The sequence below is a fragment of the Pecten maximus genome, chromosome 14, assembly GCF_902652985.1.
Source record: "Pecten maximus chromosome 14, xPecMax1.1, whole genome shotgun sequence".
Taxonomy (NCBI): Eukaryota; Metazoa; Mollusca; class Bivalvia; order Pectinida; family Pectinidae; genus Pecten; species Pecten maximus.
Genome location: NC_047028.1, coordinates 16,086,537 through 16,147,484, shown reverse-complemented (window position 1 = coordinate 16,147,484; position 60,948 = coordinate 16,086,537). Strand labels below are relative to the sequence as shown.

At 37.6% G+C, this 60,948-nt stretch overlaps 3 protein-coding genes across 3 annotated transcripts; 1 reads left to right on the top strand and 2 right to left on the bottom strand.

The window, feature by feature from the left end:
* The first annotated feature begins 12,658 nt into the window (after nt 1-12,658).
* On the top strand, nt 12,659-14,947 carry LOC117342893. Its single transcript, XM_033905183.1, has 2 exons — nt 12,659-13,671; nt 14,862-14,947. The coding sequence occupies exon 1, from the start codon at nt 12,735-12,737 to the stop codon at nt 13,623-13,625; it is 891 nt and encodes a 296-aa protein (XP_033761074.1). The 5' UTR covers nt 12,659-12,734; the 3' UTR covers nt 13,626-13,671; nt 14,862-14,947.
* A 4,935-nt stretch (nt 14,948-19,882) lies between these two features.
* LOC117342756 lies at nt 19,883-32,451 on the bottom strand. Its single transcript, XM_033904995.1, has 3 exons — nt 32,013-32,451; nt 25,256-25,468; nt 19,883-20,660 (listed from the first exon to the last, which is right to left on the bottom strand). The coding sequence occupies exons 1-3, from the start codon at nt 32,395-32,397 to the stop codon at nt 20,011-20,013; spliced, it is 1,248 nt and encodes a 415-aa protein (XP_033760886.1). The 5' UTR covers nt 32,398-32,451; the 3' UTR covers nt 19,883-20,010.
* A 12,359-nt stretch (nt 32,452-44,810) lies between these two features.
* On the bottom strand, nt 44,811-53,000 carry LOC117341678 (low affinity immunoglobulin epsilon Fc receptor-like). The gene is made up of 4 exons (XM_033903542.1): nt 52,799-53,000; nt 49,040-49,208; nt 46,630-46,838; nt 44,811-45,575 (listed from the first exon to the last, which is right to left on the bottom strand). Exons 1-4 carry the CDS (start codon nt 52,875-52,877, stop codon nt 45,196-45,198), a joined length of 837 nt encoding a protein of 278 aa, XP_033759433.1. The 5' UTR covers nt 52,878-53,000; the 3' UTR covers nt 44,811-45,195.
* Between the last annotated feature and the right edge of the window lie 7,948 nt (nt 53,001-60,948).

The following is a 60,948-nucleotide window of genomic DNA, read 5'->3' as shown; positions in this document are numbered from 1 at the left end:
AGTATTGAAGATGGTCGGATCTTGGTCAGCATTCATATGCCTCTGGAGTGGGACGTGGGGACCACGGGAATGTGTTTGATCCGGTAACCTTTTTAATGATAGACAATTAACCACGTTGCCGCAGCAGTACTCTTACCTTCTTACGGAATGGTGCCGGGTCAAAAGGTGGTTCTATCATAAGTTCTAGAGTACTAAGGACGGTCGGATCTTGGCCAAAATAAGTGTGCACCTCGAGTGGGATGTTAGGAACACTGAAATGTGCTTATTCCGGTAACAATTTAAATGGTGGATATTGGACCACGTGTTCGTCGCAGCATTGGTACATTCTTACGGAATGGTGCCGGGTCAAAAGGCGGTTCTGTCATCATTTCTAGAGTATTGAAGATTGCATCCCTGCTTCCATAGCCTAAGCTTTTCTTCCAAGTTGAAATAGAAAAAAGAATTATTTGAGAACCAAAAGGTTGACAGGAAATCACAGAAGAAGAGTATACTATATCCTGATATCGTACAACGTCAGACAAGGTTGTTGATATACCTGCGGGTTCCGTCAACCGGATTCCTGTTTTGAGAAATTAGATTTGTTAGATATTAAGTAAGTAAGGACCCAAGATAGTCCCATTGACATCCAACGTTCCGGAATTTTTCACTTCTTCAAGTAAAATTACAAATTAAGTACTTACTTTGATAAATGAAATAAACGTAACTTAACAATTATCCACAAAAACACATTCCTTAAATCCTTGATCGGTTTACTCCTGAATTGTATAAGTTTCTTATTCAAATGCCATTCATTAGAGGTTTATTATAAACTGTAAATGATATACGTATTATATGAACCAATCACAGTATTAATGTCAACCAAATGTAGACTATAAGAGGGACAGGTAGGATAGAAAAATAACAACATATAGATTTACCTGTTCACACGAATGTTTTTCGTAGAAACGGTCATATAATCTAATCTAATTAAAGTTTCAACTATTTAGAAAAATAAAGTCATTGTCAATTTTAGATAATTTATTTCCGTACAAGAACAAGTTAAAAATCTATTCATCCTCATCGGAACGCTCAACCGTAGAACCCAACCTTATATACTTGTATACTATCTATAGAATTCTAAATTTATCTCCTTTGTGTCTATTTCTTTAAACTGTCATTAAAGCAGCGCGTTAGATTAATGCATCAATACCTGTACGAAAATAGCCAGTCATGTTGGAACAGGACCCATAACTCAGTGTCGTTTTTGTTACAAACAGCACTAGGCGTAGGCCAGTGGATATGGTACTCTCCTAGGTAAGTCCCTGTTCCAGATAATCGTATAACAGAATGGTTATAGAAATCACTGACAAATATTTCCCCGTCCTTGTTATAGCAGATTCCTCTCGGACTATATGCCTCCTCAATGCGATCAAGTTCTGGTCTCAAATCTTCAAATCTCCTCCGTCCAAAGTAAAATTGTACAACATTCAATAACTTGTCAAATATTACAACTCGAGGTCGCTGGCTACCGCCGTGAGATTTCCAGTCCGAGTCAATAACAGCCAGGTTGTTTGTAGACGGACACTCAGCAATATGATGTGGTGTTCGGACCACGTAACTTTTCATGGATGTAGCAGACGTTACCTCAGCTCCATCTTCTGTGTATATTATGAGTGATCCAATCATTCCTACCACGACACGGGAGTCAGCAGTAACACACAAAGACAATGGTTGACTGTCCACATTAAACCGAACAATCTTCTGATCCGATTTTATCTCTCCTATGGTCTTACTAGTTTGAGAACAATACCACACATTTCCGTTTTTCAGACAGTAGCTGATGTCCGGTACAGCTTCCAGGAGCTCCATAGTTTTACAGACAGTTTTTGCCTCTGTGTTGTACAGAACGACCCTGTTCTGATCGTCTAGGAGCCACACATCCACACCGACATCAAGCATTGTTTTTACTTTTCCCATGAAACGAAAATTTCCCGTTACCTTGTATGATAACGGATTCGTAATGTTGATAACCTTAGAGTCAGCCATGTTGGAAGCTTGGAAACATCAATCGGCTGCACGTAAGTTGGTATCTGTATGAGAGGTATGCCGACACAGGATCACCCGAGAATGACAGTGTATTAAGACTGTTTTGGGTGTTTTTATGTCTATATTAAGACTGTTTACGACACCGTTTAAATTCCTTTATTCAGTATTACGCCCGATCGATCTATCCACTAACATGTATTGTCATATCATGCACATATTTCACATTATTTTGTATGCATAGCGTCAAATTTCATTATGTGCAACATTATACCTCGCCGAGGAAAATATAAACTTTTTATGTCCGTGAAACAAGTATGCATACATAAATACCGTCTCATTGAAGAAATATTATCTTTTAGTTGTGTCTTTGAATCAACAGTTTACACGCTAGCGCTGTCTTGTTCACGACAATATATATATATATATATCATGACGGGATATTGTAGGTTTAGATCTTTTAAAAATCCCACCGACATTAAATAGCAGCCCGCCTGGTCACATTTCAACAAAAGGCTGCAAAGAGATGTATGATAGAGCGAGCTATTCCACTGGTATAACATAAAAGTTTTGATCAAAGATCGATTTTCGTGATAAATATACGTCTTTTTTACGCATTGAAATGGCCTCTGACCTGACCATAATTTCATGTAATATCATGACCACCTAACCTCAGGGTATTTATATATAAAAAAAAATAAAACTTATCGTCGATAGCCACCAGAATTGGCACTCCTCCTTTACCAATTCTTTATTGCATGACGCAGACTGCAGATGATGAATTAACATACTAATGATGTAAAATTTCATTATGCTTTGTTCATATGCCATACAGACTACGCCTATAGAATACCAGATAAAGGCATATGTGATGCCATAGATAAACAGCCGTAAATTCGTTTGGTTGAAATAAGAGAGAAACAATGCCATAACTTCTAAGAAAAGAAATGTAAAATCATAGAGAAGAAGCATTAATAGAATTATAAGATTTACTAGCACCAAGTGATAATATAGACTAAACATTATCGGGGCAAGGATATCAGAACTAGAAAACAAAAAACCTAAATTTCCTGTGTAAACACACTTTCGGGAAATCCGAAAATTTAAAATCCAAAACCAATTTATTCATTTTAGTTTTAACAAATGTGAAGCCTGTAAGTACTACTTCATAATGAATATAAAATACCAATTATAGTGTACATTTATTTATTCACTTTTTATGCATATCATCATACAGGAATTATTTGCTTAACAAAAAAATGCCCATGGCCAGGCTACCCTACTGTATCGTGCTGCCTTAATCAAGTATGTGCAGTCGTGCGACGTCCGTTCGTCCGTCTGTTCAAACTTATCACCAACAGAAGAAAAGATAACAAGATTGAAGTAAGATTAGTTAACACAAAGTCATATTTATTTACAGACTAAAGCAACAGAATATATACAAAATCAAGACCTGCTTAGAGACAATATGTCCTCACATATTATACAGCTTAGCGCCTATCAATACTTTTTTGCACGCATTTATTCGGCCGTTCTTCCCGAATTTTGCTGGTAAAACTAAGATGCTAAACCTAACTAATCTTGACACCATCACATTCCCTCATACTTAAAATCTAGTGTGCCATAATGACACACTGATTCTGATCTAAGTCCAAACCTAGCAACAATTGTTTAGATTGCTTCCATACGGTTATCAGTATGGCCTTAATAAATATAGAATAAATTCCAAACGAGAAGCTTCATGCGTCCCATTACCACACTGAAGATGCCACCAAAAAGATGTATGACCCTAAAATACGAATTGTCTGACGCGTCCCGCGAATATTAAAATACGTAGATTGCTAAATTAAGAAATGATAAACTAGAAAAAAATCTTCACAATTCATGGTAAATTCTTTGTACAAGGTATATGAGTATATATACATATCTTTTTCTTTTATATTCAGTTACCTATATTGTATGTACAAGCAATAATGTATCGGTAGATTATACATTACTCCTTCCTTATATTTACAATATGAATATCCTATCAATACATGCACAAACTCAATCACGCACGAATGCAATAGATCAGTATAATTTTATTTAAGATAATTTATATAGAAATGCTCCATTTAGTACATATGTAGGATGCTCATTGTTATTTGTAGAAGCTGATAGATTCAAATGCAGTGATTCCAACCTAGATCACGAACGCACTGACGAAGTGTTCTGGGTAACTCGCCGTTTTTCGTAAAATTACATTCTTATCTGGAATTGCTTGATGTTTTACGAAATCACATACAGTCAAACACAATAAAATGAACAAAAACACATAAAACCGCATTATGCACCCTTCATTCCAGAGAGTGCATACCACAACGGGAACATGTGTAAACTGAAACAACATCCAACAACGGAGAGTACCTGAGCAAAGAATAACATGAGGCGCAACATTAACCCCTCATGCTCTTTGGATGCATGTTATTTGGAATGTGTTCATTCTTATGCCTATTTCGAAAACCAATTTTCCCATACTGTATTGTATTGTATTGACGCTGGAATTCGAGTCAGTATTTAGCACACAAGGGAGGCCGTCGACAATTAACACGACAGAACCCTTGATATATCCTGCGACCTCAGGGTTATGACTCTTCCGTAACACAGGTAACAATAAAACAGCATTACACTGTGTGTTTAACTCCGTACATATCGTCGAAAGCAAAATATTTCTATAAACCTCTTTCGAAATAACTGCCCAGATAAGCTATAAAGAATAAAATTGAAAGAGTGATTCAAGGTTACGCATATCAAAGCAATGGTAAAGGAAATTGGTATCAGCTCCATGACGACATCCCAGCTTTTGTCGTTAATGTTGCAAATAAAGATATGCCGATAAATGACAGAAAACAAAGGGAAAAGGTCGCAGTTACTGTAAATAATATAGCGACTGTTTTCATGGTCGAATCCTTTGCATTTGTTGTTGAAGATCCATTATTCGGGTTATCGCCTGGAGTAAGATGTCGCTTTCTACTTGCTGACCTGAATTTTTTTCTGATTATGAATATATTCAAGAAACTTATTATGATAAATGGAATCAGAACATAGACGGAAATATCTATATAGAACCCGTATTTAAAGCAATAGTCATTGGTGAATTCTGGTACAATACATGTTGAGTAATCATCATCCCATTGTAGACATATAATCGGAAAATTGAGTGCTACGATAAATAGAAAGACAGTGCCGATGGTAATTAGCGCACGCGTCATGGTACAGTACAGGATGACCTTTAAAGGGTAGCATACAGCAATGTAGCGATCGACGGTGACGGAGACTTTGATCCATGAGGATAATTGTGAGAATGTTCGCAAACATGCTTCGATCGGAGAACATGTGATTTGTAAGAGGTTATCAGATGTTAGCTCCATCGAAAAGACTCCAAAACCGAAAACAGGTGCAGCGATGTCGGAAAGGGAAAGGAACGCAAGATACAGGAAGAATGAGGACTTGGCCAGCTGAAGCAATATCACAGATGATATACTGTTGCACACGAGTCCAAATAGTGAAATGATTGGCCAAACGATTAAATGAGAGTAAAGATAATTCTCGCTGCCGTGCTGAGTATAATGTATGAACATTTACTTTTTACAGTATCATAAAATTGTAAAGTAAATATTTCTCTATTAATTATTTCGTTTGTTATTTTTTTTACATTCGAATTAAAACTAGTGATGGTTTGAATTCATCGATGGAAAATAAAAAAAATCGAATAAAACATGTTTAATAATTGTTTTATAATTTTACTAAAACGAATATGAAACAAGTTATATCAATTTGTTTTTATCATAGAAAACGTTTGAATTTTTCAACCCTTGACACTACAATCACTAACAAAGAGGTTATACTTTGTTCACTGTCAGAAGGAAACATGTTGAACACACATGGAAGCATATCACTAAATATTGAATTACCCGTATTTTCAACTTGTTGAGTACAATGTGTCTTCCGTAAGGGTAATATTGTATCAATTGTGTATTATGACTTGATGTATTTTCATGCAGTCTGTAACACTGTCTAGCTTTCGCATTTCATTAAATCATAAGAATCCCCTTGTTAAATTCATTGTTTCTATCTCTAACTTGATATATCTTGGCAGATAGTAAAAGTTTTTGCGAGTTTTTTTCGATAATTCATGAGGATAAAAACATCAAATATTATTGAGTTGTTTAATTTCAACAAAGGAATGTGCCTCGCCTAGCTTGACCCAATAATCTTCGTTTGCTGCGAAGGTTTCTTATACTGAACAAACGGTAGAACACATACATTAAACAGACAAAAATAGGAAGATGTAGGTCAACAAAAACTCAAATGGATCATGGACCAATATTTTCTTTTAGCAAAAACTTATATCATAGGTCAAGGGTCATACGAACCAAATCACTGTTGTTTTAGTACAGCATTATAACAAAGGTCAATGAAATGTTAGTGCGTAATCATTGCTGCACCCGACTATGGTGTGCCAAACGTTGAAATATTCAATAATTCCATGTTTATATTCAATAGCTTATATTTTTGTTCAATATGTTATATTCATATTCAATACTTTATAACTATCTCCAATATTCCATATTTATATTCATTAATCGTAGACCTATGATCAATAATTTGTAAATATGTTTGATATTCACAAACATATGATTATTAATTTGTAAATATACATGTATATTCAATGATTTACAGAGAGGATATTGAATGGTTTCCCGTTTAATATAACATATATTTCACGAGTATGACAGAATATCGATATGTTCACGAATGCGAAGTTGCGAAATTGATATTTCTACAATATGCTACAGTAATGTAATTACAATTCGGCGTTTTTGGCTTCATATAAATATCTGGCCTAATTACGAATTTCGCCGATATTATTGACACGCAGTAGTCTACATTAAGTTTAAAAAAGGATATTTTGATTAATAGAAAAATTTGTAGAAATGCTATGTTTTATGTTCAGGACATTTTAAAGAAACAGGTTCCTTAGATAAACGGTATGCAGGTACGGGCTACGCTCCAATTTTGAAAAAAAATGGTAAGTAGAATTATGCTTTAAGAATGGAACCAACCACAGCATCAGCAGCGCAGTTAACATTAACACCCTTTGCTCGGGCTCAGTGTACAGGATCGAGTTTCTGCAATTCGGGTACACAATGCGAGTTCAGTAATCGTCGCCGCGGTTACAAAAAGTCACATTTTACTTGAAATCACGTGGAAATTATTTTGAAATGCATTTTTGCAAACCATCTAGGTTTACTTGTTACTTCACAAAATTAAAGCATGTATCTGAAATGATTAGCAAAAAAACGGGTTACATAAAATCCCCCGATGGAAACTGAAAATCGTCGATTTCTAATGTTAACATATTTTTAAGAAAATTTAACTGGCATGATTAGCTGAAAACAACTAGAATTGACATAGAAAAAATCAAGCCGTTGAGGAGAATAAACGAAACTAACCAAATCTCGGCCTCGGGACCTGAGCACGGGCTCGGCTCGGGAAACAAAAATTCAACCCCAACGTAACAAATACTATCCCATAATGCAAATTATTGAACATATATTTGCAAATTATCGAATATATACATTTACAAATTATTGAATATATATTTATGAATTATTGACTATATCTTTACAAATTAGTGAACATATATTTGCGAAAATCAAACATATATTTACAATTGTTTTGAACAAATATCAAATATTGAATATCAATATGGAATTATTGAATATTGCAACGTTTGACATGCCATACCAGACTATCAGATATGTGTGATTTTCATTTATTGTATAATCAAACTTTCAATATATTGATGCCAAACTTTATATTTAGCGCAATATGAGATACTCTGGTGTTGAAATCCAAACTTATCTAAACAATATTAACCTTACATTTTTATTGATAAGACGGTATATGTACATCATGTACAGTAACATGTTTTTAAAGAGACACCAAAGCTATTAGCAATTAAGTGTATCAATCATACTCAATAAAATCAATGTATTTACCGCATACAACAATTCTTTGAAAACAAACAGAATACATGCTTACCTCAGAAGGCTTGATACTCTGACAAAATCAAGTTTATGACAGCGTTCTGGGCTGCGTTGATCAGTTGTAACAAAACTGCGATATTGTTATCATTATTTTTTTTAATAGCGAAAATCAATCAGGGTAACGACGAATCAAATAACACCACAGTTGTCATATGACGTGAATGTATTGACGGGCTGACATTGGCTTACGTATTATCCAATGTTTGAACAGCACCAATGCTTATCAGACTATTTTAAAGGTTACGTTTGATTCACTGACAGAAGGGCACATGTGGAACACAATGGAAGCATACCGCTTAATTCTGAGCTATCCGTATTTTTTATTTGTCGAGTAAAATATAGTTGAAATGTATAAAGAATAGACTAGAGCCCCTCTGCTGATTGTGACATAATAACATTGTCATCTGTTGATTCAATTCTCTTCTATAGTTTCTATAGTTTCTATAGTTCGTAAACAGTCAACACTATTTCTAAATTTTCTGGATCATTTAGATAAAAGACAAACAAAAACGGTGATATTTTTCCTTGTTTCACCCCGACATTACAATTGAACATTTCAGATACTCCATTTCCGTTTTTAATATAGGATATAGTATTCGCACATCAATTAAAAACGACAATGATCATTTTCTTAGTTATATCAACTTTGCACAGTATCCGAACCTGATCTAATACCTTCCTGAAGTCTATACAAGAACAAAACTATTTTTTAAATATAAACTATGGTATACAGGACGAATATATTACCGGTGGTAGAATGATTTTCCCCTGAAGCCAGTCCTAGGTATACGATTGATTAAGCCATCTTGCCTAATCAGTAGTTAAGTATTGATTAAAGACCTAGAAAAAGACATGATACTAGACCGCTTGCTCTTTACTTATCTAAATCGCCTGTGTTTCCATTGCATTGACATCTCGCCCTATTTCCTTAGAATGAGCTTTGCTTCCTGCATTTTATACAAAATAAAATAACGTATGATGCAAAGGTTTAAATACCTAAACAGTGGTTATATATTCCGTAAAAATCTTAGGCTTTATTGTTACTTTAACATTAAATTTACTTTTTTCATCAAATCTTCCATCTTCAGGTATCATTTCGCTGTTAAAGTTGGACTTTATTCTACACAGTAATCGTCAAACAGATCAGTGGCATTTAAATTTCATTTGATGGTACATGTAGTTATGTGAATAAATACAGGGATATCACTTATCTTAGTAAGTGAGATGGGGAACCTGTCTGAAATCAAAGAGAGATCTAAAAAGAACTTTTGTTTTGGAATGTATCAAAAACGAATCAAAACTGTCAAAATCAGAGATGGCCGCCATGTGAGCAATTTCGCTTCTCTATCAGTCGCACAATTTAAAGTACACGACAAAGGACCTTAACGTGAAGTTTGAAAAATATCCCTTAAGGACTTTTCAAAAAATAGTAATATCAAATTTGAACTATTAAATTCCAAGATTGCTGCCTCTCGGCACTTTTGTTTTCCTAATAGGACTCAAAATTGAATTGGCGCAACTAAGGACACAGGAAAAGTATGAGAAATGTCCTTATAGTACTTTTAAATAAATAACGATAGCAAACTTCAATGATCAAATTCCAAGATGGCTGCCGGTAGGCCTCTTTGCTTTCCCGCTCCGATTCAACATTCATTTGGCACAACGGGATAACAAGGGGAATCTACATTCATTGTTTTAGAAACAACACTCCAGTACTTTTTAAGAAATAGCGATAACAAACTTCAATGTCCAAATTAAAGATGGCAGCCTGTTGGCCAGTTTGTTTTATGAAATTGAATGAACACATCTCGGTACCAATTAAGCCTATAGAATTATGTATCAGTTTGAAAGGTGATAGCAAACTTCAATTGTCAAAACGAGGATGGGCGCCTGTTTACGAGCGCCATGCTTGAGGTGTTTGTGTATTTTGCCTTCTCGAGAGCTTGGGAGTTGTACTGAATATATGTAATGCTGCCTCACTGAAACATACCTGCCGAAGACACTCAGCATGATACAACATACATGTATGTTCATATTATATTGACAACAGACGAATCAGGCGTCCCACTCTCAATATGCTGAGCGCTAAGCTGGAGCAGTAATTTCCGGTATGTCTCGGCCAAGGAACAGAATCCAAGACAAGCGCTGAACTAAAAAGCAGAAGTGAGAGAGTGTCTCAAGAAACATTTGGAAGGAACAGATTTTTCAGAAATAAGATATGAGTCCTATCAACAACTATGGTAATTTAAGAATTGCGAAATACACGAGTGTGGTGGCAGTATTTATGCTGAGGGATGCTTCAGTATGCTCCTGTTCATCTTGTTCTGATAGAACGGGAGTGATGCCGACTTTATGGTGCTAACTCACTGAATCGTACTGCAGGGGACATCTTAGCCAGTCACATTATACTTACAACGGGCGAACCGGTCGTCCCACTCCCAGAAACCACCATTTTATAGACTTTAGTATGTCTCGTTCAGGGGAAAGAACCCAAAGCCTGCATCACATGGTCGTGCGTTCAACGTTGCTGCTAGTAAAGAAGAGAACAGATTGTATCTTATTTACTCGCCTCTTAAGATTGCAATAGGGCAACAGGTATATTTCTTAAGCCCTATATGCAGGCAAAATAAAAATGGTTAATCTGATCAAATTTGAGGAATTAATCAAGTTAATGACAGCGTTGTTGGCTTCGTTGATTAGTTTTAACAAAACTGCTCAATGATACTTTAAATAGCGAAAGTTAATCAGGCAAACACCTCAGTTGTCATATGACGCGACTGTATTGACCGTCTGCCATTGGCTGACTTTCCAATGTTTGAGCAGCATTAATGTTTATCAATAAGTGAGTGTTTTTATAGGATATATTTGGTTCATTGATAGGACACGTGTGAAATACATATGTAAGCATATCGCTAAATATTGTTACCCGTAGTTTCCGCTTGTTGAGTACAATGTGTCTTTTGTAAGGCTAATATTATATCGATTGTGTATTATGATTTGTTTCACTTTCATGCATTGTGTATAGCATTGACTAGCTTCCTAATTTCATTTTCATAAAAATCCTTCTTTTTGAAAAAAATGAGACCATAAAATAACAAATTGTCTTTCATAGGCCTTTTTTGTAGGCATATCTTTTTCTCTTTGCTGGTTTCTTTCCCAAGCGCCCAGTCCCGTTTCTGTTCCATTTTACTTATTATATCTTCCAAGAAGAAATGATCAATATTTGCATCTTTAAGTTTCTCGCTGTGAACTTTCAACACATTTTTATTTAGAACTTTCAATATCAGAGAATCTGTATTCTATTATTTTCGCCCGATTCATGATCAAATCAAAAGTGTCAGGTTTCGAAAGTCTATTGAAAGTATCTTGCAAAATATTGTCGATGTTATTCGTATACCCTTTGGAAGCTATAGGTTTTGTGTCGTTTAAATATTCTGTATCTGTGCAAAATTCAGTATTCCTCTTAGAACTGTAGCCTGTGTCAGTGTGTTAGCACTATAAACTCGGCACGAAACACTGATGCCGAGTTTATAGTGCTAACACACTGACGTATACTGCATAGAAAACCCAATGGTCTATTTTATTTTCTCAAGTGTGATATCAAATTCATTTCATTACTCAACACAAAGATTAAAGTGTTTCCTTTTTTTTGTGAAACAGGACTTAAAACATGGTGACCGCTTTCATATATTGAAGAATGTATCTTCACGTGTCTTTTTTTTTTTTTTTTTTTAGATGTTAGTATGATCTAAACATATCATTATAAATATTAAAGTTACAAGTGTGCTGAAACGCTTAAACGATCAAAATGACGCCATTTTCCTTGTTAGATTTCGAGTCGTCTTTGATTCCATTCAATCACACCTGCAATAGGAAAACAAATGGCAGTAGTCATATTTATGCTGAGTGTCAAATTGTTGTTTTTAAATTAAATTGTTTCATGGAATTTAAAAGCATGTTTCTTTTTCCTTTTTTTTTTTTTTTTTTTTTACAAAACTCAAATTGATGAAACAATACGATGAATAATAAAAACATCAAATAACAAATGTCAAGCTAAATAAGCAAAGAAGTAAAGAAGTAAAACGTTGTCAGATTCGCATCACGTGTTTGGGGACGACTTTGAAGATAACGATCAAATATATTAAAATATTGATGTGAAATTCAGTGATACGGAACCAACCCTGATTGTATTATAGACTATACCCGACCATGTATGCACCCGTCACACTGACGTTTTAACTTGAAGAGTGACAGTTGGACCATGAATACATAACTACACGCACTATTTATAACATGCAAACGAAAACGGGCCTTGTCAGGTTTACTTTAGATATACAACATGAAAAACAACCGTTGTTAACAGTTTAAAGTTTTTGAAATATTTTCAGAGGTAATTGGGCACTTAACTGTGGGCCAAACGCGACTTTAAATAACTTAATAACCGCTGGTTTCATATGTCGGGTAGATAAGTTCGAATTGCGGAACAATAACTATTCAAATAGAGGCATATACCCATACATGTATTTCCATTTTAAACACTTTTAACAAAACATAATTTAAATTGGCATGCTGTAGTGAATATACAAGATACACCTCGATTACTGGGTTATAAACTCCCAGATGGCAGGTGATATCACTCGTGAAGCTGAACTTGTAATCGGTAACATGGCAGACTCTAAAACCAAAAACATCACAACCCCCCTATCGTATGAAAACACGGGAAACTTCCGTTTCATGGGTAAAGTAAAGGCTATGTTTGATGTTGGTGTGGATGTGTGGCTCCTAGACGATCAGAACAGGGTCGTTCTGTACAACACAGAGACAAAAACTGTCTGTAAAACTATGGAGCTCCTGGAAACTGTACCGGACATCAGCTACTGTCTGAAAAACGGAAATGTGTGGTATTGTTCTCAAACTAGTAAGACAATAGGAGAGATAAAATCGGATCAAAAGATTGTTCGGTTTAATGTGGACAGTCAACCATTGTCTTTGTGTGTTACCGCTGACTCCCGTGTCGTGGTAGGAATGATTGGATCACTCATAATATACACAGAAGGTGGAGCCGAGGTAACGTCTGCTACATCCATGGAAAGTTACGTGGTCCGAACACCACATCATATTGCCGAGTGTCCGTCTACAAATAATCTGGCTGTTATCGACTCGGACCGGAAATCTCACGGCGGTAGCCAGCGACCTCGAGTTGTAATATTTGACAAGTTATTGAATGTTGTGCAATTTTACTTTGGACGGAGGAGATTTGAAGATTTGAGACCAGAACTTGATCGCATTGAGGAGGCATATAGTCCGAGAGGAATCTGCTATAACAAGGACGGGGAAATATTTGTCAGTGATTTCTATAACCATTCTGTTATACGATTATCTGGAACAGGGACTTACCTAGGAGAATATCACATTTTCATGCCTACGCCTACTGCTGTTTGTAACAAAGCAGATGACGAACTGTGGACATTACACCAGCATGACTGGGTGTTAGGCTACAGATATAAATAACTGTACCTGGAACACAAAATTTATATCTTTCAAGGAGGAAGTAAAGGTATTTAAAAAAAATAAATACCAAATACCGTATTTGACCTAATAAGGGCGCCTGCCCTAATAAGGGCGCCCCTACCTTTTTTCAAGGAAATAAATCTTTGACTGAGTGTCAAAATGGTGTTCAAAAGTAATAATTCATGTGAAATATTTTGCTACTTATGTGTTCAATTTTCTTCAGCAAATTAAGTAACTGGAACACATGTTTTCGCCACATTTTGTGTATTCCTACAGGCTACAGATGACATGTCAGTGCAAAGAGCACCCAAAACTAAACACACATACAAATAATAACTTACCATCTTTATTTGAAGATAAAGTAAAGACTTCATTCTTGTTGATAAATAACTTTTGTTCAGAACAGAAAGCTAGTAAAAGACATTGTAAATCAATTATTAGGTCAAAGAAAACGATGTCTAATATGATCTGGGAAATCACCTGTTTCTATAAATAGAACACAAAAGAGTTCCATTTGAACATAAATGGTGGAACACACGTTCTCTGGTCTAAAGATCAGCTGGCATGGTTTACAAGTTTACAGGAGTATTCAAGTGATGTTTAAGCTTAATATATGATAATGAATAGATATCTTCATCTGGAATATTTTTATGACTGAATATTTTACCGTTTCCACAACCTTGGGTATTCTGCTATAAGGTATAGTCTGTTTCATAAAACTTCAGAATAACTAATCTTAATAAGGGCGCCCCCACTGTCAATTACCCGCGCCCTGCGCCCTTATTAGGTCAAATACGGTAGTTAAGACATAATTTTGAACTAAAACATCTCACGATAAACATATTTTTTCACATCAACGCGGATTTCATAGAGTAATTGACTCGTTTTGGTACGTTTTTGTTTTTAAAAGGAAAAAAGCAAGGTCTTATTGAATACCGTTTATCAATCTTCATGATGTTGAAACATATTTCACTGAAGCATCGGAGTTGTACTTGGATTTTGGACCAACCAAAATAATAACTCTTGGTCAGGACCATCTCAAGATCATTGTGGTCAAGTTTGAGTTAAATGCCAATGGTGGAACTTGAGAAAGTTTGAAAAAGGTGTTGTTAAAAAAAACCATGATTGCGCAATCGTGTTACAAAATGGCCGCTGTGGCTGTCATGTTTTTTACCTGGCCAAAATAAAATAACATTTTGATGGCTTCCCTTCTTTAATATCCTCTCAAACTTTCAGCTCAACGGCACCTGTGGACTGAAGAAAAATTTTAAATGTGTGCAGCCATCTTGGATTTTGGACCGACCCGAAAATCAACACTTAATATTTACATTTTCACTTCGCTCCGCCTCAATGAACATAGTAAACTCAGATCACTTCATTTCCCGTTGAAGATTTTGGGTCGCGTGCTCCTGTTCTGAGAGACGAATCACTTTCTTGCCGGCGTGTGAATACATTCACTGAGTTTACAATGGCGATCGAGTTCTGTACCGCCTCAGACTTGAATGCACTTTCACTTTGTGAATTGTGTAACATTGTTATAAACGTATATGAACACAAGTGGAATAGCCGCTTTATGTGCTAATAAAAATGGCAGTATAATGCAGACAGTTTAGAAAACAGGATCTGACAGAACACTGACACTCTCGATAGCACCGAGCTCATGACCTACGTAGCGCAGTAGGTATAACGTTAGCTGTATCTCGAATGCCATGCTTAATACCATTTCAGTGGTCACAGAAAGTAAACCTCAATTTAAACACTATTTAACAACACAAAACAGACTGGTAGCAGAAGTATGCTATATCGAGAACAGGGACACATTATTGTCGTAATTTGACTCAATCTAAACATATGGAGGACACAAGTTTCCGGCCGTCGAATACCGCCAATTTTCAAATCAATGTTTCTTCACTTACTTTTATCAGAATTTACATCCCAAAACGCCAGTGCGACAATGAAATCCAATATTTCAAGAACACCATGTACATCACCAGCTAACCTGCGACTAAAATCCACAGTGTTACACTTTTTCTCGAGCTCTGAATATCCCGGCCTCTGCATCCCATCATTATTTTTAACAGAGTCCCTGTGTCTCGAGTGACCAAATCACACACATACTATACTGTCAACACTGCACTTTACATTCGTATTTATATGGGTATTGCTAAGTTTTTATTATACAATATCATAAATATTTGTTAAAAATAAATATTTTACCTTGAAAATATCGTATTTATGTGTATCAACATCGGAATAATCAAAACGTGTATGGCACTATATTTTGTGTTGCCTTGGCGACGAGAATATTTGACTGTCTGCTGTTCCACTACTGTGCACACATGTACGATAAGTATAACAATGTTACAAAGTGACGCACTTACGTCACACTGGTGCGACCGAATTTTTCAATCTGGTGGCGAAGTTTTAAATTTGGTTAACGTAAATATAAGGATTGATTGTCAATTTTGTTGCTTGCATGGACTGATGAAGGGAAGTGAACCTCGTGCAAATGGTACATGAACTGCTTCGCAGTTCACTTCATTTGCACGAGGTTCACTTCCCTTCATCAGTCCATGCAAGCAACAAAATTGACAATCAATCCTTAAATGAGGACCATCTCAGGATCATTCCAGGCCAGTTTACACGCAATCCCCCCAGTGGAACTTGAGAAAAGATTGAAATTTGAAAAGTTTACACACAGCGCATGGAGGATGGCTAACAGCGGACAGATGAAGCACGAGTCAATAGACAACTGGAACTGTTATTTAGAGGCCAACTTGGATAACCTGTGCATGCCCCTATTTCTGAAATTCAGAATGGCTGGAATATGTGTTGTTAATAAAACGAATTTAGTCAAAAGTTTTGTTGAAATCATGAGTCCACAGGTTTTGGAAGAGTTGTCTGGACAATAAAAACCTGTTAATAGTGACCAGTTACCATGGCAACAAAAAATTTGATATTTAAACAGCTGCATGCACATGCACATCTACACATGTTCCCCAACATTCCTGTGAAATTTTGTGAAAATCGGTTCACAGTTTTAGGAGGAGTTGTCCGGTCAAGAAAAACCTATGAATAGTGACCAGTAACCGTGGCAACCATTTTTTTAAATTTAAATAGCTGCATGCACATCTACACATGGTCCTTTATATTTGTGTTAAGTTTCATAGAAATTGGCCCAGCGGTTAAGGAGTTGTCCGGACAAAAATTTTCTACAGAAAACCTGTTTATAGTGACTGCACATGGTTTCCATAGCAACCATAATTTTGAGGGGGCAAACAAATTTGTGTGAAGTGTCATTGGAATCAGCCCACTGGCTTAAGAAGAGTTGTCCGCACAAGATGTGTCTACAGACGGACGGATGGACAAAGCGATTCCAGTATACCCCCCACCCCCACCCCAACTTCGTTGTGGTGGTATAAAAATGACATTCACATACTTGCAAAGGGACCAGTAGTAAATTGACATCCTTAACATATCTTGTAAATATACTAAGGTCAACAACTTGCTACCAGTCACTATGCATTCTCAGTACCAAGAGATATATTGGAAAACTTATTCTGGCCACTTCTATATTTTATGTTAGTGACTTTTATGATAAGACCTAGCTTGATGGTGCCCTTAATGCTAATGATGATGTAAACCAACACTGTGGAATCTCAAAAGTACCTTTAGAGTAGATATTCCCTTATATGAGATTGACAGTTTGAAGTTTAAGGTAGCCACTCACAACAAGAGGCCCATGGGCCTTAACGGTCACCTGATTTTTGAAATATTTCAGTAAATTTGAATGAAAGAATGAAATTCAAAACAAATAAAACAAATGATAGTCAAAAATGTGATTTCCCTATAACAATAGTAAAGTTTATCCCCTCCCATGGGGCAAACGCAAGACCCCAGGGCTAGGAAATTCACAATTATGGTAAAGCACCTTAAGACCCTTCGATCTGTGAAGAGTATTTAATTCTACCTTATTTGGGCTGTAAGAAGAAGATTTTTAAAATTTCTGTTAATTTGACCCTTTTTGGCCCCGCCCGTCAGCCCCTGGGGGTCAGTCAGGGCCAACATGTACATACCATCAAATTGTCATCCCAAGCTGATAATGTTAACGAAGTTAGAATGAATTCCAATAAAAATTCAACAAATAATAGTCAAAAATGTGATTTCCCTATATAAACTATAGTAAAGTTTACCCCCTCCCCAGGGGCAAACATGAGACCCTAGGGTCATGAAATTCACAATTTTGGTAAAGCACCTTAAGATCCTTCCATCTATGTAGAGTATTTGATTCAACCATATCTGAGAGTAGAGAAGATTTTTGAAATTTTAGTCAATTTGACCCTTTTTGGCCCCGCCCATCAGCCCCTGGGAGTCAACTAGGGCCAACATGTACATACCATCAAAGTGTCATCCCATGCTGATAATTTGATACAAGTTAGAATGAATTCCAATACAAATCCAACAAATAATAGTCAAAAATGTGATTTCCCTATATAAACTATAGTAAAGTTTACCCCCTCCCCAGGGGCAAACGTGAGACCCCAGGGTCATGAAATTCACAATTTTGGTAAAGCACCTTAAGATCCTTCCATCTATGAAGAGTATTTGATTCTACCATATCTAAGAGTAGAGAAGAAGATTTTTGAAATTTTTGTAAATTTTACCCTTTTTGGCCCCGCCCACCAGCCCCTGGGGGTCAACTAGGGCCAACATGTACATACCATCAAAGTGTCATCCCATGCTGATAATTTGATACAAGTTAAAATGAATTCCAATACAAATCCAACAAATAATAGTCAAAAATGTGATTTCCCTATATAAACTATAGTAAAGTTTACTCCCTCCCCAGGGGCAAACGTGAGACCCCAGGGTCATGATATTCACAATTTTAGTAAAGCACCTTAAGACCCTTCCATCTATGAAGAGTATTTGATTCTACCATATCTGAGAGTAGAGAAGAAGATTTTTGAAATTTTTGTCAATTTGACCCTTTTTGGCCCCGCCCACCAGCCCCTGGGGGTCAACTAGGGCCAACATGTACATACCATCAAACTGTCATCCCATGCTGATAATTTGATACAAGTTAGAATGAATTCCAATATAAATCCAACAAATAATAGTCAAAAATGTGATTTCCCTATATAAACTATAGTAAAGTTTACCCCCTCCCCAGGGGCAAACATGAGACCCCAGGGTCATGAAATTCACAATTTTGGTAAAGCACCTTAAGACCCTTTCATCTATGAAGAGTGTTTGATTCCACCTTATCTGAGAGTAGAGAAGAAGATTTTTGAAGTTTTAGTCAATTTGACCCATTTTGGCCCCGCCCCTCAGGCCCCTGGGGGGTGGGGACCATATAATTCACAATTTTGGTTCACCCTCAGCCATGGAAGCTTCCTGTAATATTTCATTGAATTTAGTTCAGCAGTTTTTAAGAAGAAGTTGAAAACGTAAATTGTTTATGACGCACGACGCCGGACAAAAGGCGATTGCAATAGGTCAACTGAGACTTCGTCTCAGGTGACCTAATAAAGGCATGTATTTCCATTTAGGACTGAAATTACAAAGGAAAAATCCACTTACAAAACTCAAATTTTAGTAAACCATCACATGTACATGTAAACTTACTGGCTTACTTATCATACAGATTTAATTTATGCAGAATCAATTTTGAACATATTTACAAGATTTCAGCTCAAAATTGAAAGGGCCCAACTGAGACCAAGGGTAACCAATATCTGAAGTTTTAGAAATATTTCAAGAAATCACGATAACAAACTTTAACTGTCAAAACATCCACATTGGTCACCCGACAGTCACTTTTTCTTCCCGATCAGAGAAATATCCTTTTAATACTTCAACAGAGAAATATCCTTTCAGTATTTCAAAAAATAGCAGTAACAAGAATTATTCATAGACGGGCAGTAGATGGACCATGGATGTAGGGTGAATTGATTAGTCCGCCATCTGATGATAGAGGGCTTTGGTTTGGTTTGTTTTTGTTTAACGTCCTATTAACAGCCAGGGTCATTTAAGGACGTGCCAGGTGGAGGAAAGCCGGAGTACCCGGAGAAAAACCACCGGCCTACAGTCAGTACCTGGCAACTGCCCCACGTAGGTTTCGAACTCGCAACCCAGAGGTGGAGGGCTAGTGTTAAAGTGTCGGGACACCCTTAACCACTCGGCCACCGCGACCCCTTGATAGAGGGCTAATAAAATAAAGATATCCCTGCAATTGAAAAGAAACTCCTTTTTTAGTAAGTAATAGTGTTGTATTGTCATTTAAGTAAAGACATTGGCAACAATATAGTATTAGATAGTGACCCAGTTTTGAGTGTTAACTCCCCTGTGTATGATTCTCTCTTTACATACTCCATTTAAAATGCTATTGACACACTGCCACTTTGTAGTTTTTAGCAAAAATCCAAGGTAATGGCACAATCTTTTTACCTGTCTCTACCTGTCTATAATACAGCAGATGATTTTGCAGCTGTGCATGTAATCCTGATTGGTCAAGATTATATCTGGCAGCCATTTTTGTCTTGGTAAAAACAGTGAAATTCAGGAAAAGCCAGACAACAACAATGATCTTATAATCTAGAATGTTCTTATGTGGAATCCACAGATTCATCCATTCCTCGGACAGTAGTAAGCAGTCATATTGAGGGTCATACAAACAAACACACACATGATCAACTGTTGCTGCAATTGTTGGAATCAAGAAATTTGATAGTGTACTCTCGCTCCTATTAACCTGAGCAAATCCATTAGTTACAGCTTTAGCCAAGATTTCCTCCACAACTTTTGTTTCCAAAAGAACACTGTCATGTTTTTGGTTGGTTTTTTCTTCAACACAAATATCTTCAGTGTTCTCAGTTTCAAACTTTCTTTGTTTTTTTGCTGGTTCAGCATCTGTATCATTGTCGTCATCATCTTTATCCTCTTCATCGCTCTCAGTTTCTTCGTCCCCAAGCGTAACAGCAATGGCATCATTCAAAATGATGTCTACTCTGCCATGCCATGTTCTCTCTGATCCTGTTTGATAATCAAAGTATTGTTAACAAGTAGTTCTGTAGGTATCTAATCTAACAAAAGTGCAAAGAACAAAAGTATAAGCAGAACTGCTGAATTATTGGAAGCTTTTTCTGTCAGTGAAGTTTTCATTTGGTCATTTATAATATGTTAAAATAGAAAATTTGGAAGAGCAAAGAATAATGTTTTAACATGTTAAATGAAAACATGTTACTTATATGCTTATGCTTGAGATATGAACGTAAGGGCATATTTTACTTATTCTGATACTTTAATGTACATGTCAGCAATATATTTCATTGGTATCAATTCAAAAATAGTTATGCTCTGTACACAAAACAAGAGATCCCAGAGGGATCTTGGCGCCCACCATTGAATGATCTTCATAGGTTCCATGTCAGATTGATCTTTTCTCTACTTTTCCCTTCTTCTAAGTCTTACTAATCCTAATCTGTGTTAATACAGAAACAGCCCTCTATAGCTAGTACTTTTCAAACAAGGGGAAACTATATATAAAATTTAAGATTTAGCGATAATGGCTGTCTGTCGACCATGTTTTTGGATTGGTCCCAATATGCAAAACTAGGCACTGAGGGGAACCTACATATGAAATTTGAGAAAGATCCCTTGCATGCTTTCTGAGAAATAGCGATAGCAAACTTCAATTGTCAAAGTCCAAGATGGCTGCCTGTCGGCCATGTTGTTTTCTGATTAGTTTCAAAATGCAATATGCATGACTAGGCACCAAGGGGAACCTACATATGAAATTTGAGAAAGATCCCTTCAGTACTTTCTGAGAAATAGCGAATTAACAAAGGACAATAACTTCATAATTAAGGACTTGCAGGCCATCTCTTTGGTATACTGCACATTATCCTAGTATGACTTTAAAAGTATACACCAAATATTATTAACCTAGTTTAAATGCAAGAAAATGTATACCCTGTAAACAAAATTATAATACAAATCCCTCGCATGATAAGTATATACATAAACTGAAATACATGTATCCTGCAATAAATCCCGACGTGAACTTGTTTGAGGTAATTAACATCATAAATTGACCAATATATGAAGTTTCATTAAAATTTATTTTAAAATGAATTAACTACAGTGCTGACAAATATTTCTATAAATAGTAACAGGGACCTTGTCCTTGAAATGAACACACTGACACATAAACTCTTTTGAGATATTCTCATACTTCACCAGTATACATGAAGTTTCAATGATCAAAATTTGTTTCAAAATGAAGTTGCTTGAGCAGCAACAACAGGTAAGCATATGTATATGGTATGCATGCACACAGGCACCTATATGCCAACGCTACATTCTTGCTTAAATGCAGACAAAACAGTAACTTCATGCCAGATCTTACCTAACTATATCTCGTACTGAAGTGTCTCCTACACAGATCCTACCTACTAAAGTGTCTCCTACACAGACCTTACTTACTAAAGTGTCTCCTACACAGATCTTACCTACTGAAGTGTCTCCTACACAGATCTTACCTACTAAAGTGTCTCCTACACAGATCTTACCTACTGAAGTGTCTCCTACACAGACCTTACCTACTGAAGTGTCTCCTACACAGACCTTACCTACTAAGTGTCCCCTACACAGACCTTACCTACTAAAGTGTCTCCTACACAGATCTTACCTACTGAAGTGTCTCCTACACAGATCTTACCTACTAAAGTGTCTCCTACACAGACCTTACCTACTAAAGTGTCTCCTACACAGACCTTACCTACTAAAGTGTCTCCTACACAGATCTTACCTACTAAAGTGTCTCCTACACAGACCTTACCTACTAAAGTGTCTCCTACACAGATCTTACCTACTGAAGTGTCTCCTACACAGATCTTACCTACTAAAGTGTCTCCTACACAGACCTTACCTACTGAAGTGTCTCCTACACAGATCTTACCTACTAAAGTGTCTCCTACACAGATCTTACCTACTAAAGTGTCTCCTACACAGACCTTACTTACTAAAGTGTCTCCTACACAGATCTTACCTACTGAAGTGTCTCCTACACAGATCTTACCTACTAAAGTGTCTCCTACACAGACCTTACCTACTGAAGTGTCTCCTACACAGACCTTACCTACTAAAGTGTCTCTTACACAGATCTTACCTACTAAAGTGTCTCCTACACAGACCTTACTTACTAAAGTGTCTCCTACACAGATCTTACCTACTGAAGTGTCTCCTACACAGATCTTACCTACTAAAGTGTCTCCTACACAGACCTTACCTACTAAAGTGTCTCCTACACAGACCTTACCTACTAAAGTGTCTCCTACACAGATCTTACCTACTAAAGTGTCTCCTACACAGACCTTACCTACTAAAGTGTCTCCTACACAGACCTTACCAACTAAAGTGTCTCCTACACAGATCTTACCTACTGAAGTGTCTCCTACACAGATCTTACTTACTGAAGTGTCTCATACACAGACCTTACCTATTAAAGTGTCTACACAGATCTTACCTACTGAAGTGTCTCCTACACAGATCTTACCTACTAAAGTGTCTCCTACACAGACCTTACCTACTAAAGTGTCTCCTACACAGACCTTACCTACTAAAGTGTCTCCTACACAGATCTTACCTACTAAAGTGTCTCCTACACATATCTTACCTACTGGAGTGTCTCCTACACAGACCTTACCTACTAAAGTGTCTCCTACACAGATCTTACCTACTAAAGTGTCTCCTACACAGATCTTACCTACTAAAGTGTCTCCTACACAGACCTTACCTACTGAAGTGTCTCCTACACAGATCTTACCTACTGAAGTGTCTCCTACACAGATCTTACCTACTAAAGTGTCTCCTACACAGATCTTACCTACTAAAGTGTCTCCTACACAGACCTTACCTACTGAAGTGTCCCCTACACAGATCTTACCTACTAAAGTGTCTCCTACACAGATCTTACCTACTAAAGTGTCTCCTACACAGATCTTACCAACTAAAGTGTCTCCTACACAGATCTTACCTACTGAAGTGTCCCCTACACAGACCTTACCTACGAAAGTGTCTCCTACACAGATCTTACCTACTAAAGTGTCTCCTACACAGACCTTACCTACTAAAGTGTCTCCTACACAGACCTTACCTACTAAAGTGTCTCCTACACAGACCTTACTTACTAAAGTGTCTCCTACACAGATCTTACCTACTGAAGTGTCTCCTACACAGATCTTACCTACTAAAGTGTCTCCTACACAGACCTTACCTACTAAAGTGTCTCCTACACAGACCTTACCTACTAAAGTGTCTCCTACACAGATCTTACCTACTAAAGTGTCTCCTACACAGACCTTACCTACTAAAGTGTCTCCTACACAGACCTTACCTACTAAAGTGTCTCCTACACAGACCTTACCTACTAAAGTGTCTCCTACACAGACCTTACCTACTAAAGTGTCTCCTACACAGACCTTACCTACTAAAGTGTCTCCTACACAGATCTTACCAACTAAAGTGTCTCCTACACAGATCTTACCTACTAAAGTGTCTCCTACACAGACCTTACCTACTAAAGTGTCTCCTACACAGATCTTACCTACTAAAGTGTCTCCTACACAGACCTTACCTACTAAAGTGTCTCCTACACAGATCTTACCTACTAAAGTGTCTCCTACACAGACCTTACCTACTAAAGTGTCTCCTACACAGATCTTACCTACTAAAGTGTCTCCTACACAGACCTTACCTACTGAAGTGTCTCCTACACAGACCTTACCTACTGGAGTGTCTCCTACACAGACCTTACCTACTAAAGTGTCTCCTACACAGATCTTACCTACTAAAGTGTCTCCTACACAGATCTTACCTACTAAAGTGTCTCCTACACAGACCTTACCTACTAAAGTGTCTCCTACACAGATCTTACCTACTGAAAGTGTCTCCTACACAGACCTTACCTACTAAAGTGTCTCCTACACAGATCTTACCTACTAAAGTGTCTCCTACACAGACCTTACCTACTAAAGTGTCTCCTACACAGACCTTACCTACTAAAGTGTCTCCTACACAGACTTTACCTACTGAAGTGTCTCTTACACAGACCTTACCTACTGAAGTGTCCCCTACACAGACCTTACCTACTAAAGTGTCTCCTACACAGACTTTACCTACTGAAGTGTCTCTTACACAGACCTTACCTACTGAAGTGTCTCCTACACAGACCTTATCTACTAAAGTGTCTCCTACACAGACCTTACCTACTGAAGTGTCTCCTACACAGACCTTACCTACTGAAGTGTCTCCTACACAGACCTTACCTATTAAAGTGTCTCCTACACAGATCTTACCTACAGAAGTGTCTCCTACACAGACCTTACCAACTAAAGTGTCTCCTACACAGACCTTACCTATTAAAGTGTCTCCTACACAGATCTTACCTACAGAAGTATCCCCTACACAGACCTTACCTACTAAAGTGTCTCCTACACAGATCTTACCTACTGAAGTATCCCCTACACAGACCTTACCTACTAAAGTGTCTCATACAGAGATCTTGCCTACAGAAGTGTCTCCTACACAGACCTTACCTACTAAAGTGTCTCCTTTTCAGATCTTACCTATTGAAGTGTCTCCTTTACAAATGTTCTCCTTACAGCCACAGTCACATCTCTCTGGAAGATGCTTTGCATATTCATCAACCTCATACTTCTTCCCTGGGATCAACTGAGAAAAGAAGTGATGGGCCAATCCAACCATAATTTGTGTCTTACTTCCATTTGTTGGAAGATCTTTGGCAAGGTTCTGGATTGCCTCTTCATGTTTTCTTCGGTCTGGTGAAATAAAACCATGATTATAAGCTCAGTCAGTTCGGTAAGCAATATGCAGCGCAAGAGGATACATTGATAAACATGTACATCAATTGATGCAATTACTAAATAATAAGAGGTTCATTGTGTTTCTTACACACACAACTGTTCTGACTTAACAAGAGGCCCATGTGCTTTAACGGTCACCTGAGTTTTTATATATTTTAGCATAATTGACCCCTGTAACCTTGAATGAAGATCATGGTCATCCATTCGAACAAAATTTGGTAACCCTTCATCCCAGCATGCTTCACACCCAATATCAGGTCTCTGGGCCTGTTGGTAATTGAGAAGAAGTTAAAAATGTAAATTGTTTACGATTGACGCCGCCGGACAAAAGGCGTTCGCAATAGATCAACTGAGAATTTGTTTCAGGTGACCTAGTAAAAAGGGAATCTGTATACCCAATGGGTAGGAGACAGTTCTATTATCATATTATGATTAATTTGTCATCTGTGATACAGATAAACTGTTTGTACAAAATCGATTTCCCATCAGCAGTGTGTGCTTTATGACAAATCTGGACCAATATGCATTAGGATTACTCATGTAAACATACTCCTATTGTCCATTTGAACATGAAGGAACAACAAGGGACACATGCCATCTTTTTTTTTTTCTTTTCCATTTAGAATATGGTTAGTCAATTGACCCCTGTGACAATGAACATATCAAGGTCATCCATGATCAAAATTCAAGTAGCATTTCATGCAAGCTGAGTCAAACTCCAAGATGGCCACACCTCAGCCATTTTGTAAAATCTATCTATTTCCTTGAGGGAAACAAGGGATCCAGAGGTTATCAAATTTTGACAATGCACCTTGATTTATCTAGAAAGGACTCTTTTTAAATATAAGTAAATTTTCACGGAATTCACTTTCACTGGCCCCTGGGTTAGAATCACTAATTTACAGATTTATTTTAGTGGGCCAAAGGGGCAAAGAAAAGGTCACTTTCACGCTGAAGGACTTTCCCTTTAGTTCAAGTCAAGGGTTGTGGGTTTCATCCCTGGTGGAGGCATATTACTTGCTTTCCTGTTATATCTATATACAATGTAGGCCAACGTGTTCTTTTTATCATCTTAACAGATATTCAAGCTGTATAGCTTACAAAATGGTTCCTCTTCTGCTTTTGTGCAAGTGTCAGAACTCATAAACATAGAGTGCAATGGACTAATATGTTTAATTTACAGGCCATTATGATTATCTGTTACGTGGACAACAAAATAGATATGATCAGGAGGAAGAATTTTCATATCTAGTCTTATCGCCTTTGAAGGTGCAATAAAATCAGATTTTTAGGTTTTATCGGACAGCTCCTTAAATATGATACCAATTTTCAGCTCAACGGCACCAGTGTAACTTGAGAACTTTAATTTGTGTGGCTATCTTGAATTTCAGACACACCCGAAAAATAAGAACACTATGTCAGCACCATCTGATGATCATAATATTATGGCATGATTCAGATCAATCACACCAGTGCAACATCAAAAAAAATTGTCATCAAGAGTTGCTCAAGAAAACCATGAGTGTGCAACCATGTTACAAAATTGCCGCTATGTTGGAACTTTCAATAGAAATAAAAACACTTTGTCTGCTTCCTGAACATATGAAGTCTAAGAAACATCTAAAGAATTTTCTGAAATAAAGATGTATAGCGTTACACATCCAAGATGGTCATCTGTAGGCCATTTTGTTTTCCAGTTCAGTCTCAATATTGTGTAGCAGAACTTGACTGGGGTGAATGCCTTTAAACAGGTAGCTTAATTGGTAGAGCACCAAACTAATGTTCGGAGATTCCGGGTTCGAACCCCAGCCTGGCTGTGTATTTTTCCTCTTCTATCCATATATGCATATGGTGCCCAACTAAATACCAAACAACTGAATGGGCACAACTAGGGACCATGAGGATCCTTCATGTAAAGTTTGAGACATATTCCCCCAGTACTTCACAAGAGATAGTGACAACAAGAGGCCCAATGGGCCTGTATCGCTCACCAGCAACTTTGAAGTTGATGGAAGTCATTTCTACGGATACTATACTGATTACCACTTTATTCAAATATCAGAGTAGGCTAGTTTTATTCATGTCAATACATTTTCTAGTCCTTCAATCCAGCATACTATTGGCCTAATATCAGGTCTTGTAGACTCTTGGATATCAAGAAATATTTGTTTAAAGATTTAAGCCTATTTTCCCCCTGCGATGTTTAAAGCCACATTCTCCCAAAGAAACATAAATCAATGTTTACATTTTGAGCTTTTTACAGTTTTCGGACTTAATGCATACCTAACAGATTATCGTGAATCAGAAACTGAAAGAATATGTATGTTTATGAAAGTATATGGGGAATTCCCAAAAATAATAACTGTGGCTGCCGGACCAAGTTTCTCTGAAAATAAGTCCCCCAATGCAATGGCGAGTTTTACAGTCCATACAGAATGGGGGAACTCCGAAAGCGATGACCTGCAAAAACGCAGAGATTCTGCCAAAAAAAAAGAGGCAAAAATGAGTGGAATCGGCAAAACCCGAGTATTACTTAGGAAAGGAAATGATTCGTTGGAACTTAGCGAGAGAAGAAAAGGGAATAGACTCGAATTTTGATTTTGCCGGACATCTATTGGATTGCTGGTTAGCTTTTGAACATTGTCAACTTCACCTATCTAAAATTTTATGTTTTGTTGTATGCATATTGCTACATTTTAAAATTAAGTATTTAAATGTAAACTATGTTTGTTTATTTTGTTCTGTTATTATGCAAATATTCTGTCAATATGTTTATTTAAAGCTTGCACATTGCACAAAATGATCGCACGAAGCGAACTCGTCAAATCTCGGTAGATTCCGTAAACCGAAGTAAACAAACGAGATCACGGCCCCGAGGTCATAGGTGAACCGACCGATGGTAATCTGACACAGGTATAAGCCTCGTCAGTACCTGTTATGTAATCCGGATGTTTTGTTTAAATGAGTGTAGGCACCTGTGATCTGATCGTAGTGAAAGGCAGTCAAGCTTGACAATATAAATTGTTATAATTAACGCCGCGGGCATAAGACTTAGTCTAAGAGGGGCGATATGTGTACAGGTGAGACGGGAGGTACACAGGTAACTCCAATAAACAATAAAGCTAGGTATGATTTGCCATTACAGTCGACTGTCGCTTATATTAATTAACACCACAGGTGAAATTAACTTTCGGTACGACGTTAAGCATATATCCTGATCGCTTTGTTAGCTTAACACACAGGTTTCAAGATTTAGTTTAAAACAGTTGAAATATTTTTGATCGATCTTGGTGTTGCAGTTATTCAAGCCGTCTACTATATCAATTAAAATATTTATGATAGATCTTGGTATTGATCTTGATTTCTGTATACAATAGAGTATTTTATTTGTACACACAACACTCCTACGAGATCATTCTACAACAGATTAGAGTACAGCTACATTGTGTCGTTGTCCGAATTATCGTACGATCTTGCTAAATAAATATCAGACAAATTAAAGTTTTCTTTTTGTGTTCACTTTCACCATTTCAATGAATGCGATGTAATTCTGATTTAAATACCGGAATATTGTTCCTTGATCATGCCTGTTTGTTGTCAGTCAAGCCATATCGAGATCGAGATCATCACAGCGCTTGACTTCAATATACGTTTTACAAAGAAGCGTCCGAGTGACTATATCAGTATTACACATGTTTATATGAGTATATCGGTGAATATTTTGACAGAACACGACGTGATTTCGGGTGCAATTATCAGATGTAATCTTAAAACCACGTATATCCAGCAAGTATATGATATGCAGACAAAGAGCAGGTGATTTTAATTTCATTTGAATGAATAAAAGCGTATTACAGGCACGGGCACGTGTGTTCGTAGAGTGATCCCCGATCTGGTAGAGGTTAACGTTTGGATAAACGAAATGTTTTAAACTCCGTTAAAGAGTTTATAATTAAAGCCAAAATACTGTAACTTCAAAGAACGATCTGGAACAAAATTTTTATAGAGCTAAGTTTTGACGTTCGTCACATGAACGTATAGTAACATTCATCAATGTGAAGTTTATTACTTCTGAGATGCATATGGAAATACAAACGAAAAGTGACAAAGAAATCACCGTTAAAATGTGTGAACCTTACTAACAAAGTACATTGAAGTGAAATACTTATGACAATAATTGTTGAATGTTAATTATTTTTAGATAAATTTCTGTGGTACTGATCAAAGTATGAAAAGTATTTTTTAGAACATAAAAAAGACTAAAAAAACAACAACAAAAAACGAGATCAAAAACATTTAATATTACCAAATGATAATTTTCTGTATCTTATTTGATAGATATTTGTTGTGGTTAATCCTGGGTATTATTTTTTTAGTCTTAGATTTGTAGTCGACTGAAAAAGGCAGATTTAATTTTGAAAATATTAATATGCTATAACCCCTCGCAATATCTGAAAATATTCTAAGTCCATAATAAGTACAAAAAAAGCACAATGGCATTAGCTGAAAAATTTTAAGTCCCAAAAAAGTAGGAAAAAAGTACATCCATATTTTCACAATCTTTCAAAAAAATTCTAAGTAAGATTTTAGCACAAAAAAAGTACTCTGAAAAATTTCAGAGTCCAAATAAAGTACAGAAAAAGTACCCTGAAAAATTTCTAAGTCCAGAATAAGTACAAAAAAAGTACTCTGAGAAATTTCAGAGTCCAAATTTAGTACAGAAAAAGTACTCTGAAAAATTTCTAAGTCCAGAAAAGTACAAAAAAAGTATACTTTTTTGGTACTTTTTCAAAAAAGTAGGAAAAAGTGTATACTTAAAGTAGCATAAAAGTATACTTTAGTGTGCTTTATTTCGGTATGGGTGAAAGCATTATTAGGCAAAGTTTATGTATGCTCGATATGTAAACAATGGCCATGTGTGTAGTTTACGTGGAGTGCACATTGTTATAGCCTCGTTCTTGGCTCGGTGACAAATCTTGCGATAAATATAAATGCGGCGAGTTATTTTTATATACTGATGTCTCAAGGACTCCCCCGGTCAAGCATCTAGGCCAGTGGTCATTTTAATGTTAGGAGAGCGTGAATGAGCATCTTGGATTTCCATTAAAACATGTGTGCAACTAGAATTTTAGGCTGTTTGGGAGTATGTGGCTTTAACGTAGGTTTAAGCTATTCATTTGAACAAACTTGGTAGCACTTCACCCCAGCATGCTACGTACAGACCCAATATCAAGTCCCTGGGCCTCTTGGTTATTGAGAAGAAGTTGTTTGAATGAAGAGTATAGTCTATATGACCCATGTGATCTTAAATGTAGGTCAAGGCCATTCATTTGAACCAAGTTGGAAGCCCTTCATCCCAGCATTATACAGGTCCAATTAGCCTGAGTTTCCGCTGGCCCTGACACCATGTCTGGTGTAGGGCTAAAGCTCACTACTATATGAAAACGTGGAATTATCCGACACCATTTGGTGTCGCTAAGAATTTGGTGCAAATACAACAAAATCAGGTATGACATAACACCTACCTTACATATATGGATGAATGAGATTTATTTACCCCAGAAGACCCATTTAGTCGCATCTAGGTGTTTTATTCCGTCCGTATTGATCCTTGCTTTACGCTAGTCAAAATTTCATACTGTTGACCTGCCATTTTGTAAGTGACAGAGTGACAGTACGACTTACTACCCGAATCGGAACACAATGGACCGAAAAGACCACTTATCCTTTATTGTGTTTTTCTTTTCGCATAGTTTAAATTAAGAAAACTAAGCTTATTATTTCCCAAAACCTGTTGTATTAAATTCAAAAATTCATTATTTATAAATTATAAGCGGTAAAATATATCAAAATAAATGTATTTTTTTCTTTTTTTCACTCCATCGTGCACTGATTAGGGTAATTCGGCCCGCGACCTACATAGTTAGCAATATGGCGTCGAGTAAAGTATGAAATTTTGACAAGCGTAACACGAGGGTCTATACAGACAGAATAAAACACCTAGATGGGACTAAATGAGTGTTCTGGTAAATAAATATCTCATTTATCAATATATGTAAGGTAGGTGTTATGTCACACCCAATTTTATTGTATTTGCACCAAATTCTTAGCGACACCATTTGGTGTGGGATAATTCCATGTTTTGATATAGTAGTGCACTCTGGAAACTTGCGCTAAGGCCCAACATTAAGTCCCCGGGCCTTTTGGTTATTGAGAAGAAGTCGTTTGAATAGTATAGCCTGTTTGACCCATGTGATCTTGAATATAGGTCAAGGTTATTCATTTGAACACACTTGGTAGACCTTCACCCCAGCATGCTACAGATCTAGACCTAATATAAAGTCCCTGGACTTATCGGTTTCAACATAGTTGACGCTGCACTACGGCATAAGCTCACTTGCTCTTTGGTAAGGTTTGCTAGCAAGGACTGTTTACGATGGACAACGGATGTTGGGCGATTCTAAGACAACTTATCATGCATTTAATATACTGTAATTACCACGCAGAAATTCAAACAACGCCAAGAATGACCGACAGGACGCAGGGTATTTCTCGATGGCATCTACTCCATCATTCAGGAATTCTTTAATAACATCTAAGGCTAAAAGGTCCTTTGTATAAACACATCCACACTCTGGATATCCTCTTTTATAGTTCAGTGAATATGCTTCGCCGCATTCATAACAAAGCGCAAGGCCGACACGTGCATCACCGAAGAATCTTCCAGATTTAGCATTACTACAATCAATAACTAAGTTGAGAAATGCCGGCAAAATGCCATTACAATCATGGACAATGTTCTTAAAAACACTTTGAACTATTTCTTCTTCTTCAGATCTGCAGAAATCCTTTATGCCTATATCACCCTTTTTCCTTGCCGCCATTTCCCACTTGATAGCAATAGATCGCAGTCGGAACACCTCGCCTCCGTCTACGAAACGTAAGCGAAAATTACGAGGGGTTCCGACTGCGATAGATCGGTAAAACGGCAAGGCGTTTTACAGGATCGGACACAAACGGACAGGATCGGGATATAATCGCACCCTTTTCGGCATAGCCGTATAATATTGTTTCGGTTCCGGATATGACGCGACAGGTGGTGTTACTGGTCAAGATGAAGTGTGTGATTGGTCAATGCAGCGGTAAATGCAAAATGCAGATATGCATTTAAAAACGAAACAAAGTTAAGATTGAATGCAAGTTGAATAAATGGATGTATCTTTTCAAATGACAAATTAATAAAGATATCTTCCTGATTCAAATACAATTTTATTATCGCCAAAAATGATTCAACTAATATAATTTTGTGACCGTGCTGAAACGCATTAGTTCGTTATTTTTTTTTCACCAGCAGTTTTACATTATAATCACCAGCATTAAAACTATGCCGTTTATCTTTTTTAAAGATACTTCTTGTTATTATGGATTATGCCTAATTTTAACAAAAGAGAACAAACTATTGTTTTATTTTCCAAGTGAAATAGAAGTTATAGAAAATGGATGACGAGACAAGCATTTTAATATCAGGGGGGGGGGGGGGGGGGGGGGGGGGGACTTTCACATTTGGTAGGTAGTAAAGTACTTCAAAATCACGGTAAAAACATTATTTTTAAATATTGTTTTATTATTTATTTTTGTTATTAACTTTAAAACAAATTTTACCTGTTTGATACACTTCAATCTATACATTTCTATGCTATTATGATATTTGCAAGGATCTCCAATGTCAAGCTTTACAACATGATTTAGTCGGGAAAACAAATAATCGATAATCATTTTTTGATTTCCATAATTCATTAAAATAATAATTGATATCCATAAATGAATTATGGAATTCCATAAATTATTTTTTTGAAATCAATAAATAATTTTTGGATATCCAAAAATATGCGATTTATTGATATCAATAAATGATTTATGGAACTCCATTAATGAATTATTGAAATCAATATATGAATTATTGATATCCATAAATGGGGACTTTTTACACTTTGGCTTGCCATAAATTCTAGAGTTTTATATTGTCCATCTTTTAATTTGTAATTTGGGACAATTTCCCAATTGACTCGATTATGATGAAACTTAATGATATTGTTGGCATCTTTTTTCCCGTAATTATGATGAATATGCTAAAAATAAAACCAATCTGAAAAATAGCCCATAGGCAAAAAGTATGTCAAAGTGACCAAATGTTATAAATGCCAATTATGTCAAATACATATAGTTTGTGCCTTAATACACACAATAATTTTTATCTTGGTATTAGCTTTCAACTATTTAACCAATCTAATTAAAATCTAGATGGTCATTTTCACTACGTTACATGAACATCTAACAACACCCCATAAGGGGTCACGTTCTGATGACCTTTGAGATGTGTCTATTTCACTCTTAGGGCGAATTGTCAATTTGTCGATGTCATCGAAGCAAACCATTTCGTCACAGCATGCATCATGCATCTGAAGCAAACCATTTCGGCACAGCATGAACTATATGCTATGTTGGACGAAATTACTTGAAACAAATTGACAGATTATACAAGCTATGCACTCTAGTGATGCTAATTCGGACACATAAAATTCACTTCCAAGATTCTGGAAGTAGTCATTTGATTGGCTGATCCAAAAGGTCACCCCGACGTGACCCCTTATGGAATGTTGTTAGATGTTCATGTAACGTAGTGAGAATAACCATCTAAATTTTAATTAGATTGCTATTTAACACAAACAGATGAAACTCTAGGTCATTTTGGCATTGCCCCAAAGGTTAGAGGTAAAAAATGTCTTTCAAACATCCAAATGTGTGTGACAAGGTGATGTCAATAGTCCCCCACTTTTAAACTTTTAAATAGGGGACAAATGCTTTTGTTAAGAAACAATTACCTAGTTAGAAACAGTTTTGCATGATATACTGTGAGATGATATGAAGATGTCTGTCATTGAATAAGTTTGAGTATGCTTGGGGAACTGCACTTTGTGAACAGTGAACAGCTGCTTCGGTCGTTATAATAACTGCAAGAGCTGTGAAATAGAGCAATAACAAAAATATATGTTTGTATCTGTTATGGCATATTTACTGGAACAATGCATTACCTTAGTGCCAAGGAAAGGAAACAAGCCTTCTTCCTAAATACATTTATATTGATAAACTGTCAAATACAATTGTCATGTAGTATTTCGAATACGATAACACGTTTTTTCCGTGTTCAGCTATCAAGGAGAACGCTATATTATACAAATATATCGTGGGTGTGAGTGCAAAAGTCCAGAACGTCACATATGTTCAATAGTTCGCACGTGATCGTGCAATAGTCATTTTAGCCGTGCAATAGTTCAAAATATAGCTTATGTGTATAGTTTAGGAAAATCAAACGCAATATGTAATAAATACAAATAAAACATATAAGAAAAAAATTGACTGAGGACAGATGAACGAAACATTTCTTGCTCCACCCTTTCATAATACTGTAGTGGATCCAAATCCATGCTACGCCTCTTCATGATTTCAAAGGGCAGGTAACTGTTCCTGTCCTTGCTGACATATTCATGTTAACTAGTTCTGTTTTATTATTAAAATGGCAAAATATTACTTTTGATGAGCTTATACGACTGCTGCTACGCCGCAAATAGTAACCTTTCTAGTCATCGACGGTACAAATAGTAACCTTTCTAGTCATCGACGGTACAAATAGTAACCTTTCTAGTCATCGACGGTACAAATAGTAACCTTTCTAGTCATCGACGGTACAAATAGTAACCTTTCTAGTCATCGACGGTACAAATAGTAACCTTTCTAGTCATCGACGGTACACATAGTAACCGTCTAGTCATCGACGGTAACAAATAGTAACCTTTCTAGTCATCGACGGTACAAATAGTAACCTTTCTAGTCCATCGACGGTACAATAGTAAACCTTCTAGTCATCGACGGTACAAATAGTAAACCTTTCTAGTCATCGACGGTACAAATAGTAAACCTTTCTAGTCATCGACGGTACAAATAGTAACCTTCTGTCATCGACGGTACAAATAGTAACCTTTCTAGTCATAGACGGTACAAATGATATCTTACAAATAGTACCTTTCTAGTCATCGACGGTAACAATAGTAACCTTTCTAGTCATCGACGTACAAATAGTAACCTTTCTAGTCATCGACGGTACAAATAGTAACCTTTTCTAGTCATCGACGGATACAAATAGTAACCTTTCTAGTCATCGACGGATACAAATAGTAACCTTCTAGTCATCGACGGTACAAATGATATCTTACAAATAGTAACCTTTCTAGTCATCGACGGATACAAATAGTAACCTTTCTAGTCATCGACGGTACAAATAGTAACCTTTCTAGTCATCGACGGATACAAATAGTAACCTTTCTAGTCATCGACGGTACAAATAGTAACCTTTCTAGTCATCGACGGTACAAATAGTAACCTTTCTAGTCATCGACGGATACAAATAGTAACCTTTCTAGTCATCGACGGATACAAATAGTAACCTTTCTTGTCATCGACGGTACAAATGATATCTTACAAATAGTAACCTTTCTAGTCATCGACGGATACAAATAGTAACCTTTCTAGTCATCGACGGATACAAATAGTAACCTTTCTAGTCATCGACGGTACAAATAGTAACCTTTCTAGTCATCGACGGATACAAATAGTAACCTTTCTAGTCATCGACGGTACAAATGATATCTTACAAATAGTAACCTTTCTAGTCATCGACGGTACAAATGATATCTTACAAATAGTAACCTTTCTAGTCATCGACGGATACAAATAGTAACCTTTCTAGTCATCGACGGATACAAATAGTAACCTTTCTAGTCATCGACGGTACAAATAGTAACCTTTCTAGTCATCGACGGATAAAAATAGTAACCTTTCTAGTCATCGACGGATAAAAATGATATCTTACAAATAGTAACCTTTCTAGTCATCGACGGATACAAATGATATCTTACAAATAGTAACCTTTCTAGTCATCGACGGTACAAATGATATCTTACAAATAGTAACCTTTCTAGTCATCGACGGTACAAATGATATCTTACAAATAGTAACCTTTCTAGTCATCGACGGTACAAATGATATCTTACAAATAGTAACCTTTCTAGTCATCGACGGTACAAATGATATCTTACAAATAGTAACCTTTCTAGTCATCGACGGTACAAATGATATCTTACAAATGTAAGAAGAATGATTGTAAATTGAATTTGGATTTTATAATTTTCAACACAGTAATGAGTCCAACCAAATATATTATCTTGCAAGAAGTTGTCATGGAATGTCATCAAAATTAATATCGAAACTTCGCCAGTTCGAAGCAAGGTCACCGACCATCGAGCTCTAGAAACTACAAATTATCGCCTATATATGAACAGCAATTAGTAGATTACATGCAAAGCATTCAAAACGTGTGTTACGAAATGATGCATCTTAATATTCACGCGCAGTCCGCTTTTTGTTTTATTAATTTGCATGTATATGAATGTTTGAAAAGAAATTCTATGAACAAGCAAAAGTTAATGTACATTGAAGGCTGACAATGAAAAGCCATCGCATGACTTTAACTCTGGCTCCAAGTATAAAGCCGATGATTTATTTGCTAAAATTCTTCAAAAAGACCCTTGCAAGCATTATCAGATCCGGCACCACTATCGCACCAATCACGCCTGCTATGATGATCAAGGCGACGGCCCCCATGGCCATACAGGACGGCCTTGCCTCATAGACACTGATCCTCTTCCGTCGATAGGCCGAGGTAGTGTTAATTCTGACAGACAGTTCCGCCTTGGTCTGTGTGATGGTATTTAGCAGGTCGACCCGACTAATTCGTGTGATATTTCTGTTTCTTTTTGTACAACAACCGCATGCTATATTGTTAGTGGTGGCTTCGGCATTGGGAAGAGGCGTGTCAGTACTGGTTTCTGTTGTGGTCATCATCAACGAAGTTGTTGGTAGTGGCACAGGGCTCTCTGAAACTTTAAAAAAGATAAAGTGTTAAAATTCATAGCACATCAGTATTTCATTCCACCAAAACATAGTATATATGGTGATCAATATACTAAAACAGCGTATTCGTCATTTTTTGTCAACACGAGAATATTTTAGTTTCCGTACATTTTATGTTTCTTTCCTACTTTATTACTGGTATATTCTTTTAACTGACTCCTTGGCTAGACAACTTCCTGGTATTTATATCTTATTGGTTTATTTAAATCACCATAACCACAAATACATCTTCAAATTCAAATGATTTAATATACTGCATTAGTTCAACCCTTCTCTATTAATAATGAGGATTGCTGAAATACATAACTGCATGGAATTCGTTATTGTGAGGAAATACAATCTTGTAAAGAACATTGTTTTTATCATTATTACTGTTGAACGCCCTTTGACCTACACTCAGGCCATTTCAGGGCGGCCTCCGCTATGATGCAGGTTTGCGAGATGTTAGCGTGTATTGAACGTTTTATGGGGCTGTGGTTTGGTCAGATTTGTCTCCTTGTAATAGCATTTGGCTGTAATAGAAAGCTACATACCAAAGTATTGCTTGGGAACTGACAGCAACTGGACAAAATATAAGTCCAGCATCAACAAAGAAATGTTTGGGAACTGACAACTGACAGCAGCTGGACAAAGCAGATCAGTCTGTTGGGAGCTGGCAGCAGCTGAGGAAAGAGATCTGTCCAGTGTTCGCAAAGAATTGTTTAGAACAGACTAAAGCTTAGCGATCTGCTCAAAGCATGTTTCAAGGAATTGTTTGGGAACTACAGAAGCTGAAAAAAATATTTTCCAATGTTTAAAAAGTATTGTAAATGACACCGATGTTGACATGTTATATGACTGTTACCTTTAATTTTTTTTGATTGGCCGATACTTCTCCGACAAAATGCACTTACCATATTCACACATGACTGTGACTTTAGCTGTTTTTTTACTGGCCGATACTTCTCCGACAAAATGCACTTGCCATATTCACACATGACTGTTTTTGATTGGCCGATACCTCTCCGACAAATGCACTTACCATATTCACACATGACTAAATGTGTGTAACCGACGCATGTCGCTGTTTTGAAGAGACCGAATCGAAGTTTGACGCATTGTTGTCGTATACATTGATCAGGTTCACCGGGTCCCCACTTACTCCATTGTAACGGTTTGCCACTGAGCCATACATAGTTTGTGCAGTTTTCAGATATTGTAAAGAGTCCAATACATAAATCCTCAGAGGACCTGCAAGTCATCAATAAATCAGTTTTCATGGTAGATAGAATAAATGGTAGAAAGGATACTTAATCGAAATGCTGACAACAGCTTCTCATAAAAGGAACATCAATGAGAGCAACATGTGCAGATTTACGACTTAACACCACGGCCAAGGAATATATGAACTCATGTGAGACACATATGTCAATACACTATCTAGAGCTAAGTAAGAAGAGCTTTGAATTCATGACCAGCTTTTTGAAACCAATATAAGACCAATCATTTTATTTCAGCATAAGGGTCCAAGATGCAGCATCAAATGTAAACGTAAGGAAGAATACAAAATCATGTTGGCAAAGATAATGGAACTGTTTATAAAAATAAACATACACAGAACACTACCACAATATATGACTATCCGATCCCTAATCCCAAAGGTTTGTGATAGAATACAGATTGTTAAATGAAACTTATGGATTTAAGATAACAACCAGGAAAGGGATTAAGGCAGCACCACATATAGAGTGGTCGGGTGGCACTGTACCAACACACTTGCCTTTCACTTAGACGCAATTCAATCCTTCAGTCTGGGATAACGTGTGATTGAGATTTAACGTGATTTGCAATTGTTGTAAAATAAATGTAGGGGTGAGGCCTACGAAAAGGACAATAACTAAAAGCCGCGATGGCCGAGTGGTTAAGGTGTCCCGACACTTTATCACTAGCCCTCCACCTCTGGGTTGCGAGTTCGAAATCTACGTGGGGAAGTTGCCAGGTACTGACCACAGGTCGGTGGCTTTCCTCCACCTCCAAACCTGGCACATCCTTAAATGACCCTGGCTGTTAATAGGGGTTTAACAGAATACACCAAACCACCAGAGGTCAGGTTTTCATCAATAACTCTAGAATCATAAAGCACTATTGTCTTAAATATCGATTGCATGAGTAAAACTAAATGACTGAAATCACTGTCTTACTCGTTGCATAATTACATACCAAATATAGTAATAATGACTGTCAAAACAATCTAATTATAACTCACATTATGTTCCCATGGTGCATGTTGTTCATTGCTAGGGCATACTCATACTTGGTCTGTGTATCCATGGTAACTAATCGGCCTTGTTGTGACTCACAGTATAACTTAGCTTTGTTCCAATCCATGGTGGTGTTTGGAAAGAAGAAAGGTGATTCGCTACCCCATATACACCCTGCAATTGTAAGAGAGCATGCGTCGACGAATCCAATGCTGAATGTGTATGTCTCCAGGGGAGGAGTAACAAAGTAGAATACATCTGTCCCATTCTACTAAGGTAGTACAGTGTCAACAATAAACCTATAACTACAATAATGTACTTTTAGGTTTTGGAAAATGTTGGATTTAAATGATGCACGTGAAAAATAAAAATAATGGAAACGGAATATGTACAAGTGAATGTAATAAAAATGAACATTTAAACATGCTTTACAAATTGAAAAAAATTCGCACTCTGTCAAAAGTTTCATGTTGTATTTTTCTTTCTTTTTTATGCAAATATTTCATTGATTTTTCCCCCCGTTTATATAAGATATGTTATATAATTTCCTTTATAAGACATCTCATATAATGTATAAAATATCTCATATAATATATATAAGATATCTCTTATAATATATAAGATATCTTATTTAATTTTCTTTATAAGATAACATATCTTTTATGAGATATCTTATATATTATATGAGATATCTTATAAAGAAAAGTATATAAGATATCTCATTTAATATATAAGATATCTTATATCTTTTATAAGATATTGTATATAATTATATAAGATATCTTATATAATTTGGTAAAATCCTGGAATACAACTTGGCCTGCCGTAATAATGTATCTAACTGAACTTTGAATTGATTTCAAATTCAAATTCATTTTATTCAGTATCAAAGGCCTCCAGCCCACAGTACATGTTATTACAAATATAAGTGATTGTTCCAAATGGAAAATAGCAATCATTGTTTAACAAATTATAATTTACAAATTCATAATATAAACATGAAAGAAAGTAACATTATATAATAATGATACATGTAAACACAAATCATTACTGAGATGTATTGATCTCTCTTAATATATTTCAGAGAGTTAATTACATCCACACTACATACATGTTAATCAATTCATACATTTTGGAGATATTCACCACGAGTTTTAAATGCTCGTTTCAAAAATGTACAAAAAGGTCTACAGACCGTATATCACACATTAGAAAAGAGAACCTCTCCAACACATTTAAGTGATTCATATCTACAGGTAATTTCAGATACAACTCATTTCTGAGCTCATCATACAAAGAACAAAGACATACAAAATGTATTTCATCTTCAATTACTGGTCTGTTACAAACATTTAGACAGTAAATACAAAGTCTGTCATTTCTAGTGGTACCACTCCATCTCCCTGAATTTTGAAATGAAATGTGCTAATAACAAATAAAAACAATAATGATAATGATAAATAATAACAATATCTAAAAACGTCGCCTCTTAAAAATCGTGAAATCAAGCATTATGTTTCCATGGCGCAGTGATGGAGGGCCCAATAAACTGACATGACCATAGTGACAAATCGTCTATTCGATGATAGGGATACCCGGATCGCAATGTACAATGTATGTACATACACGGGTTAAAATTATATATATATATACATGTATTATAAATATTCATCACCTTTCAAATATTTCAGATCTTTACTTTCTGATCAACAACACACACATATACCTAGAACACAATTAATATGTAAAAACGGTAAAATTGTAATCAACAAAAAACAAGTGAAAAATAAATACCTTTGCTTATAATGATCAAAATCCACACAAAGACGAACATGGAATTCATAACACAATACAGCGTAGACATAACGTTCATACAACTGTGTTATGCCGTTTTAATCATCACGGCGCACTGGATGGGATGGTATATAATTGTCTTGTTCTCCAATCAGAGTAGTTCACGGATGACATGCAATGAAACGTACATAATATCAACACTAGTCTGGTGTAGCTTGCATATTCCCTTTACGTTATATATATATTTGTGTTGTTACTGATACGGTTGATTTGGCGTATCATAACAAACAACACACAACGTGCAACTGCATGGGATAATCTGCATAACCAAGAATACCTGTTCACGTTTTACTTCATGAAACGTTTAGAAGCTAAACCTGGAATAACGCCCGTTGTATCACAGATATATTGTAGAAGGCAACTGAAAGTGGGCTCTCTGAGGAATCGGGGATTTCCCCTTGTCTATAAAGAGGACATTTCAAAGACAAAAATAGATATTGTGTCCCCATTGCACAACTTATATGGGATATTACTTCCCATCTCATCTTTGCTTTTTTCTATTGTCATCTTCCTGACACCCGTTCTAATATGACCCTGACAGACAAAACAAACGGTAATAAACAATTAACTACTTTAACGTGCACCAATGGTACAACGGAGCGGTCACAAATCTCTGTTCGGGGGACATTGGAGAGCCCTAGAGTATGTCTGTATCACACTGCACGTTTATCGTAGAAGACGACTAAAAGTGGGTCTCCCGAAGATTTTGATCTATGTTTTCTATTAAGGGAACATCGAAAAGATCAAAACAGATCTGCTCCCATTGTAACACTTGGGATCTTAAAACGTTTCTTTATTTCTTCACTGCCTGATCTTTCTTTGCTTTCTTTCTTTTATAGGTGTCTCCTTGACACCTGTTCCCACCTGACCCTGGTTGTTGGTGTCTCCTTGAAACCTGTTCCCACCTGACCCTGGTTGTTGGTGTCTCCTTGAAACCTGTTCCCACCTGACCCTGGTTGTTGGTGTCTCATTGACACCCGTCCTCATGTGACCCTAGCTGTTGTTATCTCCTTGACATCCGTCCTCATAAGACCCTTGCTGTTGGTGTCTCTCTGACACCCGTCCCCATATGACTCTGGCTGTTGGTGTCTCATTGACACCCGTCCCCATCTGACCCTGGCTGTTGGTGTCTCCTTGACACACGTCCCCATCTGACCCTAGCTGTTGATGTCTCCTTGACACACGTCCTCATGTGACCCTAGCTGATGCAAGAATGTTAAAAAAAACTTTAAATAAAATAAAAACATACATGTATACAAGGTTATGAACTTAACAATAAGTACTGATAAATTCATCGATAACCTGTTGCTAAGCTTTCACAAGGAAATAACATAGTCACTAACTTTGCTTCCTTTTATCGCGTTGCTGCCCTGCAAGTAGGGCAGGAAAATTGTACTGCCGCTCCAGTTGTATTACTAATGGAGGCGAATAAAGTTGAAATACTATATTTTATATTCTTTTAACCATTTTCTGTGTTGCCCTTTACACCGTTTCACATTTGGCTATTGTGCTGAAGGCTTGGAATTCTGTCCCCTGGCGGATATATATCAGCATATGTTTTGGGAGTTGGAAACTGGTTCGGATTTTTTCGAACTGTTACCCGCTTTTTTTCGTACGACCGCGTCGATTTTGAAATAGAAATGGATGTATATAGATGTATAGCTTGTATCAGACCTAGCAGAGAAAAAAATCATCGACGGTATAGGGACATACCAACAGTTGACAGTTGCTACAACAGCTCGAGTTTTAGACAATATGCCAGGAACGCGGTCCGATTGATCAGAGATATCGACGTAGGACATATTGTTGCTAATGGAGGCAGGACAAAGGGGGGTCTCGCTATCGTAAATTTTGCATTAGCTTGATATATTTGTTTGGTTAACTCTATCACTAAAACATAGGCACACCAAAAAGTCTAAGACGACTTTTTGTTTCTGGAAATTACGACCATTCAAATATTAAATGGCTGTGTTTCACGTAAATAGAAGAGATTCATACGCATGGAATGTTGTTACGACTTAGGTTTCAGTTATACCTATCTACATTGTAGTTAGTTGATATCCTGGTTTGTATCGAAATATATACACATGTATATAATGAGGTAAATCATTCCTACAAGCGATGAAACTTGACAATGACTATGTTTGAGAGTATCTCATTTTGGCTGTTATTGCATACAATATCTTTTTAATGTTAAGCAAAAAATAACGAAGACTATAATACATATCTAACTATTACAGATACCATACCAGTGTTATTTTCTCCTGTAATATACTTTGAGCTTATCCCTTACAGCCATAACTTTAATTATATTTTAGTGTGAAATATAGTAACATATTGCTTATATGTGCATGGTAATGATTTTGATGTCGATTAATCACAGCCCAAATACCGTTACACTGCATTAGATGACGTTTTTGTTTTCCTTTTCGGTTCCTTTTAAATGGTCATTTTTTATCTTATGTATCCTCTTATACTGTTCTCCTTTTGCACCTAATGAAAAAAAGATACAGGTTATGTCCCTTGGTCGAGGATAAGTCAAGGTTATATCCCTTGGTCGAGGGTAAGTCAAGGTTATATCCCTTGGTCGAGGTTAAGTCAAGGTTATATCCTTTGGTTGAGCTAAAGTTATAGGTTATGTCCGTTGGTCGAGGAAAAGTTATAGGTTATGTCCGTTGGTCGAGGTAAAGTTATAGGTTATGTCCGTTGGTCGAGGTAAAGTTATAGGTTATGTCCGTTGGTCGAGGTAAAGTGTGTATAGTTTAGGAAAATCAAACGCATTATGTAAAAAATACAAATATAGCATAAGGTCGATACATAGTTATATCAATCTAAGACAAAAATTGACTGAGGACAGATGAACGAAAAAATCCTTGCTCCAACTACAGCTGCAAATATTCGTTTGACCCTTCATAATACTGTTGTGGATCCAAATCCATGCAACGCCCTCTTCACGACTTCAAAGGGCAGGCAACTATTCCTGTCCTTGCTGAAATATACATGTAAACTAGTTCTGTTTTTTTATCAAAATGGCAAAATATTACTCTTAATGAGTTTATACGGCTGCCGCTACGCCGCAAACAGTAACCTTTACTAGTCATCGACGGATAAAAATACATCTTAAGAGAAATGATTGTAAATTGAATTTGGATTTTATAATTTTCAACACAGTAATGAGTCCAACCAAATATATTATCTTGCAAGAAGTTGTCATGGAATGTCATCTCGCCGGCTGAAGTCACAGAATTTCATCAAAATTAATATCGAAACTTCGCCAGTTCGAAGCAAGGTCACCGACCATCGAGCTCTAGAAACTACAAATTATCGCCTATATATGAACAGCAATTAGTAGAATACATGCAAAGCATTCAAAATATGTGTTACGAAATGATGCATCTTAATATTCACGCGCAGTCCGCTTTTTTTTTTTATTAACTTGCATGTATATGAATGTTTGAAAAAAAAGTTCTATGAACAAGCAAAAGTTAATGTACATTGAAGGCTGACAATGAAAAGCCATCGCATGACTTTTACTCTGGCTCCAAGTATAAAGCCGATGATTTATTTGCTAAAATTCTTCAAAAACACACAAAGTATTATCAGATCCGGCACCACTATCGCACCAATCACGCCTGCTATGATGATCAAGGCGACAACCCCCATGGCCATACAGGACGGCCTTGCCTCATAGACACTGATCCTCTTCCGTCGATAGGTCGAGATAGTGTTCATTCTGACAGACAGTTCCGCCTTGGTCTGTGTGATGGTATTTAGCAGGTCGACACGACTAATTTGTGTGATATTTCTGTTTCTTTTTGTACAACAACCGCATGCTATATTGTTAGTGGTGGCTTCGGCATTGGGAAGAGGCGTGTCAGTACTGGTTTCTGTTGTGGTCATCATCAACGAAGTTGTTGGTAGTGGCAAAGGGCTCTCTGAAACTTTAAAAAAGATAAAGTGTTAAAATTCATAGCACATAAGTATTTCATTCCACCAAAACATATTATATATGGTGATCAATATACTAAAACAGCGTATTCGTCATTTTTTGTCAACACGAGAATATTTTAGTTTCCGTACATTTTATGTTTCTTTCCTACTTTATTACTGGTATATTCTTTTGACTGACTCCTTGGCTAGACAACTTCCTGGTATTTATATCTTATTGGTTTATTTAAATCACCAAAACCACAAATACATCTTCAAATTCAAATAATTTAATATACTGCATTAGTTCAATCCTTCTCTATTAATAATGAGGATTGCTGAAACACATAACTGCATGAAATTCGTCATTGTGAGGAAATACAATCTTGTAAAGAACATTGTTTTTATCATTATTACTGTTGAACGCCCTTTGACCTACACTCAGGCCATTTCAGGGCGGCCTCCGCTATGATGCAGGTTTGCGATATGTTAGCGTGAATTGAACGTTTTATGAGGCTGTGGTTTGGTCAGGTTTGTCTCCTTGTGATAGCATTTGGCTGTAATAGAAAGCTACATACCAAAGCATTGCTTGGGAACTGACAGCAGCTGGACAAAATATAAGTCCAGCATCAACAAAGAAATGTTTGGGAACTGACAACTGACAGCAGCTGGACAAAGCAGATCAGTCTGTTGGGAGCTGGCAGCAGCTGAGGAAAGAGATCTGCCCAGTGTTCACAAAGAATTGTTTAGAACAGACTAAAGCTAAGCGATCTGCTCAAAGCATGTTTCAAGGAATTGTTTGGGAACTGACAGAAGCTAAACAAAAATATTTTCCAATGTTTAAAAAGTATTGTAAATGACACCGATGTTGACATGTTATATGACTGTTACCTTTAATTTTTTTTGATTGGCCGATACTTCTCCGACAAAATGCACTTACCATATTCACACATGACTGTGACTTTAGCTGTTTTTTTACTGGCCGATACCTCTCCGACAAAATGCACTTACCATATTCACACACGACTGTTTTTGATTGGCCGATACCTCTCCGACAAATGCACTTACCATATTCACACATGACTAAATGTGTGTAACCGACGCATGCCGCTGTTTTGAAGAGACCGAATCGAAGTTTGACGCATTGTTGTCGTATACATTGCTCAAGTTCACCGGGTCCCCACTTACTCCATTGTAACGGTTTGCCACTGAGCCATACATAGTTTGTGCAGTTTTTAGATGTTGTAAAGAGTCCAATACATAAATCCCGAGAGGACCTGCAAGTCATCAATAAATCAGTTTTCATGATAGATAGAATAAATGGTAGAAAGGATACTTAATCGAAATGCTGACAACAGCTTCTCATAAACAGAACATCAATGAGGGCAACAGGTGCAGATTAACGACTTAACACCACTGCCAAGGAATATATGAACTCATGTGAGGCACATATGTCAATACACTATCTAGAGCTAAGTAAGAAGAGCTTTGAATTCATGACCAGCTTTTTGAAACCAATATAAGACCAATCATTTTATTTCAGCATAAGGGTCCAAGATGCAGCATCAAATGTAAACGTAAGGAAGAATACAAAATCATGTTGGCAAAGATAATGGAACTGTTTATAAAAATAAACATACACAGAACACTACCACAATATATGACTATCCTATCCCTCATCCCAAAGGTTTGTGATAGAATACAGATTGTTAAATGAAACTTACGGATTTAAGATAACAACCAGGAAAGGGATTAAGGCAGCACCACATATGGAGTGGTCGGGTGGCACTGTGCCAACACACTTGCCTTTCACCTAGACGCAATTCAATCCTTCAGTCTGGGATAACGTGTGATTAAGATTTAACGTGATTTGCAATTATTGTAAAATAAATGTAGGGATGAGGCCGATGAAAAGGACAGTAACTTAAAGCCGCGATGGCCGAGTGGTTAAGGTGTCCCGACACTTCCACCTCTGGGTTGCGAGTTCGAAATCAACGTGGGGCAGTTGCCAGGTACTGACCGCGGGTACGCCGGCTTTCCTCCACCTCCAAACCTTGCACGTTCTTAAAGCTGACAGTGCAAGTTAAAAAGCATCCAATTGAGATTTAAAAAAAAAATAATACATGTACAGATTTCCAAAAATCGTTTCCGAGACAATCCCCCAATTATGGTTGTGTCGTATCTAAGGACGGGCAGACATTTTTGTTTTTTGTAATGCGTAGATACGAGCCGCTATAAAAGCGCGTGCGTTCATTGAGACAAGTATCAGTCTATCGATACACGCGCATAGCGACACATCTCTCCATTATACATAGTATACGTTCTCAATACAAACGCAAATGAGTTTTTGTTCACATTACGGAACTTGAATATGGAATTTGAAGAGGTAACTTTATATATATACATATATATTTTATTTTACAATAAAAGAAAGAAAAGAAAGTATTGACAACACAAACTATTTGGGCCCCAACAAAACATGTACCTAATGAAATTATAAACAGAGTAAATATGAGTAAATTCCTACCTGAGTCTTTCCAGTGGGATATGCAGCTAGAACAACTTTACAACTGTTACATCATTATATCCATAGTTTCCATCGAAATATTTTCCGTGTCTTCGTACAAATGTATTATTTGTGCACGTGCCATAACGCAATTAAAACGTGATAAAACCGCACATCAGCCCTAGTGTAGTGTAGACAATAGGAAAACATCCGAGGAGTGCTAGTGTAGGATACGAGTAAAAATCGGAACTCCTCGGACTGTTTACTTGTTATGAAAATGGCTGCACCCACGAAAAACACGTGAGAAGATGGATAGAGTATTTGGGATTAATTCGTTATGCATTTTCAAGCATTTATTTGGAGACTTTATTTTCAACAAGATTTGAAAGATAATTGAGAGACACTGACCATCTTTCTGCTCAAGTTACAGGTAAGTGCTTCTGTTTGGTGTCGTTCGCGAATACAGTTGTAGGTCACGTGGTGTACAGATATAGTGTAGAAGATACAGGTGTGTCACCGTGAACACCTGAGGTCAGAGTGAATGCGAGTGTGACGAAGCACGTTCTTTTTATAGCAGCGGCGGCTTGGTTGTATCCACGCATAACAAAAAGGAAAAATGTCTGCCCGTCCTTAGATACGACACTACCATAACTGGGGATTGTCTCGGAAACGATTTTTGGAAATCTGTACAGGTATTTTTTTTTTAATTTCAATTGGATGCTTTTTAACTTGCACTGTCAGCTTTAAATGACCCTGGCTGTTAAAAGGGGTTTAACAGAATACACCAAACCAAACCACCAGAGCTTAGGTTTTCATCAATAACTTCGTGTACTCTAGAATCATAAAGCACTATTGTCTTAAATATCGATTGCATGAGTAAAACTAAATGTCAGAAATCACTGTCTTACTCGTTGCATAATCACATATCAAATTTTGTAATAATGACTGTCAATAGATGGAATTATAACTCACACGATGTTCCCGTGGTGCCTGTTGTTCATTGCTCGGACATACTCATACTTGGACTGTGTATCCATGGTAACCAATCGGCCTTGTTGTGACTCACAGTATAACTTAGCTTTGTTCCAATCCATAGTAGTGTTGGGAAAGAAGAAAGGTGATTCACTACCCCATACACACCCTGCAATTGTAAGAGAGCATGCGTCGACGAATCCCTTGCTGAATGTGTATGTCTCCAGCGGAGGAGCAACAAAGTAGAATACATCTGTCCCATTTTACTAAGTTAGTACAGTATCAACAATAAATTTAAAACTTCAATAATGTACTTTTAGGTTTTTTGAAAATGTTGGATTTAAATGATGCACGTGAAAAATAAAAATAATGGAAACGGAATATGTACAAGTGAATGTAATAAAATGAGCATTTAAATAGGCTTTACAAATTGAAAACAATTGCACTCTGTCAAAATTTGCATGTAATATTTTTCTTTCTTTTTTCCTTTTTTTTTCCTTTTCTTTTCTTTTATAAGTATTATCGATTTCGATAGAAACGGATTAATACAAGCTTTAACTTCTTTTTGGGGTGACATAGAGGATCTCAACACTTGGAAGGATCTTAAGTTAAAAAAGGAGTGAATGATTATTTTTCTCTTTTCCTATTTGCCTATCGTAGTGTGAACCAAATCTAAACGTGTTAAACAAGATGTAGACGGCGGATGACTATTTTGATAAGGCTGCAGCAGATGCTTTACACCTTAGGATGTTTTCATACAAAATGTAGTTCCGATAAGCCTGTCAAAAGAACACCAACCACTCATTTAACTCTGATAAATAAAACTTATTTTAATTATTAAACCTGTTTCTGTTAGTATGCACCAAGGAAACCAGCAGATAATCAAATGTATGTATGTGACCCCGTAAAAATAGTTCCGGTTCTGGTCAGTGACGTCCCCCTTTTAAGATGCACGTTCAAAGAGCACATGTAGCTTGTCTTTTCCCTAGGGTGAGATTTTCTTTTCTCTTTCCATGGACAGGGATATCCGCAGTTTAACCGGGGTGAAATTTTCTTTTCTTATCTCACCCTAAGGAAAAGACAAGCTACACGTGCTCTTCTCACGTTCTCAACAATTGTATTTCGTCACGTCAACATGACGTCACGGCAACAGTACAATGACGTCACATCGACAATTCAATCACGTCACGTCAACATTTTCTTGCATTGTATTAACGTCAATATTAGATACATAAGAGGGTAAACAGGGTAAGAGAAAAATAATCATCAGCACCATGGGAGTGAGACAGGGAAATCTCAACCCTTGGGGTAAGATAATTAAGCTGCCAAACACTCGGCAAGCCTGGTGTTTAGCAACTTAATAATCTTCCACTCGGGTTGAGATTCCCCTGTATCACCCCAAGGGGTTGAAAGATTCTATTAATCTACCATACTTCACAGGGTTATCCGACGGTTGCTAGGGAAAAGATAAATCGATCTTACGCAGGGTGGGTAAAGACAGCCGGTACGCCCTATACGATGCTGTTCACAATAACGTAACGTCGTCATTTTACGTTGAGCAGATGTCGTAAATAACGACGTCATGAATTTTGACGCCCATTCCAAGGAGCATTGAAGACGACGCGATGAAAAACTTTCGTAAAAAGTTACGTTTGGTTGCAAGTATGTGAGAAAAATACTCAATCATGGGTCTGTTCCGCGAACAAGGATGTCTCAACCCTCGTGTAAGAGTTTGGCTGGCCAGGCCTCGGCCAAACTCTTACACTTTGGCTGAGATATCTCTGTCCACGGAACAGACCCATGATAGATGCTCTTATTCTCCCATACTTCACAGGGTTATCCGGCGGTTGCTAGGGAAAAGATCAATCGATCTTACACGGGGTAGGTAAAGACAGCTGGCACGCGCTATATGACGCTGTAACAATAACGTAACGTCATTATTTTACGTTGAGTAACCAAGTCGTAAATGATGACGTCATCAATTTTGACGCACTTTCATTAAAACTTACGTTTGGTTGCAAGTATGTGAGAAAAATAATCAAGCACGGGTCTGTTCCGCGAACAAGGATATCTCAACCCTCGTGTAAGAGTTTGGCTGGCCAGGCCTCGGCAAGTCTCGTGCTGACTGGCCAAACTCTTACACTCGGGTTGAGATATCCCTGTCCACAGAACAGATCCATGATAGATTCTATTAATCTCAACCCTCGGGGTAAGATAATTAAGCTGCCAAACTCTCGGCAAGCCGCGTGTTTGGCAACTTAAGAATATTCCCCTCGGGTTGAGATTCTCCTGTCTCGCCCAAAAGGGGGTGAAAGATTCTATTATTCTCTTACCCTGGACAGGGATATCAGCTGTTTTACCGGCTTTGTTATCTCACCCTAGGGAAAAGACAAGCTACTCATGCTCTTCTCACGTCACAATACCATGACGTCACGGCAACAGTACAATGACGTCACGTCGCCAATTCTACTACATAACATCAACATTTCCTTGCATTGATGTACGTCAATATTAGATACATACGAGGGTAAATAGGGTAAGAGAAAAATAATCATTGACCCCCATGGAAATGTGACAGGGGAATCGCAACCCTCGGGGTAAGATAATTATGCTGCCAAACAAGGGGCTGCCAGACCTTTTATCCCTGGCTCAACTTTCCATACGCAGGGGATGTTTCAAAAGTATATTTTTTCTATTGGTTGGTTGTTCCCTTTTAAGAGGTCGATAGATGAAAGATGTTTTTATATCTAGATCATGCTAAAATAAAGATTTCTGAAACATGTTTCAGGTATGTACACCAAAAGTAGGTGCCATCATTATGAATGATTTTAATCAGAGTTAGAGCCGCGGGTATCAAGGGATAGGTAACATCGTTGCCAGTTCTCAGTCGCTAACTGTATATTTTGGTTACCATATGGGTTCCAACACTATAACGACCCAATTCCCTCCTGGAGACAAAGTTGAATGCTCGTTCACCTCGTTCTCAATTTATGTTTACGGAACTGAAGTTGGACTTCAAATGCTGTCTAATCAATGTTAAAGAGTTAGTCAAATGTTATACATAGCTCTGCTCTGTTCTTAGCAATGATAAGATTTATATACTGTGGTATGTATCGGCCATGGAACTGAATCACAAAGACTTCCTAAATTGGACGAATGTTCAACTGAAGCCTTATACCAAAGTGTGGAAGTACCAGTGAGACACGAGGGGAAAGTCGTTCAGAAGAAAAAGAAAAGATAACATATTTAGTGTTGCCGCATACGATAAATCTTCTTTCGTACTTCCAGCAAGTCATTGCATACCAACTAAGGAATGTTTTTTGAAATGCTTACTTAACATTTGCAGCTGTATTAAGCAGTCTCATTAATTTGCAATGTACATGTATAATGTATCTAACAGAACTTTGATTTAAAATGTGCTAATAACAAATACAAATGATAATGATAACTATAAATAATAATAACAATATCTAAAAACGTCGCCTCTCAATAATCGTGAAATCAAACATTATGTTTCCATGGCGCAGTGATGGAGGGCCCAATAAACTGACATGGCCATAGTCACAAATCGTCTGTACATACATTGCGATCCAGGTATTCCTATCATCGAACATTCACGGGTGAAAATGATATATGTACATGTATTATATATATATTCATCACATTTCAAATATTTCAGATCTTTACTTTCTGATCAACAACACACACATTTACGTAGAATACAATTAATATGTAAAAACAAAAGTAAAAAATAAATACCTTTGCTTATTATGATCAAAGTCCACACAAAGACGAACCTGTAATTCATAATGCAATACAGAGTAGACATAACGTTCATACAACTGTGTTATCCAGTTTTAATCATCACCGCGCACTGGATAGGATTGAAAATAATTGTCTTGTTCTCCAATCAGAGTAGTCCACGGATGACATGCAATGAAACGTACAGTATATCAACACAAGTATGGTATAGCTGGCATATTCCCTTTATGCGATATCTATATTTGTGATGTCACTGACACGGTTGATTTGACGTATCTTAACAAACAACAACAACTGCGTGGGACAATCTGCATAACCAAGAATACCTGTTCATGTCTACTTCATGAAACTTTTGGAAGCTAAACCAGGAATAACGCCCCTCTGAGGAATTTGGAATTTTTCTTTGTCGTCTATTAAGAGGACATTTAAAAGACCAAAATAGATATTGTGTCCGCATTGCACAACTTGGGATATCATTTCCCATCTTATCTCTACTTGTTTCTATTGTTATCTTGCTGACCCCCGTTCTAATATGACCCTGGCACCCTAACTGATACTAGGCTCGTTCGCGGCCACTGACTACGCTGGACGTTGCTTAATTTCGGTACACAGACAGGGCACTCCACCGCACAGCCACAAAAGCTAGCTATTGGACTATGGAGCTGAAATGCCCATAACAGTAACACTATATTGATTACTATAATTAAAGAATAGTAACGTAATGTTTGTTTTACATATTTATGTCCGAAAAATACCATAAGATGACAAAGTTCCAATTCTATTTTGATGGTATATAATTTGTCAATTGTTCATCGACAAAGATTTTGTATATTAATTTGCGGCCATGGCGGCATATTGTTCGAATTGGTAGTGTATCATAAGTTGTTGCTAGGATGGTCTACTTAGAATTTGGTAAATGGTAGATATTTCAGAGCAGCATTACATTGAAATGTCAAACAGGAGACAGATACCTCCCCATCCGCCCCCCCCCCCCCCCCCCCCCCCGCTCCCTTCTTAACCCAAGAGCGCCCCCCTTATCATTTTTTTTTTTATCTTTTTCATTTCTCCTCCTTCATTTCATTTTGTCCTTTTGTCCTTTTCTTCCATGCGTTCTTTTTATTCATGTTTCACATCAAAAGTCATCGTTTGACCCTTGCTGTTGCATGGCAATTGATCGCATACATGGTAATTGATATGTCCCCTGGGTGTCATTTACTTTATCTATTATTTACATGCTGTAGTGTTAAAGATATTGACTTCCGTCAATAAAGATAGTTAGGTATACAGATAAACCTTTCGTACAAATGTTTAGATAAGGTATTCAGTCGTGTGTAAAGTACAAAAATACAGACTATATTGAGAAGTCGAGTGACAATTAGAGTCATCGTTCAGCCGTAGCAAGGTTTATGCAAAGGTCATACATGTACGGGGGCCGCGGTGGCCCAGCGGTTAAGGTGTCCCGACAATTTATCACTAGCCCTCCACCTCTGGATTCGTAACCTACGTGGGACTGTTGCCAGGTACTGACCGTAGGCCGGTGGTTTTTCTCCGAGTACTCCGGCTTTCCTCCATCTCCAAACCTGGCACGTCCTTAAATGACCCTGGCTGTTAATAGGACGTTAAATAAAAACAAACCAAACCAATCATACATGTACCATTACTAATATTAACTTTTCCAGAGCTTATTCGGATATTTTTTTGATCGACTATTTTAACATAAAATATGCACTTCTGTTCAGGAGACATTGGAGAGCCCTATAATATGGCCCTCTGTATCACACTGCACGTGTATCGTAGAAGACGACTAAAAGTGGGTCTCCCGAAGATTTTGATCCATGTTTTCTATTAAGGAAATATTGAAAAGACCAAAACAGATCTTCTGCCCACAATCCAACACTTGGGATCTTTAATCGTTTCTTTATTTCTTCACTATCCGGTCTTTCTTTGCTTTGTTTCCTTTATAGGTGTCTCCTTGATACCCGTCCCAATCTCACCCCGGCTGTTGGTGTCTCCTTGATACCCGTCCCCAGCTAACCCTGGCTGTTGGTGTCTCCCTGACACCCGTCCCAATCTAACCCTGGCTGTTGGTGTCTCCCTGACACCCGTCCCAATCTAACCCTGACTGTTGGTGTCTCCCTGACACCCGTCCCAATCTAACCCCGGCTGTTGGTGTCTCCCTGACACCCGTCCCAATCTAACCCTGACTGTTGGTGTATCCCTCACACCCGTCCCAATCTAACCCTGGCTGTTGGTGTCTCCCTCACACCCGTCCCAATCTAACCCCGGCTGTTGGTGTCTCCTTGATACCCGTCCCAATCTAACCCTGGCTGTTGGTGTCTCCCTGACACCCGTCCCAATCTAACCCTGGCTGTTGGTGTCTCCTTGACACCCGTCCCAATCTAACCCTGGCTGTTGGTGTCTCCCTGACACCCGTCCCGATCTGACCCTGGCTGTTGGTGTCTCCTTGACACACGTCTTCATCTGACCCTTACTGTTGGTGTCTCTCTGACACCCGTCCAAATCTGACCCTGACTGTTGGTGTATCCCTCACACCCGTCCCAATCTAACCCTGGCTGTTGGTGTCTCCCTGACACCCGTCCCAATCTAACCCTGGCTGTTGGTGTCTCCCTGACACCCGTCCCAATCTAACCCCGGCTGTTGGTGTCTCCCTGACACCCGTCCCAATCTAACCCCGGCTGTTGGTGTATCCCTCACACCCGTCCCAATCTAACCCTGGCTGTTGGTGTATCCCTCACACCCGTCCCAATCTAACCCTGACTGTTGGTGTATCCCTCACACCCGTCCCAATCTAACCCTGGCTGTTGGTGTCTCCTTGATACCCGTCCCCATTTAACCCTGGCTGTTGGTGTCTCCCTGACACCCGTCCCGATCTGACCCTGGCTGTTGGTGTCTCATTGACAAACGTCCCCATCTGACCCTGGCTGTTAGTGTCTCCTTGACACACGTCTTCATCTGACCCTTACTGTTGGTGTCTCTCTGACACCCGTCCAAATCTGACCCTGACTGTTGGTGTATCCCTCACACCCGTCCCAATCTAACCCTGGCTGTTGGTGTCTCCCTGACACCCGTCCCAATCTAACCCTGGCTGTTGGTGTCTCCCTGACACCCGTCCCAATCTAACCCTGGCTGTTGGTGTCTCCCTGACACCCGTCCCAATCTAACCCTGGCTGTTGGTGTCTCCCTGACACCTGTCCCAGTCTAACCCTGGCTGTTGGTGTCTCCCTGACACCTGTCCCAGTCTAACCCTGGCTGTTGGTGTCTCCCTGACACCTGTCCCAGTCTAACCCTGGCTGTTGGTGTCTCCCTGACACCCGTCCCAATCTAACCCTGGCTGTTGGTGTCTCCCTGACACCTGTCCCAGTCTAACCCTGGCTGTTGGTGTCTCCCTGACACCCGTCCCAATCTAACCCTGGCTGTTGGTGTCTCCCTGACACCCGTCCCAATCTAACCCTGGCTGTTGGTGTCTCCCTGACACCTGTCCCAGTCTAACCCTGGCTGTTGGTGTCTCCCTGACACCCGTCCCAATCTAACCCTGGCTGTTGGTGTCTCCTTGATACCCGTCCCAATCTAACCCTGGCTGTTGGTGTATCCCTGACACCCGTCCCCATCTGACCCTGGCTGTTGGTGTCTCATTGACAAACGTCCCCATCTGACCCTGGCTGTTAGTGTCTCCTTGACACACGTCTTCATCTGACCCTTACTGTTGGTGTCTCTCTGACACCCGTCCAAATCTGACCCTGACCACAGGCGCTTGCATAGAAAATGTGACTTTCATTTTTTTTTTTGATATGACAGTGGTATGTGTAATCTGTTAAGCTGAAGGTTGGCAACAACGCCACTAGCGAAACGGCACCCCATCTCACTTCAATCGACTAAAAAACATATTTATTCAAACTGACACGGCGCACACTATATGCGACCGTCATCAGAAAACATTCATCTTTAACCTACCGTGCCACTCAATACGAATTGTTACATCCAAAACACAATAATCCGTGAAAACATCGCCGAATTCCTCGCTCAGAACGCCATATTTCAAACGGCTCCCTCAGTCAGTTTGAACAAATGGTTTTTTAGTCGATTGAAGTGAGATGGGGTGCCGTTTCGCTCGTGGCGTTGTTGCCAACCTTCAGCTTAACAGATTACACATACCACTGTCATATCAAAAAAAAAAATTGAAAGTCATATTTTCTATGCAAGCGCCTGTGACCTGACTGTTGATATCCTTTACACCCGTCCTCATATGAACCTGGCTGTTGGTGTCTCCTCGACGCCTGTCCCCATCTGACCCTGGTTGTTGATGTCTCCTTGACACACGTCTTCATTTGACCCTGACTGATGCAGGACTGTTAAAAAAAACCTTTAACCTTTAAATAATACCAAAACATACATGTATACAAGATTATGAACTTTACAATAAGTACTGATAAATTCATCGACAACCTGTTGCTAAGCTTTCACAAGGAATTAGCATAGCCACTAGCTTCCCTTTCCCTTTATCGCATTGCTGCCCTGCAGGTTGGGCATGAAAATCGTATCTGCTGCTCCAATGGTATTATCAATGGAGGCGGATAAAGTTGAAATATTATATTTTATATTCTTTTCAACCAGTTTCTTCCAAATGTAGCCCTTTACATCGCCTCACCTTTGTTTAAATTGTGCTGATTGCTTTGAATTCTGTCCCCTGGCGGATATAAATATCAGCGTATCTTAAATTCGAATTACTTTTCTGATTATCGCGCAACATTTGTGGGAGTTGGACGACTGGTTCAGGTGTCCAGGTGAGGTGTCCTGCAGATGTCTTTGGCAGTATGTTTCAGTGAGGTACCACTATAAAGTAACACACGGAGACACACACCAACAATCACCACATGCAAGCAGCTCGCACACAGAAGAAGACGTGGCAATGGCCGCAGCTTTTTGAAAAGCATGTAATCGTGTGTAAAATGGAAAAAAGGAAATAATAAATACAAAGAGCTTTTATCATAACAATCATACTTTTAATTATCTAAGTATATATCAAAGTACATTCTTTTTCTCGAACTGTTACCCGGAACAAATTTGCGCATGGATAAATCCACTATACATCGTCGGGCCACTTTTTTTGTACGACCGCGTCGATTTTGAAATAGAAATGGATGTATATATATAGATTTACAACTTGTATCAGACCTAGCAGAGTTGCTACAATAGCTCGAGTTTCAGACAATCAGAGATATCACGTAGGATTTACCGTTGTTAATGGAGGCAGGCCACAGGGGAATCTCGCTATCGTAATTATTGCATTAGCTTGAGTTATTTGTTTAACTCTATCACTAAAACGTAGGTAACAAATAGACTTGAAAAAGTCCCTTATACAACGAAAGAGAAGACTTTTCGTTTCTCGAAAATACGATCATTCAAACATTAAATGGCTGTGTTTCACGTAAATAGAAGAGATTCACGCATGGAATGTTGTTACGACTTAGGTTTCAGTGATACCTATCTACATTGTAGTTAGTGGATATCCTGGTTTGTATCGAAATATATACACATGTATATAATGAGAGAAATCAATCCAACAAGTGATGAAACTTCGCATCACTACGTGTGAGAGTATCTCATTTTGGCTGCTTTTGCAAACAATATCTTTCTAATGTTCAGCAAAAAACAAACAAAGACTATAATACATATCTAACTATTACAGATACCATACCAGTGTTATTTTCTCTATATACTATGAGCTTATCCCTAACAGCCATAACTTTAATTATATTTTAGTGTGAAATATAGTAACATATTGCTTATATATGTGTATGGTGATGATTTTGATGTCGATTAATCAAAGCTTAAATGCCGTTGTTTTCCTTTTCGATTCCTTTTATATGGTCATTTTTTTTATTCCTATATATCCTCTTATACTGTTCTCTTTCTACATCTAATGAACAATATTATAGGTTATATCCCTTGGTCGAGGTAAAGTTATATGTTATGTATCTTGGTCGAGGTAAAGTTATAGGTAATATCCCTTGGTCGGGGTAAAATTATAGGTTATATCCCTTGGTCGAGGTAAAGTTATAGGTTATATCCCTTGGTCGAGATAAAGTTATAGGTTATATCCCTTGGTCGAGGTAAAGTTATAGGTTATATCCCTTGGTCGAGGTAAAGTTATAGGTTATATCCCTTGGTCGGGGTAAAGTCAAGGTTATATCCCTTGGTCGAGGTAAAGTTATAGGTTATATCCCTTGGTCGAGGTAAAGTTATAGGTTATATCCCTTGGTCGAGGTAAAGTTATAGGTTATATCCCTTGGTCGATGTAAAGATACCGGCTATGTCTCCCTGGTAGTAGTGAAATTCCTCAAGGATACCAAATTTTGTTAAAAACGTTGGATAGTTACAACTGACGAACCCACCAACCTCAATTTGTCAAATTCCGCATATTTTCTAATAATGTTTTCGGATACGTGTATCCAGAACAGGGATAGACCTATGATGTAATAGCGGGCGTATTTTGTAACCAATGAGATTGGTAATGTCAAACTTCACTTTTTCACATTTATTGCTTAAATTTGTCACTAAGAGGTTGACATCTGAATTGCACAGTAGATCCTTTCCACACACAATTGAGCATATTCGCATTTTATTAAAATTGTCCTGTGGAATGATGCAACTAATTATTTACTAACGACAACGCCCTTTAATTAACTATTTTTGTATTTCTGACGATTGTCTTCGACAACAATGTTCTCCATATACCAAGTTGTCGAACAAAGTCGAAACATTCCGTCCTTCGTCTTCCCTGATGTCGACTATGTTTGGCACACTATACTGGCTTTAGATAAACTTGTTGTAAACAACAGACGATGACACACTAACTCAATGGAATGGAAAACATGTTTAAAATAACCGAAACCTTTTGCTAAATTCGTGCTTTATTGATCAGTAAGCATTTTCTACCTGTTCAATATGTGATATCTTGAACGGAGGTTACAAATGTAAGTATCATTGCGGCTTGCTCCACTTTCGATTTGATTTGGAGAATACTTTCTGAATTCTGTAGCGTTCGATGTACATATATATCGAATATATTATTTATATTTACTAGTCAGCTGACAAAGAATTCAACAATTATAACCAGAAAAAAGATCCCATCTATATGGCACAAAGTACATTACGAATGTCAATAAAACAGCTATTTATAGGACAGGTATTTAAGTACGTCTATGCTATGCCTGTCAGAGCAACAACTATTTACAGGACATGGAGTACAGTACGCCTCCGCCTTGTCTGTCAATAGCATAACCATTTATAGGACAGAGAGTACAGCACGTGTAGGCCTTGTTTGTCAATTACACAACCATTTATAGTACAGAGAGTAGAGCACGTCTAGGCCTTGTCTGTCAATATAACAACCATTTATAGGACAGAGAGTACTGTACGTCTAGGCCTTGTCTGTCAATATAACAAACATTTATAGGACAGAGAGTATAGGACGTCTAGGCCTTGTCTGTCAATTACACAACCATTTATAGGACAGAGAGTACAGCACGTCTAGGCCTTGTCTGTCAATATAACAACCATTTATAGTACAGAGAGTACAGCACGTCTAGGCCTTGTCTGTCAATATATCAAACATTTATAGTACAGAGAGTACAGCACGTCTAGGCCTTGTTTGTCAATATAACAAACATTTATACGACAGAGAGTACAGCACGTCTAGGCCTTGTCTGTCAATATAACAAACATTTATAGGACAGAGAGTACAGTACGTCTAGGCCTTGTTTGTCAATTACACAACCATTTATAGTACAGAGAGTAGAGCACGTCTAGGCCTTGTCTGTCAATATAACAACCATTTATAGGACAGAGAGTACAGCACGTCTAGGCATTGTCTGTCAATATAACAACCATTTATAGGACAGAGAGTACAGCACGTCTAGGCCTTGTCTGTCAATATAACAACCATTTATAGGACAGAGAGTACAGTACGTCTAGGCCTTGTCTGTCAATATATCAAACATTTATAGTACAGAGAGTACAGCACGTCTATGCCTTGTCTGTCAATATATCAAACATTTATAGGACAGAGAGTACAGCACGTCTAGGCCTTGTCTGTCAATATAACAACCATTTATAGGCAGAGAGTT

What these genes read in the sequence shown, in the direction of transcription:
- LOC117342756 (XM_033904995.1), bottom strand. Translation starts at nt 32,397, where the DNA reads ATGGCGGCAAGGAAAAAGGGTGATATAGGCATAAAGGATTTCTGCAGA. An exon ending in GTTGTTTGAATTTCTGCGTG is followed by an intron (nt 25,469 to 32,012) that starts GTAATTACAGTA and finishes TTATTTCACCAG; the next exon opens with ACCGAAGAAAACATGAAGAG. An exon ending in TAAAGGAGACACTTCAATAG is followed by an intron (nt 20,661 to 25,255) that starts GTAAGATCTGAA and finishes ATTATCAAACAG; the next exon opens with GATCAGAGAGAACATGGCAT.
- LOC117341678 (XM_033903542.1), bottom strand. Translation starts at nt 52,877, where the DNA reads ATGAACGTTATGTCTACTCTGTATTGCATTATGAATTACAGGTTCGTC. An exon ending in AGGCACCACGGGAACATCGT is followed by an intron (nt 46,839 to 49,039) that starts GTGAGTTATAAT and finishes GATGACTTGCAG; the next exon opens with GTCCTCTCGGGATTTATGTA. An exon ending in TTTAGTCATGTGTGAATATG is followed by an intron (nt 45,576 to 46,629) that starts GTAAGTGCATTT and finishes TCTTTTTTAAAG; the next exon opens with TTTCAGAGAGCCCTTTGCCA.
- LOC117342893 (XM_033905183.1), top strand. Translation starts at nt 12,735, where the DNA reads ATGGCAGGTGATATCACTCGTGAAGCTGAACTTGTAATCGGTAACATG.